This window comes from Rattus norvegicus, chromosome 14, assembly GCF_036323735.1.
Source record: "Rattus norvegicus strain BN/NHsdMcwi chromosome 14, GRCr8, whole genome shotgun sequence".
NCBI lineage: Eukaryota > Metazoa > Chordata > Mammalia > Rodentia > Muridae > Rattus > Rattus norvegicus.
Genome location: NC_086032.1, coordinates 2,881,564 through 2,937,690, shown reverse-complemented (window position 1 = coordinate 2,937,690; position 56,127 = coordinate 2,881,564). Strand labels below are relative to the sequence as shown.

The 56,127-nt window shown below is 47.8% G+C and overlaps 2 long non-coding RNA genes and 1 pseudogene across 2 annotated transcripts; all 3 read right to left on the bottom strand.

The window, feature by feature from the left end:
- Positions 1-11,814: 11,814 nt before the first annotated feature.
- On the bottom strand, positions 11,815-18,400 carry LOC120096508 (uncharacterized). Its single transcript, XR_005493032.2, has 3 exons — positions 18,280-18,400; positions 15,655-15,806; positions 11,815-11,964 (listed from the first exon to the last, which is right to left on the bottom strand). It is a non-coding gene; the product is annotated as an uncharacterized LOC120096508 (long non-coding RNA).
- Positions 18,401-19,366: 966 nt separating this feature from the next.
- Positions 19,367-30,070, bottom strand: LOC102550678 (uncharacterized). The gene is made up of 2 exons (XR_359311.4): positions 29,901-30,070; positions 19,367-19,698 (listed from the first exon to the last, which is right to left on the bottom strand). It is a non-coding gene; the product is annotated as an uncharacterized LOC102550678 (long non-coding RNA).
- Positions 30,071-44,959: 14,889 nt separating this feature from the next.
- On the bottom strand, positions 44,960-45,394 carry Rps11-ps15 (ribosomal protein S11, pseudogene 15; annotated as a pseudogene).
- Between the last annotated feature and the right edge of the window lie 10,733 nt (positions 45,395-56,127).

Sequence of the window (56,127 nt, the reverse complement as noted above, 5' to 3'; positions counted from 1 at the left end):
TCTTGCCTGGAGGCAGCATCATGGTTTATATGCTTGTCATCCTTGAGCAGTTGATAGCTAGTGTTAGTCTTTAGATCTCAGATTCCTCTCTCTGCCCACCTAGGATCCGGCGCAGTCTTTTGCCTACGGCTGGCGTTCGGTGATTATTGGTTGGCGCAAAGCTTGCTGTGCTTGGAGCTGTTTGCTGTGACCTTTCCACTATCCCTTCCTTTCCAGGACCTTAAATCTTTGGTATGTTGCAGAAGAGGCGGACACGTGAAGGGATGGGCAGGAAGAAGGAATGGGTAGGAGACAGGCAAGGCTGAGCTGCTGTGACGGGCAACCTCAAAGGCCTAGGAATGCATTAAAGCCCTAGGGTGATTAGAGGAAGTGACTGGGCAGTGAGAGCCCTGTCCCAGTGCTGGAAGACATGGGCTGTGCACTGGCTGTTTAGAAAGGTGTGCATCAGGACCTATGGATTAATTAGTAGGATACTTCGAGGTCCCTAATGGGTCACTAGGGCGTTAAAATACAATGGGAACAATGGTTAATATGTTCCTACGTGGGGGACCAAGACTTGAGCAAGGAAATGGGAGTTGAGTCTAACTCAAAAGATGTCAGGTGCTAGCCAAGGAGTTTGGGTTTCAGCTCCACGGATGGTGTTCTGCGACATCCCAGGAACCCTAACCAGGAAAATGATACAAGTTTTCCCATTTATCAGGAAGGCAACACTGTTGTTTCTGGATGAGGTGGAGGAGAGAGAATTTAAGGACCCCGAGAGGCACCAGATGTGGACATCAGGGGAAGAGGGAAACAGAAACGAACTGTCATGTTTCAAGCCCTTGTGACTAGAAGATTCTCTTGCTGTTGATTCATACAAGAGTCTGGGGGACAAGGCACCTCCAGCTTTGGAGATCTGTGGGGAGGAAAGAGGAACTTCTTTTCAGAGATGTCGATTGGACCCACTCCATAGACAAATTTGTTTACTGTGGTCTTTTGTGTGACAAATTATCTGTTATAAATTATATTGTGTGACAACATGTGTCAGTGTTCCCACTCTGTCAGAATCCTAGAGTACCTGCCACTTGCTGTCCTTTTGTCTGTCCCCAATAATCAATACAAAGCCTCGCTCTCCTCTGGTTCTTGTGGTTTTGCATGTTTACCAGGGGTGCATTCCCTAGGATTTGATAACATGATAGAGGAACAGTCTGGAATCTCTACTTTCGAGGAGAAGTCTAAACGTGTCCCAAGACTATGCATCAGGAACTGAACGTCGAACGGACTCCAGTGTGCCAGGATTATGGCAAGTCAACCAAGACTGCTTTTCCTGGAGAGCTGACTCTTGGTTCCTCACTTCTGAGACCTGATGCTAGAGAAATACCCAGGGCAGCAGTTCTTAACCTTCCCGACACTGCGACCCTTTAACGCAGCTCCTCATGTGGTGGCCCCAGCTGTAAATTAATTCTCATTGCTACTAATTTTGCCATTGTTATGAACCATAATGTAAATATATGATACGCAAGATATCTGCTATGTGAACCCTGTGAAAGGTCGTTCGACCCCCTCAAAGGCGTTGAGACCCACAGGTTGAGAACTGTTGACCTAGTAGATTGAGGTCGCACCTCTTCTTTTTGAAAGTTATTGGCTGGAGGGCTTATGGGGACATTGAGCAGATTGTCAGGGGTGCATTTGTTATTAGGACTATGAACATGATGGCAGATCTGAGGGGAGTTCGAGACTATGTGACTGAGTTGGCCAGTTGGCTGTACCTTCCTACAGCTCTCTGACAAAGGGGGGGGGGGGTGATTCGCAGCACACAGCTTCAACCAGACTCTCTGCTCTCAGTTGGAGGCAGGGGAGGAGTTGAGGAGAACGATGTGTATATAGCCTTCAATACTCCCTTGAATGTAGACTCACTTCCCCAGATGAGAGGTCCTGGCACAGACAGACTCACAGCCAATGCTCTCAGCAGAGTGCTAGTCAGTACCCTCTACTCTGGTTGGATTCTAACTACAGCTTTATCAATGTCGACCTTGTTAGCTTGAGAAGCAGTCAATTCTAAAGATGTTAGTGCCTCCCTGTGCCTTTCCCGGGCCTGTGAACCGTGGCCTTTCCTTATGCTCAGGTTAAGGACCACCGTCCCCACCAACTGGCCCAGCTGTGAGAAGGAATGGGTTTGAATCTAGGTCTCACATTCAACAGGCAGGCGCTGCATGAGATCAGAAAGTTTGTGGCGTGTCCTAATTCACAGGTTCAAACATGTGGGCGCAAGAGGTTGGCGATGAAGAGAGCATGCTTACAACATGCAGAGTGGTTGACGAGAAAGACACATCCTGAAGGTAGAGGGAAAGGTCACCAGATCCCCCTCCCAGATTCTTCGGGGACTATTATTAACTCTCTCAGTGACAGGAGCTTCTCTGGTAACACTACCAAACATGTTTCCAGTGTCTCTCTTCAGTGCTGAGAACGCATTACCCGTGAAGGATAGGTCCATCGTGTTCGTGTCTCTCCTTTGGTTCTTCACAGGTTTCCAGGCCAGTGAGGCAGAAATACGCATAATCATGACTGCGCTGAAAAGCAACCACATTCCTATTTTACATCGGAAATTGACACCTGGAAGGCTTCAGACTCACCTGGATTCATTCACATAGCCAGAAAGCTCAAAGGTGGATGGCTAGAGGCAGACGCTTTCCCCTTGCACATCCATGAAAATGGCACCGAGCAAACATACTGCCTTCCATTCCGTGTCTTCAGAATAGACCGAGCGCAGCCCTCTTTAGCTAAACAGCTTAATAGACTAGGGTCAGGGGGTCACAGATGAGAAAAACAGCTAGGAAGCTGGAGGAGGGTTGGGGTTCCAGCGTTAGAAATTAGGTTGGATGAAGGCCTTGGAGTCAGGGCTTCAGCGAGCTTTTCTCCCGTGTGGCCATGACTCATCCTTATTTGGTGTTCCAAGAGAGACCGTAACCGACCAGAGGAGGGCAGTATGCCTGTGTTGACGGAGACTGTACTGGGAGGAGGAAATTCCTCCCAAAACAATCCAAGTGAGTTTACAAGAAAAAAGTAAAAGTGTGTACCGGGAATCCAAAATAAATAGCAAGTGTCCACTAAAGCAGTTACACGGGAGGCTGGCTGCCAGTATCCGGAGCCAGGAGAGAGTTGCCCTCCTCAAAGCACCCCCACCCCCGCAGGATGTGTTACTGGAGTTGGGGATTGGTGGGGGAATCTATCACAATGCCATCTTTGAGAGCCTGCTGGGCTCCCCTGCCCCCAGTTACTTCTGTTGTTCACACCTTCCTGTGGGATTATTTCAAATCCCTATTTCCTGATGACCCAACATCCTCCTGTGACTGGCAGGGGGTGAAGCCTGCCAAGGCCTCAGGTAGCAGCAGCCTTGCCCATTTTCAGTAACATCCTGTGTTCCCAACTTTCCAGCTCAGCTCCTAAATGCCAGGTTGGGGCTGTGAAATTTTCCATGGCCTCCCGCTAGACTACTCCTCTTGTATTCCAGCCCATAGACATAGTGCTCAGCTAGACCAGCGTGACCCCCACCCCCCACCCCCGTTTGTGTCATTATCACATTACACAGGACATTTCTGACTTCTTTTGACTACCCACCGTGGAGGAGGGGTCAACCTTGGGGACTCGGAGAGGGAAACTGTGGTACACTCACATGAAGCCATCCTGGCAACATCAATACTGGAAAACATGGTCTGTGACTGCGTGTGTGTGTGTGTGTGTGTGTGTGTGTGTGTGTGTGTGTGTCCCTCATGAATAAGGCCCCTACGGACAGTGAGAGAGTGTCTCAGAATTCTGCTACAATACCCTCCAGAGAGCCCACGAGTCTACGTTTAGGGCAATGCCTCGAGTTTTTGTAGAACTTATCAGTTCAGAATCCCCCCCCCCCCCCCAGCGAGTGTCTTCTGTGGTGTTTGGTCTGGGGTTAGCCCTGCACTGCCATCAAAGCTCACTACTCGAGGGTTACACGAAGTGCAAAACAGGTTTGAGAAGTCACGGAACTCATCTGGTTAGCATATGGTAGAGCTATACACAGACCCAGAAAACCTATGTTTCCCAATGCACTCAGGTTCACACCTAGCTCCCATGAGTGTTTTCTCTCCTATGAGCAGGCACGCACGCACGCGCGCACACACACACACACACACACGCACGCACACACACACACGCACGCACACACACGCACACACGCATGCACGCACACACACGCACACACGCATGTCCCCCAAAAGCCTCTAGGATTTTTCTGCTCTATGCGTTAAGTATAATTTATGTATCACGTTCACCCATTATAAGGCTGTGTGGTTGATGTTTAAGTAAAGGTCTACAGTGGTACAGCCAGCACAATAGTAATATCCAAGTTTAGGACACGTACCACCCCAACGCTTCCCTTACCCTATGTCAGTCTCTGCTGCTGCCCTTGCTCTCCTGGGTGTTTCCTCTTACTTCTGCATGTTCAGAGATGGCAAGAATCAATACGATCAAATACGTGACGTGAAGTTCACTCATGTTGAATGTATCATTCCATCTTTATTTCTAAATAGTAGTGTTGTGCCAGGAGACGCTCATGAACCCCAAAAAGACCACCAAGGAGCCAATGCCGATGCGATCACATTAGGGTCCCTTTACTCAAGCTCGAAGTTCGATGCAGTAAAGTTTCTAATGCAGTAGAACGGGAGGGTACAGCAGTAAGCTTAGTTTAAGGCAAGCATGTATAGAGACGAGAAGGTGGTTCTAGACTGGCACACATCTGATTGGCGGCCATTATGGCCTTTAACATAATTGGATAGAGCTGGGAGTCAAGCCATAAACTTAACTCCTGTTTTCTTCTTGATTGGCGGTTCTCAGGAAGTGAAGTGTCAGGGGCAGGCTTGTAACCTGGGGGTGCAGATTTGTTGGGGAGCAACCTGGGGTGCCAGTTTGTCAGTTAACTCGAGGTCAACCCTAGGTTCTCTCAGATGGAGTTTGAACCCTAAGATCTATACCACTCAGTAGTTCATTGTACGTCTACTCTACCTATACCACTCAGTAGTTCATTGTGCGTCTACTCTACCTATACCACTCAGTAGTTCATTGTGCGTCTACTCTACCTATACCACTCAGTAGTTCATTGTGCGTCTACTCTACCTATACCACTCAGTAGTTCATTGTGCGTCTACTCTACCTATACCACTCAGTAGTTCATTGTGCGTCTACTCTACCTATACCACTCAGTAGTTCATTGTGCGTCTACTCTACCTATACCACTCAGTAGTTCATTGTGCGTCTACTCTACCTATACCACTCAGTAGTTCATTGTGCGTCTACTCTACCTATACCACTCAGTAGTTCATTGTGCGTCTACTCTACCTATACCACTCAGTAGTTCATTGTGCGTCTACTCTACCTATACCACTCAGTAGTTCATTGTGCGTCTACTCTACCTATACCACTCAGTAGTTCATTGTGCGTCTACTCTACCTATACCACTCAGTAGTTCATTGTGCGTCTACTCTACCTATACCACTCAGTAGTTCATTGTGCGTCTACTCTACCTATACCACTCAGTAGTTCATTGTGCGTCTACTCTACCTATACCACTCAGTAGTTCATTGTGCGTCTACTCTACCTATACCACTCAGTAGTTCATTGTGCGTCTACTCTACCTATACCACTCAGTAGTTCATTGTGCGTCTACTCTACCTATACCACTCAGTAGTTCATTGTGCGTCTACTCTACCTATACCACTCAGTAGTTCATTGTACGTCTACTCTACCTATACCACTCAGTAGTTCATTGTACGTCTACTCTACCTATACCACTCAGTAGTTCATTGTACGTCTACTCTACCTATACCACTCAGTAGTTCATTGTGCGTCTACTCTACCTATACCACTCAGTAGTTCATTGTGCGTCTACTCTACCTATACCACTCAGTAGTTCATTGTACGTCTACTCTACCTATACCACTCAGTAGTTCATTGTGCGTCTACTCTACCTTTTGTTTGTGTGTAGAGGTTGGTAGATATTTAAAACATTTACAGTGTGAACTACTATACTGTGTGGCTATGAAATTTTTATGTATTTATTTTATTTATTGTTTTTTTTTTTTCTTTTCTCACTTATTCTATCCCGACCACAGTTTCCCTTCCCTCCCCTTCCAACGGCTCTGAACTTTGCACACAGCCTCTCTGCAATCCTCTGTCTTCGTACCCTACATACTTAGGAGGGGAACTTCTGGGTCACACAGTGAATATATTTAACATCTTAAGAAGTTGCCAAACTATTACCTAGATTAAATATACCATTTTATGGTTCCGGTTTCTTTGAGTTCTTGCCCAAACTTGAAAGGGTCAGTCTTTGGCTGTGGTATTCCAGTAGTGAAGAGAGGCTTTAATTTGTATTTCCTTCGTAAATTATGATGCTGATGGTCTTCTCAGGTCATAGGTCTGCTTTGCTGAGGTAGCCATTTAAATCCTGGTCATTTCTTAATCAACTTATCTGATTGAATTGTTAGACTTTGTCTTATACACATGTATATACAATATACATATGGACCCAGGCATATACACACTCGTATATATATATGCACATATATCCACACACGTGTATATATACATATATGATATAAATATATAAATCTGTATATGTATAATTTAAAATCTAGTTTCTTCTATTGAGTAAAACATCCGGTATTTGTTTTTCTGAATCTTGTTTTTTTCATTTAATACAAAAAACTCCGGTTACACCCATTTTCCTGAAAAAAGTTATTTTTTTAAATTTTGTAATTACATTTATGTACAGAAAACTTAGTGTACATTTAACCCAGTTTAGTGGCGAGTTCTTTGGCCTTTGCCTTTTCCAGCTTGGCAATGCGAACCACAGACTCAGGACCCAGGATGTTGCCCCCCCAGTGGCAGTGGATCTCGTCATATCTTTGATTATAATTGGTCCTAATAGCTTCTGCCAGCCTAGCCAGAGCACCTTGTCTGCTGAGTTGACCTGTGTGAAGGCAACAGTGGTGCACGTCTTCCTTTACTGAAAGCACATTGGTTTGTCACAGTCAGGTCACCGTCTTGAATGTCAGTGTCTGAGGTGGGCTCTGTTGTATTGATCTACGTTTTTATTTTTAGGTCAGCACCGCATTTCCCTGATTGCTGCGACTTGATTGCCAATCTTCCAAACTTCTGATCATGACTGTTCTCTGCATTTCCACATGAAGAACCAACCTGTCAACACAAGCACGTAAGCAGAGTAATGCCGTCTGCTACACACTAACGTGACAGATCAATATTTGGACTCTGCTTTTCCTGATCACTGAGGATTGAACCTAGCACCAGGCACACGCCCGACCCCTGAGCTGTATCTTCAGCCTTCTGTTTTGCTCCTTTGTTTCTTAAGACAGGGTCCCTGCCTGGACTTGATCTTACAGTCTTCTCGACTCAGCCTGGAATTACATGTCTGCTCCGATAGGTTTGGCAACGATTGCTACCCTAACGCTTTTGCGGGCTGTAATCTATGTGCAACTCAGGGGCTCGTTGTGTTTGCTCAGACCCTTTTCAGTTTCTCAGCAATGTTTTGAAGTTTTCAGTGTGTGGCTTTTACATTTCTTTTTGATAAAAATCGGTCCTGGGTGGAGACATGGCTTAGCAGTTAAGAGCGCTTGTTGCTCTTGCAGAGGACCTGGGCTTAGTTCTGTTTATTGCTCATAACTATCTGTAACTCCAGTTTTGGGACATCTGATGATGCTAGATAAATATTGGTCCTATTTTTAGGACCATATTTTAGGACCCATATTGTTCCTTTTTGACCCGTCCAGCAGGTCCAGTTATTCAGGGTCCCGAAGAGGTGCTACCTGAGGGTCAAGTGGGGGGAGAAAAGAAGGAGACCAAGCAAGGTTCTGTTGCCAAGGTCTCGTTTATTGAGGGGAATGTACAGCATTTAAAGCTCTGAGGCAGGAATTGAAGCTTAGGGTGGGGGAGTATTGGGAAGTGTCCAAGGATATAAGGTGAATCACTAAACTGCAAGATATCCTCCTTAAACAAAGAGGCAGCAGTCTTCCGGGGACATACTCTTTGAAAAGGTTGAGCCCTTCTCAGGAATCTGCTCAGGGCAGGGCACTAGCTTTGCTCAGGCTGAAACATCCTGTGATTGTTCCCTGAATCTTCCTGGGAGAGGCTTTTGTCCAACAATCTCATAATCTTACAGTAGCCATCTTAGGGGTGAGCATCTGTGGCCATACAGCCCAGAGTCAGGTAGCCACCTTGAGCTATATACAGTCACAAAGCGGCCAGGTCCAAATCCAATACGGCTCCCTACACCTTTTATGCTACTATGAATAAAATTTTTCTTGGTTTCCTCTCCCTCCCTCTCCTCCTCCCCCTCTCTCTCCCCCTCCTCCCCTTCCTCCCCCTCCTCTTCCCCCCTCCTCTCCCCCTCCTCCCCTTCCTCCCCCTCCTCTTCCCCCCCTCCTCTTCCCCTTCCTCCCCCCTCCTCCTCCCCATCATCATCATCATCATGGTTTTGTTTTGTTGAGACAGGGTCTCTCTATTATGGAGCTCTAGATATCCTGGGACTTGCTATGAAGCCCAGGTTGGCCTCGTGCTCACAGAAATTCTCCTGCCTTTGCCTCCTCGGTGCTGAGACTGAAGGCGTGGGCCACCAGGCCTGGCAGCCATTGGCTGTTAATGGAGTATCCTGTGACCTTGCTAAGCTTGCTTGCTGGTTCTGGTAGGTTTTTGTAGACTCCTTAGGCTTTTCTGCAGACAAGACAATGGAGTTTTACTTCTTCTCTTCCGATCTGCCTGTCTTTATTAACTCTCTTCCACGCACATTGCATTGGTAGGAGTCTGGATAGAGAAGAACGGGGAGGTGGTATGAACAAACGTCCTTGCCTTTCAGCAGATCCTGGATGCTTTGATTTCAAGGGGAATCTTGATCTCTGCCAGCGGAGGAAGTTCCTTTCTGCTTAACTAAGGAACTCCTCAGCACCAGCTGTGTTCTTCCTAAAAGACCCGAAACTTTCTCATGTTGTCGTTGCTGTTATTTTGTTTTCAAAAAAAAAAAAAAAGAAGAAGAAGAAGAAAAAAAGATGAGTAACTCCCATATTTCTTGCAAGGGTATGGTTGGGCATACTGAGAACCATCCAAAGTCTGGTGACCACAATCTGGAAACAGGTTCCTCAGAGCTTCCCATTTAGCCTTAATTGACTCTGCGCCATCGGCCCCTCCATCACCTATGGTCAATGCGCGGTCACGTCTCAGTTGCCGTATTTTCTGCTATGCGCATGCTCCACACTCCCTATAAAGCCAGCCATCACGACCTGTCTCCGTCTCCATTCCCACTCAGAGGCAGCCATTTTGAGTGTCATACTCCCCCCTCCCCCAACAAATCTCTTGCATAAGGTCTGTAGTGTGGTGTGATTTTTGTGGCATTCCTTGGCCCCGGGATGCCTCAAAACTCTTTCAGATAGAGCCCAAATTTCTCCTGCATCTGGTTTTTTAGAACTACAGAGGAATAGCGGCTTTCGCTAGTGTCCTTCCACGAAGAGCCTCCTAAGCACTGTGGTGTCCTGCCACCAGCCTCTCCTCACACCCCAGCTGCCTCTGCGGAGCACCTGGTGACCTCCAAACAGGCTGGCCACCCTCAGCCCACCATGTTCATCTCTGTCCTTGGCTGTGTTACCGTTCCTTGCCTGCTACGATGCCTTCCCATTCCCTCTGCTCGTTCATGTCCTATTCATATACCAGCACCCTCCTCGTTCTTCCTGGGCCCCAGAGATGGTTCCATCTCTGCTACCTAATTTATTATATGACCATAGCGGGTGGGTGGTAGATAGTAAGGCCTTTCTCTGATTACTTGGGTAGAAGAAATGCACCTAGCAACACTGATAAGAAATCTATTATCAGCCAACAGGACGATGTCATCTTATCTTTGAGGTTCTTATAGCATCCGAGGAGACAGGTCTTCAATATTCTGTATTGATTAAAGGGATTAGGTGGCCAACAGGAGCCAAGATCGGCTGTGCTGAGCAGAGAGCTCACCTCCCTTTAATCCCCAGTTGTACCTTTCACTTGACCCTGCTCTGAAGCGGGCAAAAACTCCGTTCCTTGTCTACCAACTGACTTGGGCTTTGTGCCCCTCCCTGGTGGACATCGATGCCCTAGAGGCCCTTGATATCTTCTGGAAATCTTCTAGGGTACCATGTAATGCCTAACTGGTCAGATCCAGTCCAGGAAGCGGTTGAAGCCCACACTGCCTCCACTGCTTGGCAGGTATCTCCAGAACACTGGAATCACAGGGGTTGGAGGGGGTCTCTTCTTATTCCTACCACATCCCGGAAGACCCCGAGGCTCTGGGCAACCGGTCCACAACCACAGAGCCTCCAATCATCTCACGGCTCATAGTCCTGCTTCCTGGAGTGTGCGCGCCGGCCCAGCTGCTTTGCCAGCGTTTCCATCGGACGCCCCGAGGGCTGTGAATTACAAAATGGCTTTTCTACACTCAGTTTAAGCCAGCCTGGCTCCAGTCCCTCATTCTCCTTTGTCAATGAAGCAAAGATAGGGTTGTTCCCGGTTCTGTGTCTTGCAGCCGGGCAGCCTTCTCCCTGCCCTTCTTCTCTCTCAGACCCCCCATTTGTGCCTTCCACTTGACCCTGCTCTGGAGCAGGCAGAAACTCCGTTCTAGGCACAGACCCCCGGTACTAGGCTCCTTATTCTCGCCTTTCCCTTCAGTCTGTGCGGGGCAGCCCTGGGGATGCCAGGGAGGAGGGAGGGACTTGGAACACTGCAGCAGCTCATAAGTTGAGCAAGAAAGACCAAAAGTCACACTCGTGGGGATTTCCCCTATCTGCAGCTGGGAGTGTTGGGATAGTGCCTTAGGCTGGAGGGCAGGCTAGATCTGGTTTCTGTGAAGCTGCTAGGCATGATGCCTTGTGAGCTTTTGTCAAATAGAGGCATCTTTTTTTCTGCAATTTAAAAACCGCTTTCGGGAGGCCTCTGTTAGGGCTTACCCTTTGGTCTGCTCCCACCCCCACCCCCTGCTACTTTCAGCTCCCTGGATAGCTCTACCCTTGCTGTAGCCCCTGAAAAACACTGTGACTGAGCCTCTTAACCCCTCAGCCCCAGTTTCTTAGCACCCAGCTGTTGTCATGTTTCCCCGATGTTAAGAAGTGGATTATGTGCACCCCTCCAACCCAAAGAGAAGTTTGGTGGAAACGGTGAGGGAGGCCTGATGAAGGCGGTTAAGTTCAGCGCAGTTTTTCCAAGCCACAGAGGCGCACCAAATGAACAATGTGCCTTCCAGTCCGTGACGAATTATTTCTTTAATTAATTGAATCTGCTTATTTTAGCCAGGTGATACATTTGTATAAACCTCGGCACTCGGGGTGCTGAGTCAGGAGGGTTGTTCTGAGTTCTGGGCCAAGTGTGTGCATAAGGAAAGCCTGCTTTGAAAAACGGAAGTATCCAGGCATGGGGGTGGGGGGGTGGGGCTATGAATTCTCCTCCCTCCCAGCCACTAGCACTGGTCATACTCCATACCTGCTAGGGGAGGGAGTCAGTTTTCTTCAGGATGTGAGCCCTGAGATATTGGCCCCATCCATGCACACACAGGCAGCACCAAATGTACTCCTGTGTGTGTGTGTGTGTGTGTGTGTGTGTGTGTGTGTGTGTGTGTGTGTGTGTGGAGAGAGAGAGAGAGAGAGAGAGAGAGAGAGAGAGAGAGGAATGAAGTTGGGAGGAAAGTGGTGAGGGATATGGGAAAGGGAATTGGGTGTATAAATATTAAATAAAACATTTTTTAAAGATTTATTCATTTATTATATATAAGTACACTGTAGCTGTCTTCAGAGACACCAGAAGAGGGCATCGGACCCCATTACAGATGGTTGTGAGCCACCATGTGGTTGCTGGGAATTGAACTCAGGACCTCTGGAAGAGTAGTCGGGTGCTCTTAACCGCTGAGCCATCTCTCCAGCCCTGATAAAACTTTTTAAAGATGAAGAAAATGCAAGGTGAAAAAATATAGCTAATAAACAAAAGCACGTGGTCTGAGAATGTGTCTTCTCAGTGGAACATGCTATTTAGAGACTTAATCTCTAGCACCATAGCATCTTCGAACAATAAAAGAAAACACGTCAGTCACGTTGTTTTGATGTGCAGCTGACACCTTTCACACTCACTGGAACATCTCCTGAAAGCACAGTCCTCAGGCAAACGGCATCACTCTGGAGTTGGAAATGCAGAACCGAGGCCTCACACAGATAGACTGTGTCAGATCCAGCACAGCGTAAGAACCGTCGCCTGCTTCGTGACGAGTTTAAACCGGGGCAGCCTGAGCTATGGTCCCCTTTCTAGTAAGGACATAGGAGGAATGGAAACTAAGGAGGGGAAATGAAGTTCGAACAGTCTCACTCTGGTTCCTCTCACCCCTAAATGGAGGCATGGCACCGGGAGAGCCTGTGTCTCTGTCACTTCTCACAGTAGGCAGTCATCTGCCTGAGAACTGAACTGTGCATTCTCAAGTATATTTAGGAGGGCCATGGGGAGTGTCCGGAGCCTCTGGGCAGCTACCTGCACCTGCTAGTCACACCCTGTGGCTCTCGTCCACACATCCATGTTCATCCATACACCCTCCACCCTCGTGATGTGGGAACTGAGTCCAGTCTTCTACCTAACCTCTTGAGCCATCTCTCCAGTCCTGCTTCTTAATACTCTAGTTCTTAATGTTTTAGCATTCTATCCTGTTCCCAACTTTTAGCTGGCTCCCTAAGAGCATCTCCCAGTCTCCTGTCTGATTCTTCTATTCACCTGGGAACACAAGCCAGGCCTGAGGGAATCCGCAGCCTTGCTCAGTGTTCCTCACCCGCTCAGTCTTACTGTGCAGTCAGAGGACTGTGCTCAGCACTAACTGATGTGACCTACTGTGCAGTCAGGGACTGTGCTCAGCACTAACTGATGTGACCTACTGTGCAGTCAGGGACTGTGCTCAGCACTAACTAACTGATGTGACCTACTGTGCAGTCAGGGACTGTGCTCAGCACTAACTAACTGATGTGACCTACTGTGCAGTCAGGGACTGTGCTCAGCACTAACTGATGTGACCTACTGTGCAGTCAGGGAACTGTGCTCAGCACTAACTGATGTGACCTACTGTGCAGTCAGGGACTGTGCTCAGCACTAACTAACTGATGTGACCTACTGTGCAGTCAGGGACTGTGCTCAGCACTAACTGATGTGACCTACTGTGCAGTCAGGGAACTGTGCTCAGCACTAACTGATGTGACCTACTGTGCAGTCAGGGACTGTGCTCAGCACTAACTAACTGATGTGACCTACTGTGCAGTCAGGGGACTGTGCTCAGCACTTGGTCTGTTTTTATAATCATAACCAAGTTGTCCCCACTGTGAGCACACAGCTGAGGCTTTAGGGTCTACATGACACAGACAGGGTTTAAAGTCTAGTGAGATTGCCTCAGACATCTGATGCCTTACCAAAATCGATGTTTGTAACCCAGAAGCGCAGTTTTATCAGGCCTTCACAACTTTGTGCACATAGAAGTCTTTCCCCTTCTCAGAACAAGTCAGACACACACCACTCTATACATGATGTCTACTGCAGTGGCCAGGACTCCGTGTTTTGAATCGTCTCTGTGTTTCCGCCTGTCATCCACAGAGCTTCCTCAAGACCAAGGCTACTCAGCACCTTTGAGCTACACAGTCTCCCTGTCCCAAGGGCCCTAGCTGTGCCTGAAACTTACTCTGACTCACCTCTGCCTTTTATGGGAAGGTGGCCACACTAGACCCCTTTCTACATTGGTTAAACTATACATGGAGTTAAACCTCACGTGAAGTTAATACATGCTTTCCACTCAGAAAGTAGCAAAGAAGTATCTCAAAGCTTTGTTATTTACACCTAAGACAGTGAAGATGTTGGGGAGTGTGGGAGGACATACACAGCTCATCTTGGCTGCCTTCCACAGAGGCTGCCAGTGAGATCCCAAACCCGCTTCTTTTCCAGGCTACCCCATACTGCCTCCATAGTGTTGATATAGAAATATGATTCCCCATGTCCATCCTTACAGGGACAGAGCACAGTATACAGAATGACTTCTATTTCCTGTCATGCAGATGGGTTGTGGATTTTTACTGTGATTACATTGGTTATATGGTGGCATTCTACAAGTTAAAACACTAAGACCATTTAGGCAACCTGAATTAGAACCTATCACCTTTCAGTTGTTTGAGAAAGATGTTTCGGGACCGCAAGGGTGGGTTCTACTTATAGGCCAGCAAGTAGAGAGAAGCAGCTAATGTAGAGGAATTTTAATCCAGGGACATGGCTACTCTGGTAAGGGCTCATATTCAAAAACCTAGGTCTGCGTGATGATCTCCCCAGAGATACAGACACACCACCCTTAGTATATACCTTTAACCCCAAACGATGGCGCCTGAATGAGGGGCCCAACAACGTGATAAATCAGAGAAATGTTTGACAGAATGAGTCAGAGATAGTGTACGCCCAACTCTTATGAGGACAGGAAAGAGAGGCTACTTAAGAAGGGTGTCGGGAGAAGGGAGAGGGGAGAGGGGAGAGGGGAGAGGGGAGAGGGGGGAGGGGGGAGGGGGGAGGGGAGAGGGGAGAGGGGAGAGGGGGAGGGGAGAGGGGAGAGGGGAGAGGGGAGAGGGGAGAGGGGAGAGGGGAGAGGGGCGGGGCTGAGTGTAGTCGAGTGCAGTTGAGTTCATGCCATTCCTTTCAGTCCCTACTGTCAGTGCAGTTCAGTACGTGGAGGTTCAGAAGCAAGCTTTCCAAGCAGAGCAATTCAGTGGGAAACCAAGAGAAGCCAGTTTGCACCAGTCAGCTTTGAGAGGAGCTTGAGCCAGCACAGCGGAGTCGAACCAGCCAACCAGAGTTCAGAAAGAACTAAGAAGGGTGAGCTTGCTCAGCGGTGAGTCTCAGTCAGAAGCTGGAACATTCTAGGCCTAGGTTTGCAGCCAGAGGCTGGAAGCTGAAGCCTTCAAGGTCCAGCCTTGCCGAAGATGAGATGGTACGGAGGCTAGAGGCTTCCAGGCCTGGGCCTAGGGATAGTTAAATAGAAATGCTCTGGGCTCAGTCCAAGCCGTGAGTGAGTGAGTGTGTGTGTGTGTGTGTGTGTGTGTGTGTAAAGCTTGGGTACAGCTCTCCTCTCCTCCCCTCCCCTCCCCTCCTCTCCTCCCCTCCCCTCCTCTCCCCTCTCATCTCCTCTCCTCTCCTCTTCCCTTTCCCCTTCCTTCCCTCCTTCCCTCCTCCCCTCCTCCCCTCCCCTCCTCATCTCATGTCTTCTCCTCTCCTCTCTTCTCCTATCCTCTCCTCTCCTCTCCTCTCCTCTCTTCATCTCATCTGAGGAGATGAAAGCTATGTTTACAAGGTAACAGGAGCCAAGCTAATGCTTTATGCAGAAACAGAGCAGGATTCAGACCCTGGGGCGTGCTCTTTTTCCTACCACCCTAAATATGCCTATTTCTTTTTTTTTTTTAACCTCTGAATAATATGCCTATTTCTTATTCCATGCTGATATCCTCCCCTCCCCGACTACTCTAAAAGCATAATATGTGTGTCGGGGTTCGGAAAGGAGGGGGCGACATAGCATTCCAAATGAGAAATTAAAATACTAAAGTTGGAGAGATTGTATTTACTCACTTGAATTCCTATACATGGCCTCCTTTTTCGGACTAGAGATCAGCACAGTTTTCCTTACTGACACGTAAGAAATTACATGAAGTGTCCGTGGAGCTCTTAGTAGGATGGTTGGCACATAGCTGGCACTCCGTTGTTGCCTGTCCTATTTATTACTGAAGACAGGATTGTGTGAGTCCCTCAGTCCTCCCAAGAAGTTCTTGTTTTGTGATCAGCAAAGTTTATTCTTAGAGGACCAAAACTGAAGCAGGAAATGGCTGGCAGAAACCATGAGGAGAGAACACAACATTCCGGCCAACTCTCTCACACTTAGCTTGCTTTTTTGTACAGCCCAGACCACCAGCCTAGGTGTAGGGCAGCCCACAGTGGGCTGGGCCCTCCCCACATCGTCTAATAAGACACCTCCCCCAAACATGCCCACAGGCCTCTTTGAGCTGCAACTTCCTCAAGGAGGAATTTTCTCCTCTCAGATGACACCAGGCTGTGTCAAATTGGCAAAGCCATAGCGGGCGCCTTCAGGATCTCCCTCCTCCATTTTCGCTCTCATGTTCAAACTGACATTTTAACCATTCATCTGAATACAGGTCCCAGAGCACAGTCTCCTGCCACACGCTGTGAGTTCTTGATAACTCAGGTCGGAAAAACGAGAGAAACTGGAGATGTCGGGTCAAGTTCCGCAGGTTCAAGCCTAAGACTTCGTCTCTTTTGAAAACTGAACTAGCAGGGTTGGGGATTTAGCTCAGTGGTAGAGCGCTTGCCTAGCAAGCGCAAGACCCTCGGTTCGGTCCCCAGCTCCAGAAAAAAAAGGAAAAAAAAAAAGAAAAATAAATAAATAAAGGCAGTTTCTTGGGCTGGAGAGATGGCTCAGTGGTCCGACTGCTCTTCCAGAGGACCTGAGTTCAATTCCCAGCAACCACATGGTGACTCACAACCATCTGTAATGGGATCCGATGCCCTCTTCTGGTGTGTCTGAAGACAGTTACGGTGTGCTTATATATAATAAATGAATAAATCAAAAAAAAAAAGAAAACTGAACTAGCTTCTGGAAGCTTTTGTAGCAAACACTGTATATAAGATATCACACACCCTTAGAATTATTACAATGCAAAGGTTTAGTGCACACACAGGTTCCACTAGATGGAATCTATTTAATGGGTGTGGTTGCTAATAATTCCAGAACTTGGGGTGATGAGGCAGGAGGATCCTGAGTTGGAAGCCACCCAAGTTACACAGTAGAACCTCGTATCCAACAGTAGCAGTAACCAAATAATACCCACAGCCAAACAACGGCCCCAACACACACATAACAAAAGGCTCACTCATGACCCTGGGATTTTGTCAAGTCTAAAGAAACAAGTCTAAAGTCTGTTTCCGGAAACAGACTTGCTGTAGCATAACCTTTGAAAGCAGGTAAGTTTCAGGTGTCAAGCCATAGACGCTGACTGACCCTTCACGCAAACACGGCTGCCTTCATAGCTCTTCCTTCAGACCGGTCCCAACCTCGGCTGTGCCATTCTGTCTCAAATAAAAACACTTGCTTCTCACCCTCCTTCATTTATTCAGTAAGCATTTATGGAGCTCCCCCTGCTGCTGAGGGTGTGAGAGACACAGGGAACGAAGTACCCTTCCCCCATCCTAGTGCTGGAGGGGGTCAGTTACAAAACAAAGAAAATCCATTAACAAGAAAAACCGCTTTAAAAAAAAAATTGAAAGGGGTTGGGGATTTAGCTCAGTGGTAGAGTGCTTGCCTAGCAAGCACAAGGCCCTGGGTTCGGTCCCCAGCTCCGGGGGGGGGGGGGGGGGGGGGGGGGGGAAGAAAGAAAAACGCCGAGAAGCATGCATGGAGAGTTGGACTGATTCCAGTTGTTATTACTAAGAGCTCAACAGAGAAGCTTTGGCAGAGTTATCAGCAGGATTTCTCCAAGCAAGCAACAGGCGAGTAGGGGCATGTTTAAGGACAGCCTATCTCAGGTGGGAAAATCCAAGTCTAACACCCTGAGACTAAAAAGACCTCAACTTTCTCTTTCTTTTCTTCTATTTTACCTCATTTAAATTGTGAACTTGAGAGAATAGAGAACTAGATGCTCCTTTTCTTTAAAGTTGATTTGTGTTTATGTGTGAGGGTGTGGTATGTGTGTGGTGGCCTCATTCCTTCCTTCAGTCTTAAGACGTCCCAGGTTGTGAATTGGAATTTTCCTAGAAACTTCTGTGTGGTCTTTTAACAAGACCTCGATAGTTCGATTTCGTCGGATGCTGGGGTGAAAGCCTGCTGTCCCAGAGAGGCAGAGAAAGCACTTTCTATCTCAGCTGACCCATCCCACCAGGAATCCCTGCCTCTCAACGCTGCCTCAAACAACATCCTTCAAAAGGAACGTCCCTCCTGTCCACTGTCCTCCTGACTCTCTCTTCCTCTATGGTTTTCCTTAAACATCCTATGCTCACTCCCTGTCCACTGCTTGCTTGCTCTGCCTCTTGACCTGTGGTTGACCTTACTGAATTCTGCTTGCAATACTCAAAGCAGAAAGCTCTTGGATTCCAGGTGTGTGCTAAGGCTGAGCCACAACACAGCTAGAAACAGTTGTTTTTAGTAAATGACACAATCTCAGGGTTCACAGTGTGATCGAATACCTGAAACGCTTCTGTAACCTCCACCTCGCTGAATGCCGAGGCCATGCCCACACTCAGGTGGAAAGCTGGCTTCATGGAGAACTTGATTGCTGTTGGTATACCGTTTAAGCTCCACCCCCACAGCTGCCTGGCAACAGCCAGGTATGCTCCGCCCCACGGTCGCCTAGCAACAGCAGCTGTGCCTGACTACATAAGGGGCTGCTTGCCCCTCCTCCCTCTTACTCTCTCTTAACCCCTCTTGCTCTTTGTTTTTCACTGCTCTTGCCCCCTTCCTCATCCCCAGCCCCCTCCACGTGCCCATGGCTGGCTGCCTTTCCGCTTCTACTCTTCTTTCATTAAACCTCTCCGTGTGGAACCCTGGTGTCTGGGTGTGTTCTGTGTTGTTATTGCTGTTATTGTTTTGTTGTCGTTATTGTTGTTGCTGTATTGTTAATATTATTGTCGTTGTTATTACTGTTATTGTCGTTGTTGTTATTGCTATTGTTGTTGTTGTTATTGTTATTGTTGTTGTTGCTCTTGTTAATGTTTAATGTATCATTTTTTTCTTCCGGTGGGGAAGTGTTCATTTTGCCTGACCTGTCATTGTCTTCTTCAATATTAAACTTAGAGGTCCCACAGTTAAGAAGTATGCCACACTGTGGGAAGCCAAGTCTAGGCTATAATAAATAACCCCCAGGCCACAAGCATCCCCAGGGGCGTGGAGGTGACTCCTTCCAGTGGTGACTCAGGGGTCTACAGTCCTATCATCTTGCGTTGTTGACCTCTGGACTTAGAGGAGAGTGAGAACACAGAGAATTGTAATGGTTTTTAAGGGACGCGCCTAGCCATAATATACACAGTTTTTTGGCCTGAATCTACTAGGACCTTCCAGGGAAGTGTATGAAGTGGAGTTTCCTCACGTATCTCACAAGAAGCATTTTTCATAGTCACTTCCTTCTCCAAGAAACTCGGTTTATCCTACACCCACCTCTGCCTCAGGAGAAGCCCAGTCCGACCCGTGAAAGGGAATCTAGATAGAGTTGGCACAGCAGATGGGGCAGAAAGAACAGTACAGCACAAACGTAATGAAGGAGTGAACTGACAAGAATCCGTGTACAATTGATTTATTAATACGAAGGTTTGCTAAAATTCATGGTGTGCTCGACAATCATGGGAGGAACTCGACCACACTGCTAAAAATATTGGGGAGATCGGGATTCCCAGGAAATTCCTTTTATCATATCAACATACAGCTTCCTAGCTAGTGCCATTCCAACTCCCTTCCCTCTGAGACACCTCAGCAATCCATCTGTAGTTGTTTCAAAGCCTGGGAAATCGTTCTGAAGATGGCGTGGTCTAACGGTGGCACTGACTTTGGCGGCCCTCGTCGTCGCTCTCCGCAACATATAAGCCTGTTTTGAAGACCCAAGGTTGGCTGTCCTTGAAATAAAATGAGAAAATGAAATAAATGAGAAAATGAAATAAAATTAGATAAATGAGAAAACCTGGGGGCTGGAGAGATTTTAGAATACTCAGTCCTAAATGTAATTTTTTTCCCCTTTAAAACCCTCCCCTCAAGGTCCAGGAATATGTGCTGAAGATGAGGCAGAAATACTGTAAGAGGGCCGAAGAGATGGCTCAGTGGTTAAGAGCACTGACTGCTCTTCCAGAGGTCCTGAGTTCAATTCCCAGCAACCACATGGTGGCTCACAGCCATCCATAATGGAATCCGATGCCCTCTTCTGGTGTGTCTGAAGACAGCTACAGTGTACTCTGTGTGTGTGTGTGTGTGTGTGTGTGTGTGTGTGTGTGTGTGTGTGCGCGCGCGCACCCATGTGTGTGTATGTATGTATGTATGTATAAACTATTTTTAAATGAGAAACAGTAAGCTTGTAAGCCAGTTTGGGCCAGTTTAGACCAATTTGGTCCCCAGCCCAGCTACCTTGGCAGAGAAAGTAACGGATCCTGTATTTGTGGCACCCTGAATGCACAGACGTTGGGGTAGTACATATCCTCATATCAGTGAAAAAAAGAACAAACCCGTTGCTCAAGTGTTAATGGATGGGCTCCTCTTTCCCCTGGGGCAGCCTCAGCAGGGACACTACAGGGCTTCAGTTTGTCTTCAGATCTATACACAGATGCATCTAAGCTGCCTCGTAGTTGAAAATCATGTGGGTCATTGCTGGATCCATGGTTTCTTTCCCTTCCCATCAGGTAAGAGCTGTCTGGGTCCCTAGAAGCATGGAGGACACAGAGGGAAGGTGGTGAGTGAGTCCTTGGGATATGCAGAAGAACCACTCAGGGCAAACTGCTTCAGCTCAGTCTCTCTCTCTCTCTCTCTCTCTCTCTCTCTCTCTCTCTCTCTCTCTCTCTCTCGTATTGTTTTTATTTCTGTGGATGTTTGCCTACAGGCACGTTTGTGCACCATGTGCATGTAATGCCCAACGTGGACAGAAGAGGGCATCAGATCTCCCCTGGGACTGGAGTTGCTGATGGTGAGTTGCTATGTGGGTTCTGGCCAATCAATCTGAGTCCTCAGGACTCCAGTGTTCCTAATTCTGAAGCCATCTCTCCAGTCCCTCTGCTTCTCCTTTGCTCTAGCTGCCCCCTCCCCAAGGACAACCATTCTCACTTCTCACTACAAACACAAAATAGATTTCAAATACGTTCTGCTGCCTGCTTTTGACTCTGTGACTCTCAGAACCCCCAAGCCCAGACTTGATCATCAGGATCTGCTCCTTCACCAACTGACATCTGTAAACCAGGGATGAAACCACCTGTCTTCCAGTTGTTTATACATATGAGCATCCTAGATGTGTACAGTAGGACCAGTTCACAAAACCATGAGTTCACAGATACAGTCACACTTGGTTTCTTCACACAGCAAGTGACTTAACTTCCCTTGGCTGATCCATCACACTGTAGGGTCAGAGAAATCAAGTGTCCCTGTCTGGATCCTGCCTTGTCTAAGGACTTATCCCAAACCCAGAGGTTCACATAATTCAGAAAGAAAGGCTAGCTTGAGTTCTACTCCCCAGGAGCAAGACAGGCAGAGCGACACACCAATTACTGCCATGTGCTCCACTAAGTTTCCAGCTGATGTTCTCTGCCACTTTGAAGATCTGTCAGAGGCCATGTGCAGTAACAACATTGCCCCCAATACCCAAGAGTGGGTAATTTACAAGCAGCAGAAATGTATTTTCTAGCTCTGGAAGTTGGAAGTAGAGAAGCGATGGTTCTTCGGTGTTTGGAAGGAGCTCCTTTCTGTCTTGAGGAGAGCATCTTTCAGAAGGAAATTAGAATTCTGTGTTCTCATGTGACAGATAAGAAAGGTGCAAGTAGGTCACTCTGCGCCCTCCGGTCCTTGCCTGCGCACTGGTTCACTCATGAGGACAGGGACTGCCTGAGATCATTATCGCCTACCTCAACATCAAGGGGAGCACTTGATGAGCTCCCTCCCAGTCTGTATAGGAATTTGGTCCCCTGAGAACATCAATGCATAGATCTGTCATGACTCCTTAGGAACCTTTGAAACACGAAAGGTCCTTATTACACCTCCCGTCAGTGGCTTCCTGTGCCTGTAGACCATGCTTCTCTCAAGGACGAGATGTGAGAGCAGCTGACAGGAACGGAAGAGAAGAAGGAAGACACCATAACAGAAGCGACAGTCACAGGCTGGAGAGGTGGATGGGCAGTCATGAGCATTGGTTGTGAACACCCAAGTTTAGTTCCCAGCACCCACACGGGGGCTCACAGTCCTGGGAGATCTGATGCCCCTTTCTGGCCACCTTGAGCATTGCACACATTTAGTGCACAGACATACATGGGGCAAAACACCTATTTATATAAAATAAAAATAAAATGGGAAAGGAGCCAGCCACCAGGCACCCATTCCACAGTTTGTTTCCACATGTGATCACTACTGGGCAGATTCCACATCTGTTTCTAGAGCAGAGAGAAGGTTTTCCTCTCTCTGTTGTGCAAAACCCAAGTTCTAACCACAAGTGCACAATCAGGAGGAAAATAGAGATCATCCCGTTAACCTGCCTGCCTTCAAATTGTAAGAAAGTAAGTGAGTTTTTGTGTGAAATTATATCTCAGGCTCCTCGGAGGAAGTAACGGTGTGTCTGGGAGGTCAACCATTTCTTCCTATACTGAGGCAATGCTACCTGGGTGAGGCAGGGTCAGCGGAGGAAGAACAGACACGACAGCCTCTGAGGGATGAAGCAAGTGGCCTGGACATCACCACCGGCAAGCGAGGAACCCTGACCTCTGGCAGACAAGCCCTCCAGGTGCCCTCCAGGTTCTCCTGTCATGCCCAAGATGCCAGCCCACTCCTAGTCACCATGGTCATAATCAGCCTCAGGAAAGGCAGATAGGATGTGAGTCCCTAGATGCTGCCACAACAGAGCTGATAGTGGCCAGCCTGAAAGGCAGGCATCGAGCCACGTGGAAATGAGGGAAGTCTAATACACCGAGCTCTGGGGTATAATGCAAACTGGGCTGTGGGTATGGCTCAGAGGTAGAATGCTTGCCCAGTATTCATGAAGACTTGGGTTTAACACCCCTCCCCATACCCCACTGTGAAAAAAAAGAAAAAAAAAGAAAAAAAAAAAGAAAGAAAACAATCCCCTTCTTCTGCTAGGTATGGTGACCCTACTCAAGGCCTTCAATTCTAGCACTTGAAAGGCTGAGGCAGGGGATTGACACAAATGAACACAGTAGGGTATGGGTGTTCTGGCTTGTATTTAGCAGCCTGAGGCAAGAAAATTGTCAAGATGACCAAAGTTTCATGTTGATGTCTAGACCAACCTGGGTTGCAGTGTGACAGCCTGTCTCATAAAACAATGACAAGATAATAATAGTAATAGTAGTGTTGTAGTAGTAGTAGTAGTAGTAGTAGTAGTAGTAGTAGTAGTAGTAGTGGTGGTGGTGGTGGTGGTGGTGGTGGTGGTAGTAGTGTAGTAGTAGTAGCAGTAGTAGTAGTAGTGTAGTAGTAGTAGTAGTAGTAGTAGTAGTAGTAGTGGTGTAGTAGTAGTAGTAGTGGTGGTGGTGGTGGTGGTAGTGGTGGTGGTAGTAGTAGTGGTGGTGGTGGTAGTGGTAGTAGTAGTAGTAGTAGTAGTGTAGTAGTAGTAGTAGTAGTAGAGTAGTAGTAGTAGTAGTAGTAGTAGTAGTAGTAGTAGTAGAGTAGTAATAGTAGTAGTAAGCCACTGCATTTTATGAGACAGTTGAGGGAAGCAGGTAATAAAGGGAAAAACCCTAGGTTGTGGCAGAACCTCCCCCAAACCCCATGCACCAACCCCTGCATCAAATGTCAGAGCCTGAGACACCACTGCCAGGTGATTCAGTCGTGCAGGTTCTGAGCCTTTGTGCAAGGCTGGAGAGATGAGTCAGTGGTTACAAGTGCTGACTGCAATTCCAGAGGATCTGGGTTTGAGCCTCAGAAACCACACTATGGCTAACAGCCATCTGTCACCCCAGTCCCAGGGGATTCAACACCTGCATCTGGACTCTCCTGGCACCAGGCACGCACACAGTGCCAGACAAACTTCCAAGTACATTAAATAATTTATTTTAAAGAGCTATGAGCAAAGCCAGTGCTCTCTTCCCACAGTGAGCGGTGCCTCACTGCAGAGTCAGTTCAGGGAGTTATCGCGGTTTCTCTCCCGTGTGGTATTCTCATCTAACAGCTCTATCAGACGTTAGAGAAACAAATACAAACACACAAAATGAAATGGAAAAACTGTAACCAATTTCCTCTTCTAATCCTGCTTCTTAACAGACAGGCAGAACAAGCATCCCTGGAGGTTTGAACAGGGAGGAGTGTTCTACTGTGGCAAGGTGATCCCGTGTGTGTGTGTGTGTGTGTGTGTGTGTGTGTGTGTGTGTGTGTTTGTGTGTGTGTGTGTCTGTGTGTGTGTCTGTGTGTGTGTGTGTCTGTGTGTGTGTGTGTGTGTCTGTGTGTGTGTGTGTGTGTGTCACAGATGCTCAGATAGTATAGCGGTTCTCCACAGTCCCCACAGAGCCCATCACCAAGCAGGGATCTCAGCTCTGAAACAAGACAAAGAGGATGCATTTTACTTGAGGAAGTTAGAGAGGCTGAAAAGGTGATTAACTCAGCTGAGCTGGTCTGCAAGAGACAATGAAAGCAAACCAGCCACGGGGAGCCTGAAGGCACTGATGTTCAGAGGTGAGAAGAGCTGATGAAAGTCAGACCGTGTGCAGCTGGGGAGAAGGCATGGAGACTGCAAAGCAGGCAGGTCCGGGTTTGGAGGCTTCCTCCCAGCTCAGGACTTGGGCTGTGGTCAGACGCTGGCCAGTACAGATGCCCTCAGAGCCTAATGTGGAAGGAAACCAACCACAAGGGGCCTGGCTTAGGGCGGAAGTTACTTCCTCCAGGCCTTCCCAGTGCAAGAGATTCCTAAAATTCTACTCTTCAGCCCTTTGGAAAAAATGCACCTTTGAATTCCCCGATGCAGGTAATGATGCTCAGAAACAGACTGGTGGCATCACAACCAAAATCACACCCACAGTCATTCCCCGCTCTGAAGTGGAAAGGCAGGCTCTGACTCTAAGCTGCCTGGTCAGGAGAGCTACTCTCAGGAGCTGAGTAACAGCAAGGCATAGCACATGACAGAGCACAGCACAGAGTCCACAGGCAGAATGCAGCGAGGACGGCAGACATTTATGTCCTTGTCCCCAGGACTGGCCACCCTCACTGTTGCTTCAGAGCCTGGTGGCTTGAACAGTGTGGCCTCAAAGAAATACGCCATAGGTATACTTTGTAATTTTTCTTGTAACCCAGTTACAAAAAGGTAAAAGACTGAAACACTTGAAAATAGCTTTGATCATATGCATTTTACTCAATGTATTTAATGTATTACCATTCTAACACGAAATTAATATAAACATTGCTAGTGAGATATTTCACATGTTTGTGTATTCGTGCATGTTCACATGGGTGTGTGCCATTGAACATGTGAACGTCTGGGCGTGGAGGCCTCCTGTCGGTCTTCAGATGCTCTCCACCCTTTGTGAGTCTGGATCTTCCCAGTCGGCTAGGCTGACTGGCCAGTGAGTGAACCTAGGGATATGGTTCCTGGGGACAGAATTTACTTTACCTAGTGGGTTACCTTAGCAGCCTCCTCTACCTTTTCTTTTTCTGTTCCCAAAGTCTTTCAACTCAGCTGTGGACTTCTTCTCTTGTGGCCATTTGTGTGGGCCACATGTCCAGGAGCCTGTGGCTAGTAGCCACCATATTGGCCAGCACAGCTCTGACCATGGCCTATAGAACTGCACCAAGACTACACTACAGCTTCTTATGAGCAGCTGGATGGCCTCCAGCAAGGTCTAAATCTGGGTCCCTCATTTGTTAAACAGAAGTAACATTGTTACTTGTATTTAGTAAATAGTGAGACAGATAGCTGAAGCCCCACATAAGATTAGCAGTGTCCTCTTGTAAACACAGCCCCTCAGCCTGCCATGCCCCATCCTCTTAAGTGCAGATCCTACTCATTTTTATTATGTGCATGATGATGATGATGATAATGATGGTGGTGATGATGGTGGTGATGATGGTGATGATGATGATGGTGATGGTGGTGGTGATGATGATGATGATGGTGTGTGTGTGTGTGTGTGTGTGTGTGTGCGTGCGTGTGTGTGCCTGCATTCCAGGGCTCACATGTTGGGGTGAAGGGACAGCCTTGGGTGTCAGCACTCACTGTCCACTTTGTCTTGGGTAGAGTTCCTTGTCCTTGCTGCATATGCCAGCCTAGCTGGATAGCAAGCTAACAGGGCTTCTCCTGTGGGTTACCTTTTGCATTAGTGTGTTGGGATTAGTGGTATATTCTTCCACATCTGGCTTTATGTGAGTTCTAGGGATCCAAACTCTAGAGCTCATGTTTGCATGGAAAGTGCTTCGTCCCCTGAGCCTAAATCCTGTTCATATTTTAGTCTTGTTCAACAGTCACCCCCTGCATGAAGTCCACCTACTTGCTCCTGACTCTGGGCCAGTCATTTTGACATCTCTCAGTGATTTCTACCTGGCTTTGTGATTGGTCCCGTACATTCTAAGACGCTGTTTTAGCATCTCCTTCTTTGTTGTATTGGGTAGGAATTTATTTTTTCCAAATTGGGTGTTGGTACTTGTTGGAACACGGTCCAAGAGTCTTATGAGGAGAATTCTGGGTGCTTGTGAGAACACTCCAAGACAACAAGAGTCTTGTGACCTCAGTTTCTCCAAACATGGAATTGTTGTTGGAATGTATTTTTGTACTCCACCCAAGTGTAGCAGATAGGAGTGAGTTTACTTCAGATTACTCGTTTTTGCTTGCTGGAGTTATTTAATTAAATGTTTAAATCTTTTAATATGAATCTATAGAAAAGCACGTGTTTGCCATGAGCAGCTTGTCCTTGTGACTGCAGGCAGCTTGAACTCATGAGAACTTTACTCACGTGGCGTTTTTAACCCTCGCAGTGTGAATTGTCTGATGCTTCAAGTAACGATGGCTATCACATGGGCTGGAGAGACGGCTCAGCGGTTAAGAGCACTGACTGCTCTTCCAGAGGTCCTGAGTTCAATTCCCAGCAACCACATGGTGGCTCACAACCATCTGTAATGAGATCTGATGTCCTCTTCTGGTGTGTCTGAAGACAGCAACGGTGTACTCACATATATGAAATAAATAAATAAATCTTAAAAACAAAAAAAAGATGGCTACCACATGAGACTTTAGTCTGTCTCACTTGTTGGTTCCATTCTCCTAGGTGGCACTGCCTCTAGAGTGACAATAGTCCCTGAGGCACAATATCTCTCTCTCTCTCTCTCTCTCTCTCTCTCTCTCTCTCTCTCTCTCTCTCCCCCCTCCCTCCCTTCCCCCCACCTCTCTCTCTCTCTCTCTCCCTCCCTCCCTCTCCCTTCCCGCCCCCCCTCCTGGAATTCAAGGACTAAGGCTAGCCTGGCGGGCCAGTGTTTCCCTGGAATCTATCTATCTGTCTCTGTCTCCCTTCCTCAGGATTATAAACCTGACCCACTAATGTCTTTGCCTCTACATGCCTTCTGGGGTCTCACCACTTGACTTCTCTACACGCCCCCATCCCCGACTCCCCCTTTCTCTTTCTTAGCAAGATTTTCTTTAAGTAGATAAGATTATAATATCTGACAGATTTGATGGATTTTAGTACTTGCCTTCATGTTGCTAGGTCCTGGGCTCAGTAAGTATAATAGATGAGTGTGTACCCCTCCGCTAGTAAAAGCCGTCTGAACTTACAGTGTGTCAGCTATCGAACTGACTGCCTCTGATTCTCAACCTTACTCCTTAGAAGGTCAAAGACTGGGCTGTTCCCTAGTAACAGGCTGGTAGAGGCCGGAAGGTAATCCTGGTTCCCGAAGAACCCAGGCAGGCACAGAAAGAATCCACTTTCCTCAGTTCAGCCTGATACTACTTTAACATTTCCTTCACCAAATTATCTGATTGCTGGGTCAGGAAGCGGAAGGGTCCAGTGAAAGGGTGTGTATGTGTGTGTTTGTGACACATATCCACTTGTGGGACCAGGGGACAGAGCGAGCATTTCCCCTTAAAGCTGAGTACTTCCTCTGGAACCAAGGCGTCTCAAAAGGATCGTCTTTCAAAGGGCTCCTTACAAGGCAAGGAGGGCTTTCAAATTAAAGTCTTTTGACAAAACCCACGAGCCACTCTGATGACGTGTTTTCATCTGTCTTATTCATAAAATAATAAATGAAACCTCAGAGAGAGCCAGCTTTACCTGGATAGCCGTCACAAGAGGGTTAAAAAAATGCTCGGTCCAAACAAGGGGAGGGGAGGCGACTATTGCTCCCTAAGCTAGACAGAAAGGAGTTTTAGAGACCCACGGGTGAAGTGTGGGGGAGAGCAAGCAGAGTTCCTATAAGCAAATATTGACTTCTGAACCTTTCGGTGTCTCAGAAGCCGCTGTGTGAAGAACGCTGTGAGTTTTCCTTGATGAGTGGACTGAAGCGCCTGCGCAGTTGCAAAGGCCTCAGCCAGTTTGGGGCGGTTAGGCTTTAAATACATAGACGCCACGGCATCGCTCCTTTGGGAAAACCAAACTATGTTACCTTTGTCAGGCTGTACAAACTCCTAGGCTGAACAAAGGGCGTGGAGTTTGTTTCCCCTTAGCGATGCCGTTCAAGTAAATTGCTGTCTTCCTCAAGGAGCTGCTGGGCCGGGTGGGCTCAGGCATGGAGTCTCCAGGCCCTGTCTGGCTGCCTTAGGGCCTCAGGGACTCCTGAGAATGCCGCCTTGGGCTCCTCTGCTGCCTCCTGCAGCATCCTGGCCTGGGAAATCAATCGCAAATTCTTTAACTTCCTGTTTGCCTTTCTCTTTCTTCTCCCGCTAAACTCCATTGCGATGAAAGGGTTCAGAGACAAATTGAAAGTCTTCGAGTAGAAGCACAGGCACCCGCTCTCCTTCCAGATGCTGCAGCTGCTCCTGACGCCCCCCACATCAACCTGAGCCCTCACCTAGCCGTTTCCTGCCCTAGGAGCATGATCTAAATAGGGACACACCATTCCTCTTGATTGCTCTAATGAAAACTCAGCTCCTGTTCAGGGGGCATCGAATGCCAATGGGGGAAGGGCGGGGAGGAGGGTGGTCCTGTACCAGGGGGATGAGGGAGGTGAGGGAGCACCACCACACCTCCTCCCCAAAAGGCATATTCTTAACCCTGTCACAGCACTGCTGACATTCACGGGCTTGCAAAGGAGTCACCACACCTGAGCCTCGAGCAGCCCAGTTTCTTAAGCAGCTGTCCTGACCAGTCCCATTTCCAAGGTTCAGCCTAAGGGATTTAACCTCTCCCCTAACCCCGAATGATCTGACTGGGACTAAGGAGGAAGCTAAGGAGGGATGGTAAAAAGACACGGAAGCCAATGAGTTTACAGAGCCCCAGATTCCTTATCTTACAGGGCTTCCGGGGGAATTGGCTTCCTTTCCCAGACCAGAGCTCTCTGTTCAAGAGGTCCCCTTCCTTTGTGTGCAGTGAGATAAGCACATTTACGAAGAGAACGGGCCTCTCTCTTCTAGATATTTCTCTCTCTTCATCCTGCTCCGCCTTCTCCACCAACGTCCTGGGACTAATACTAACATAGTCAGAATTAATACTACTCATCTTAATAAAAACTGAATATAAACACAAGTCGAGGAACACACAGTACAACAAAATAATTGACTTGATTTTATATCAAGGTCATGAAGGCCAAAGCAGGAGAACTGTTTTAAAATGACAGACACCGAGGGATGTGACGCTGTGGCATTGTGTGGAGTCCCTGTCCTCCGGAGGGGTGGTGAGGAAAGCCGACCGGAGCCCAGGATTAGAAGTAGCATCGTGCGGTGCTAATTTCATGGTTTTAATAATTATATCGCAATTATGTGGGGAAGAGTGTTGTAAGCTTTCTTCAAGGCAGTAATTAAGGGGGGGGGGGATCTGTATCCAGCAAGGCCATTTTCAGGAATCGAACCCAAATCCATAATTTTGAGAATAGCTACAAGTCTCTTATTTTGGCTGAGAGAGAGAGAGAGAGAGAGAGAGAGAGAGAGAGAGAGGGAATTCAAGTACAAATTTTAACGTACAAGCAAGCCTTTTTGCAGAAAAAAAATTACCAGCATTTTCACAATCCGATGATCTAATCTCGTACAAAGCGTTTAAGTGGAACCCAGTGAGTAACGATTGTACATGCAGACGCTAAAAACGAGCAGGAACCGTCAGTGCATCCATGTGGAGCAACCTCTAGGGCCTAATCCAAAAGGACCAACCGCAAAACACTGAGTGCGTGCACAGGCATGGGAAGGGAGTGGCGTGTGTTGTGTAATACTTTAAAACCGAAACCCAGAAACGTCAACCACAAAATTAAAAATGACTAGCTGTAAGAGAAGGAAACGGGTTCGTGAGATAAGAACGGGGTTAGACTCCTTTATAGCTGCTTTCGGCAATTCGGCTTTAGAATCAGTAAAGTTTCACGTGATCACCAGACACTTAACTTTAAAAATATTGTACTGAAGGGGTTTCAGAGATGACTGTGTTGCTTTTCCAGAAGTCCTCAGTTCTGTTCTCAACACCTGGTCTTCATGCCTGTTCTCTGTCTCTCTTACACACACACACACACACACACACACACACACACACACACACACACACACACACACACACTGACTCTTTAAAAACAGTTTATTTCATATTTGTGTCTGTGCCCATTGCATGTAGTGCCAACAGAGGCCAGAAGAGGGCACTAGAGCCCCTGGAGCTGGAGCTGCGGCAGGTATGAGCCGCAGGATATTGAGTTCTGGGAACCAAATTCTGACACAGCAGCAGGTTCTCCTAACCACTGAGCCATCTCTCCAGCCCCTCCCGCCAACTTACATTTTTAAAAAGCACAATGAAAAATTAACAGAAGCAGTTGAGCCTACATCTGATTAACATATCACAGCACACTGAGAGGTTTCAGGGTGCTGCAACTTGCCTCCAGGCCCTGCTGGGTGCCTCTGTCAACAAAGACAGTAGGAACAAGGTCCAGGCCTGCAACTCCAGCTAAATGGGAGGCTGAGTCAGGAGGGGATGGCAAGTCCAAGTGCTGCCTGGAGACCTTTGTTAAGACCTTATTTCCAAATAGGAAGTAGCCATTGGTAGAAGCTCCCCATGGGTAAGGCCCTGGGTTCAATCCCAGGGACAAGAGGAGACACTTACAAAGACCACTTTGCATGAATTGTATTGTTAGATTGTACAAGTGTTGGTCCTTTGTTCTCCAAGAGGGGCGTATGGGTGTTTAGAACAATTGCGTAATTACGCGGAGATGTATCAGCACTGGTGTCTTTGAGCGCCATCTTCTCGATTACGAGAGAGAGAGGAAATGCAGGATTGAAACTGTTCATCATCAGTGTGAACTCAAGCTTTATGGTGAGGGCTAAGCTTGCCTCCGGCTCAGCCCACGGAAAAGACAAGGGCCCACGGCGACTTCTAGACACCGCTGCCTTTAACTGAAATAAGAAAGAACTCCAGAGAAATACAATCCCACATTTAGAGCAGGGAATGTACAAGACGACCCTGAAACTGGCGTTTTGTCACACTAGATTACGAGAACAGGGCCAAAGTCGGTGAGGACTGTGTTGAAGGGCTAAACAGATTCTCTCTGGCCAAGGAGAATCGATCTGCCAATACAACACCCACCGTGATAGAGAAAAACAAGTTCACATCTTGAGTCTGAGACACTTGTAAGAAGAAAACTATTTGTCATTTATAGGAATCTATTTTTTTTGAAATATGCTACTAATTAGTAAAAAGCAGAGCAAAACAAACAAACCAACAAAACTGCCGGCATTTATCCTACCTCTCCTCGAAGAACAATCGCCGAGGGCGGCCAAGGGTGGGTGAGAAATTTCTCTTCTCTCCTTCTAAGGTCTGCAGCTCAAAATCAAGGAGTAAAGATCCAGCTAGAAAACTATCATGATTTTCACCTTCCAACGAGTCAGCACATCTAGGACATGTGACCCTCCATGGTTGCAGGCGTTGCAAAAGAGAGAGGCCATGTGTTACGTGCTGATGGAGGGACACATCAGCACGTTGCAGCAGGATCCTCAGAGATAATAAGAGCAGAGGTATAGATCAAGATCCAACTGGCCCAGGGCTGGACAGATGTTAGGAGCACTGAGTGCTACTCCAGAGGACCCACCGCAAAAGCCTCCAGTCCCAGGCGATCTCATAACCTTCTCTGGCGAGCACACCGTACACGGCACATGTTACACAGACATACATGTGTGCACAGCACTCATATGCAACTTTAAATTTTCTCCTTTCAAAAAGATCCAGCTTTTCTATAGAAAAGTCAAAGATAAAGAATATTAAAAATGATACTGTAGGAATGGAGGGGGGACAGAGGGAGGGACAGAAGCACAGAAAATAAGAACGAATGAGGAGGGTTTGGGTTTTTTTTTTTGTCTTTAAATCACAACATTTAACTGATTTAAAGTTTGAACTGAGATTTTATGAGACTACGGGTTTATAATTAGTCTTCAGATGTAGAACTGTATAGTTGATGTCTTTATGCAGGTGAGGGCAGGCACAAGATAAGGCAAGGCCTGTGATTGGGCAGTGAAAAAGTAAGGTGGGGACAGAGTTTTATAAAGCAGGAGAGAAGAAAAAGAACCAAGATGGAGATAGAGAAGAACAACCCAGGGTTGGGGATTTAGCTCAGTGGTAGAGCGCTTGCCTAGCAAGCGCAAAGCCCTGGTTTGGTCCCCAGCTCCGAGGAAAAACAAACAAACAAACAAACAAACAAACAAAAAACCCCGACCCAGATCCTTGTGGCTTTAAGTGGCCACAGGTAGTTATGAATATTTTTTAAGGGATGGATTTTTATAGGACAATTTGTCTTATCTAGATGGTTTATATCATTACCAATGGTTGTGAATTTATTATGTGGATGTTTTGTGGATTGAGAATTTAAGATATAAATCCGATTGCTAAATTATAAGCTTATTGAGTTTTGACTTTAACAAAGAACTGGGAGTTGTGACTATAACCACAGGGGGCGGATGCTGGGGATGTGAGCAGGGTCCACAGCAAGAGAGTTGCGAGAGGGCAGCTGCTGCTGGGCTCAGAGAGGAGCCGAAGCCTGAGGTGGCAAGTCAGGTTGAGACTCTTTGCTCTTTAACATGAAATTACCCTGCAGAGGCCATGTGGCCCACCCGAGCTGGCACTGTCGAGGGATGGTAGAGAGCCATTTAATATTTACCACAACGGGGGTTGGGGATTTAGCTCAGCGGAAGAGCGCTTGCCTAGCGAGTGCAAGGCCCTGGGTTCGGTCCCCAGCTCCGGAAAAAAAGAAAAAAAAATATTTACCACAACGGGTAATCACATTGTACCTATGTTTCAAGAGGAGACCTCTTTTAGAGTCTCATATAAAACTTAGGAGGAATGGGTGACTTGCTTCAAAATCATGCAGACGGGAGAGGAAGCAAGTCGGGGGCTATGAAGGAGTGCCGGCCATGAGTCCTTAACTGTAGGCAGTGCCACCTTTTTTCTGGAGTTTGAAACTTTCCTCGTGCATTCCGTCCCTTTCCAAGTACTAGTAATTTTCCATAATAAAAAGTTGGAAAATAACACCTACTATGTTGTAGGCCCTAGACTGGTATTGACCTCAGTCATGAATTTGCATCATAGAAAAACGCAGCCAAAACCTTTCCCCCGTGGCCGAGACATGTGGGAAGGGAGAGAAATGCCATGGCAACGCCCTTAACTCTTCAGACTTGAGATGGATGTGCAGTTTCTATTGCCAGATTGGAAATTGAGAGCAGAAGGCAGCCCTGTTAGAGACGTGGTTGAAGGCCGGAGTCATTACTCAGGGGCCAGCTGCACAAGACGCTCTCCACCCAGGAACGCACGCAGATACCCACCAGGCTGAAACAGGGCCATGTATGGGTTCTGACAAAGAGGAGGCAGACAGAAGGCCCACAGACTCGCCTGACTTCTCTCCATGGCCCCTGGGTCTTCCATGGAAATGTGAACTTTCCTTTGACGCTCACAGGACACCCTCGGGACCTTAACAATGGTCTCACAGAGAGCGGGCAGAGCCCTTTGGCCGCACCGAGGGCAGGGGTCTCGGTGTTCTCTGCATTGCTACCCTCACACCACAATCTCCTCTTATGCTTGCCCGTGCGCCCTATTGGCACTTTGGCTTCCTGGGGCTTAGGGCAGAGACATAAATTCAGCCGGTTACTGTTCTGCCTGATGGGGTGACCTTTATCCTACATGTCTGGGATTTTTTCTCAAAGAATAAAAGGGGAAAAACGGTCTTTGTCAAAGACATGGAGTGCCGAGGAGACGTCGGGTGGAGGAATGTGCTTGGGCACGAGTCCCCAGCCTTGCGCTTGACCAGTGTTTGGCTCACAATGGGGCAGCATTTCTGTGGGAAGCCGTATGGCTGTTTACTCGTATTTTCATCTGTCCTTTGCTATGAGGACTAGAACAGGACGTCAGTGGTGCGTCTCCAGGAGGCGAGGGTGTGAAGCGGATTGTTTGGGAAATGACAGCTTTCAACTTGGGTAGCCAGGTGTTGGAAAGGGAGTGGCCTGTGGCGATCCCTGTCAAGCTGATGAGATTCAAAGCTGCCTAGGAGGCGACCTCCACGGTTTTGAAGAACCTCAGAACCATTGCCGTTCTGGGTTAGAGGACCCCTGAGTGCTGCATCTGTCCTGGGCGTTGTAGGCCTGCCCTCTACCCATGAGAAGCCAGAGGCAGCCACCCTCCACTGGTAACAACCAAAATGCCTGTAGACATTTCTAAGCGTCCCGCAAATGAGCGGGGGTGTTGCAAAATTGCCCCTAGTTAGAAGCAACTCTACTATATAAAGACATCAAAAAAAATTTAAGGCTTCTACTTATGAGACGTATTATAAAGAAGTGTCTGTGGTGATTCTATACATTAACCCACCTAATCCTCACAGATCCTAGGGGAGCACAGGTACATTATCATTGAAGACGTTGTCAACTCACCAAGACACAGTCCTGAAAGCAGATCCAGGCCCCGCTCCCACCCACCGTGAACTCACCCTCTAGACTAGTGCTGACTCACCAGCACTCACTCTCTCACACGGACCCACAAAACAAATGGTGCGCACAACAGCAAGGGAAGCCTCTGCAGGCACACCAGCCTCTACCTGATCTAGGCTGGAGGTGTCTGGGGTGGAGGCCACTTCGTGGGTGTGATCTTAGATCACATCTCATGCCATTCCTCTGAGGGCCAAGCATCTCATCTCTGCCTCATGCCACCATCCCTTCTGAGACAGTCTTTATCCCTGATACTGCCTCATGACCGTCATGGCCATACATGGTAATCACCATGTTGAGTTCTTCTACCTTCTGATGTAAACATGGAGGATGGGAAACATATCTGAAGGGATGCGATCGTCCCATATGTCAGGGGACGTGAATACCTATTGTAGACTCCACCGAGGACTTTCGGCTCCCCAATGTCAGTGGTTCTTAGCTTTAGTAACTATGCTAGTCCTCTACTCCATGAAACCTTGATTTTAGAATAATGCATAGGTTCTCTCTCTCTCTCTCTCTCTCCCCCTCCCTCTCTCTCTCCCCCTCCCTTTCTCTCCCTCTCTCTCTCCCTCCCCTTCCCTCTCCCTTCCTCTACCCTCCCTCTCCCTCCCTCTCCCTCCCCTTCCCTCTCCCTTCCTCTACCCTCCCTCTCCCTCCCTCTCCCTCCCCTTCCCTCTCCCTTCCTCTACCCTCCCTCTCCCTCCCCTCCTCCCTTACCCCTTACCCCGTTTTCCCTTACCCCTTCCCTCTCTGATGAATCTGAATAAGGATCCTAGTGCCACTGGGAATTAGATGTGCAACCCATGAATTAAATACCTATCTGTGCTTTGGTCTTCTCAGTTTCCTGTACAGTGGTACAGAGGGAAAAGCTTAAGTGGAGACATTGTATAGATTTCAAACAGCACACCCTGTAAAGTGTTATTAGTAACACTTGTTGTTAGTCGTTAATCTCTTCATAGGGATTTGCTTCCTGGTGTGGTCTCCTTCCATTGGAGAGTAGAGATGAACACCCTGGGAGCAACCGAGGCTCTGAACCAGTACAAGAGACTTCCCAGCGTAGCGCTATTACATGCCAGAACTCTTAGTGGACTTTTGTTGCTATGACGAAATACTCAAGGCAGTTGACTTTGAGTAGACGCGAGGCTTATTCAGTTCCGTTTTGGAGCATCAAGGGCATGGCACCTGTACTGACCGGTCTGTCTGATGAGGATCCTTTCAGCTACATCTTGTCATCGCCCATGGAGATGGCAGGGGACTTGGGGGACATGTGTTCACATTGTAGATAAAAAGCCAGAACGAAATGAAGCCAGCCTCCAGCTTTTACACTAACCCACCCTCTTGTGTTTCCCATGGAAGATACATCCATGATGGATCTCCCACTGGGCCTCACCTCTCTTTACGGTTCCATCAGCTCTCACACCATCAGTGGAGACCCTTGGGAGAAAACTAAATTACATCAAGGCACTAAAAAGATGCCTGTAGCGTTACTGTGTCATTTCTTTTCAAATTGTGTGTGTGTGTGTGTGTGTGTGTGTGTGTGTGTGTGTGTGTGTGAATATGTACATAAGTGCAGGTTCCTGCAGAGACCAGAAGAGGGTGTGGGATCCCCTGGAGCCAGAGCTACAGGCTGTTGGGTGCTGAGAACTGAAATCAGGTCTCTCTCTCTCTCTTCTTCTCCCTCTCCCTCCCTCCCTCTCCTCTCCTTTCCTTTCATTTCTCTGTCTCTGTCTGTCTCTCTGTCTCTCTGTCTCTGTCTGTCTTTGTCTCTTTCCTCTCCTTTCCTCTTCTCTCCTCTCTGCTTCTTTGTCTCTGTCTCTCTCTGTCTCTCTGTTCTTTCTCTTTCTCTCTCTCTTAGACCCCCCTTCTCCTGTTCTGGCCAGCGTGGGTATGAGAGTGCCCTCTGACCTGTTTTTTTACACTACTAGCAGAGCCAAGCCAGGACAGAATGAGAGCACAGAGCAGGAAATAGAGCACTGAGAGGAAACGCAGAATCAGGAAGGAGGGAAGAAGGGGAAGGAAGGAGAAAGGTTGCCTTTCCCAGTTCCGGCAGCAGTGAACCCAAGGGCATTTCCTGTGAGCGTGTCCGTGAACAGAAACCTTTCCTGTTAGATGGGGTGAGGGGCAGACACCATGGCCACAGGCGAGCTCCCCCCCCCCCCCCCCCGTTCTCATTTATAACCTGCATCCTGAGAAGGATGTTGACAGCAGTGTGCTTGTCACTCAGAGGGAGGCACTTGCCTGACCCTGGGAAGGGCACATAGGAAGGGTCATCTCCAAGTCACTGCAGAGTCAGGGAGGACCGATTGCCCATGAGGAGAGTCACTCCTGGGTGCTGCCGAGAGTGGAGCCAAGATGTTTTGCTGAGGCACTCACAGAAGGCTACCAGAGGCCCCCTCCCCCTGCCTCTCCCAGCTCTGAGCCACCCTCTGAGGACCTGAAGTCCCATATCACAAAGGCTACATTTAGAAAACAGAGGTTTTATAATTGGCACGTTTCTGTAAACACGTTGCTTTAATTTCGATTTTACGGCTCAGCTACTCCCTGGAACACATGGTCTGTAAAGCATTTACAGTGTTGTTCAGAACCTATATATATTATTTACATTCCCTGGTCCCCACTCAGGTAACATGGAGCTAGGAACTTGGCAAGCATCCTGGGGAAATGACTGGGATTATACAGAAACCGCAGAAACAGCCTCGGCAGGAACAAGTAAGGGTGTAGAAAGAACAGAGAACTTGAAACGTAAGTCTTCCAGGTGAAGAGGTCTCGTGGGGACATGGCAGAGGTTCCTGAGTGGTGGCTGGGTGTTCAGCACCACCCCATAGCCTGGTTTTTGGTCTTGTTTCCTGGGAGTGGGTCTCCTATGTATCCTAGGCCGCCCTCAAGCTAGCTACGCATCTGAGGATGACTTTGAACTCCTGATCATCCTGCCTCTACCTTCTGAGTTCTGGGACTATAGGCACCTTCTTGCCTAGTTAAGTGTGGTGCTGGAAGACTGAATTTTGTGCATGCTGGGCAGACACTCTACCAACTGAGTTGTATTACTAGCCCCACAGCCTTGCTTTCTGTGAGCGTGTTGCTCCAACAGTCCGCTGTAAAGCACTCCGCTTTAGCGACTCCCTTACTTTTAGAGTGTTCCAAACTTCTCTCTGGGGTTCTGAGCCCTGGGCCAAACGGTGCTCGGTCATTGCTCTGGGTGCTGTTGACAGGAGACCATGCCCTGTGTGGACTCCTAGCTCAGTTCCCAGCCACCCGGGATGGGTTAGCAAAATAACTTGCCCATCCTTTAACGGGTTGGGCTACCTTTAGCGAGGCCTCACGCCGTGTTCTCTCTACCCCCTTTAAAGAATGAGAACTCAAATTGTCAATATAAAATCCGATGCTGAGCCCGGGGAGAGGCCAGCGCAAGAGAAGAGGGGGTTGAAGTTTAAGCCTATCTCTGAAATGAACCCGCCTCTGCTTCTCCTCAAGCTCCGCCCAGGAGCAGATCTTTGTTAGCCTTGTCTGATGGTAGAGAGGCTAGGCTTGGCCCAAGTTCCTCCGCACACAGGGAGGCCGCACTCCTGACTTTTCAAGCACGGGGTGGGAAAGTAGCAAGACCAGAATCAGAAGTAAAAATAAACCTGGTAAGGAAGACAGTCATCTGCCCAATAGTAACCAATGCAATCCATTTAGAAGGCAGTTAGAGGCTCTGTTAGAGGGGATCTCTGCTGCCTTCAGCGGGCAGCAGCTCGCCTTTGCAGAGTTTTGCTGCGGCTCTCTTCCCCAAGCTGTAAATTCCTGGGGCCGTGCATCACCAACTCCTCGACTGGCTCTGTGGATCACCGCTGCCTCGCATCCCCAACACCGGCTGAGTCCATGCTTAGCAACCGAGCTCTGCTCTTGGCCTCTGGATCCAGACGCGCTGCCAGAGAGACAAGCGTAAGGCAGGAAGTACACGGTGTCCCTGCTCAGGTTCCATACTTTGGCTGTGATGACTAGAAAGAGATGTTTCAGGATCCAGCGGGAATTAGGCCGGTGGCCCAAGCAGTCAGATCCAGCAAGGACAGCAGCCCGTGTCTTTCGGGAGGGAGTCTACACCTATGAATTACATGTGATGCCCTAGACCGGAGCTGGCCACGAAGACAGGGATTTCAACCCTGATCCTCTCAGAGCCTTTGAGCTCAGGGTCTCTGGGCCAAGTGGCTGGTTGTGTATCCGGGTGACTGAGTAGCATCTGAGCTCAGTAGTCAGAGCTGGACCTAAAAGCATGCCTTTGGATTGCTATGGCCTTCGTGGCTGAACTGAAGCTGCTTATTCAGAGAAACAGCAGCCTGTGAAGAACCAAGTGCTACCCTGAACCAAGTCCAGTCAGACTCCTGTGGGGAGGGGAGACCCAGGCGGGTGAGAGGCAGGCAGTGGGGAAGGCTGATCCCTGCAAGGGCAAGAAGGGACTACGATGGCACCAACGTTCTGTCCTCAGGAGTCCATGTCCTTCACGAGCAAAAGGAAGCTCAGGCTGGGTCTGACTCCTGCTGCTTGGGAGGCTCCAGTGTCCGAAGGAGATTCTTGGCTTATCCCAGTCTTCTCACTATACCTTAGCTTGTCTGTGACATCTCACCCGATCTGAACATCTGGGAGAAGAACATGCATTATTCTCTTAACTAGGGTTTCCTCTTAGGAGATATGAGCGCTAAGAATCGACCCAGGTGTTTGACCTTAAAATACCCAGGGGTTTGTGTAATTGATTTGAGTTGTGTAAGATCACCCAGCTAGTTAACTGGTGTAACTAGCACGTAAATCCTAGGTGTCTGACTCTAAACTGGATATGAAAACACTGCTACAGTAAACTCTTAATTTGTAAAGTTTAAAAATAACCCAGGGCCAATTACTCAAGCTCGTATCATGGCCCTGGAATGCTCGTGTTTAACGTGGGTACATTTTCTATTCTGGGAATCCACAAGTGCAAACAAAGTGATAAAGATTTTGTAGGTGCTGGAGAGGAGGCTCGGCGGTTAACGGTGTGTCCTGTGCTTGCACAGCATCTGAGTTTGGTTCCCAGCATTCGTGTCGAAGTCGTTCATAACGGTTACTTCCCGCTTTTCCTTCCCACCACTTAGTTCCCAGAAATAACGACTCTGTCTGAGAGTTCTTATTTATTAGTGAATGCCTAGGCCATAGCTTCAGCTTGTTCTCCGACTGGCTCATAACTCAATTATCCCTTTTATTCTAACCTGAATTCAGCTGTGTGGCTGGTTTCCTCCCCTCTCCTCTCTTCTCTCCTCTCTCCTCTCCTCTCCTCAGCATTCCAGGGCCAATCTCTCTGGTCTCTGACTTTTTCTCAGAATTCTCTTTATCCCTGCCAAATGTCCCACCTCCTATTTCCCCTGCCTCAGCTCATTGGCCATAAGCTGTTTTACTGACAGGTAATGATTAGATTCTCCCTACACACAACCACCTGCGCTCTAGATCCAGGGGTTCCGACAATCCGACAACCTTTTCAGAACCCAGGGCACCTGCTTTCGTATACTCACATTGACACCCATATGCAAACATGAACAATAAAAATAAGATTAAAACTATATTGTAAGTGAGCCCCTAATCAAGAGTGTCTCTTCTCTTGATTTTCCTCCACGGGGCTCGCATCAGGCCTGCCCCTCCTCTGTCAGGAAATCTTTTTGTTCTCTTTCAGCCCTGAGCTTCCTTGAGCTTCCAGAATGCACATTCGAATGCTTATTGTACGCCCCACTGGGATGCATAACTTCAGTCCCCGACGCCCACTGGAAGCTTTCGTAATCACCTTCTCAACTGTTTCTCCCAGAGATCTCCCTTTCAGGAAGAGACTCTACCATCCGAGATTCCCCAAACCCAAAACTTGGAATCAACCTGTAGTTCCTTTATCCATCCCACCCGGTGTGGAGACCCACGGCTCCTCCCTTTAATAAGGGGTTCTCCTGCTGCTGTGAAACACTAAAGGCAGCTTGGGAGGAAAGGACTTAGCCTGCTGGCTCACGTTTCCATCACAATCCATCAGTGAAGGAAGTCGGGACAGGAACTCACACAGGGCAGGCACCCGGAGACAAGTGGATGCTATGAAGGGCGCTGCTTCCTGTCCTGCTTTCTTGGAGAGAACCCAGGACCTCCAGTTCACAGGTCACCACCCACAGTGTGCTGGACCCTCTCCCTTTCATCTCGGATCAAGGTAAATGCACCAAAGCCTTGCCTGTATCTTACGGAGACATGCTCTTAAGTGGGATTCCTCCCTCTCAGGTGAGGGGCTTGCACAGAGCTGATGGCTACACAACACAGATGCACACCCTGAGTCTTCCACACTGACCTCTGTGTAAGGGACTCACAGAAACGGACCCAGCCACCGGCTGTGTGTGCCACTGTCCTTCCTTCCAAGGTGCGTTCTGTGTATCAGCCTCGGGTGGTCAAGTTGTGTACCAAGCTCCTTTACTTGCTCATCCATCCCCAGGCTGGCTCGTGTGTCATCATTTAAGTAGCTCAGGATGATACTAATGTGCCCAGGGCTACCCTGTCCAGAACAGGGGAACAGGGGCAGAGCTCTTTTGGTTCTGATATAAAATTTAAGGTGCTATACATTTCATTACTAAAGTTATTTTTTGATCTAGCCATTCCATTTAGCATGACAAAATGTCTGTCATACAAACCATATATGTATTTCCAGTGACTCTTTCCCGCTTTGCCTCTCTGGTGTTGACGATTTTAAAAAATAATAAGGGGTTGGGGATTTAGCTCAGTGGTAGAGCGCTTGCCTAGCAAGCACAAGGCCCTGGGTTTGGTCCCAGCTCCGAAAAAAAGAAAAAGAAAAAAAATTATAAAACTTTAAGGAGATAGTATACACCCATCGTGTCTGTAAAGAAAGCTGTGTGGTAGTACCTTTGACAACAGTTTTCTACTTTTGATGTGGCAAAGACAGCCCCGAAATAAACCAGACAACCACTGACTCCTTTAACGGCATTAAAAAGTCCCTTTTCTGTCAACTGTAAGGAACTGTTTATTTCTCTGTGTTTTCCAAGGCAATCCGGATTTCAGCTTCTATCACAGGGAGACAGAAATGGGAGCAGGAGGCACTGGGAGGTTAATTACAATTGTTTCATATATATATATATATATATATATATATATATATATATATATATGCACATATATATTTTATGTAAGTACACTGTTGCTGTCTTCAGACACACCAGAAGAGGGCATCAGCTCTCACTACAGATGGCTGTGAGCCACCATGTGGTTGCTGGGAATTGAACTCAGAACCTTGGCAAGAGCAGTCAGTGCTCTTAACCCCTGAGCCATCTCTTCAGCGCCCCTATATTGATTTTTCAAGTCAGGGTTTCTCTGTGAGGTCCAGGCTGTCTGGGAACTCTCTCTGTAAACCAGGGTGGCCTTGAACTCAAATTTGCCTGCTCCTGCCTCTCAGTGCTGTGACTGAAGGCACAGTGCCTGCCACCACTGGCCGGCTGTTTTCAGATATTTGTAACACACAATCCCAGTTAGTCTAGTAGATCTGAAACCCCTGGTGTCTGTTTATGTACCTTCCCCTCCCCACCTGGCCCTCTCCCCCTCCCCCTCCCCTTCCCCTTCCCCTGTCTCTCTGTGTTTAATGGTACGCAGGATTTTTTTTTAAGAACAATCTTCTGTTGCTCTCGTGTGTTCTGAGCAGCCCCAAGCAATCTGGCAGAAATACAGATAAGTCTGTTCCAAGGCTGTGGTCTTTCACATATATTCCTGGGAAATGTAATCTTTGTGGTTTCCAATCTCGTGTCCCTTTGCATATAGATAGGAGCGGCTTTTACTGTAAGGAGATTACGTGTACTTTGGTTTACATTAAGATTAATTTGAGACGTGTAAAAAAAAATGGAGAACCACTTGGGATCAATATTTACTAAATCTAAATCTCTGTTACAGGACATCAGACTTAATTAGTGCTTGAATTCTAACTTAATTGTGACAGGCTTCCTTCTGTTTACATTTCTGAGATTAAACAAGCTATGGCCTCCTCAGCGGCCCTTCCTGAAGAGGAAACACAGCTGGCTCCAAGTCAACTGGGTTCCCACCCGCTCCTCCCTCACCTTTTTCTTCTTTAATAGATTAAATAATAATAATAATAATAATAATAATAATAATAATAATAATAATAATAAAGAATGAGCGCTCTCAGACCAGCTGTCAAGCAATTTTAAATCCTGCTGACATCTGGGTGAGTTTAGCACAAATGTCTGCAGTTTATTTAATTCAGAATTTGAGGGATTAGATTTAGGGGGGCGATTGGATGACCAATAATCTACTTTCCCGTGTTAGTAAAAGGGAAGACTTCCTGGTGATCTTTCTGCTCGTTATGTTAATTTACCAATTAAAAGCTCCTGTTTATTTTAAAATTTTAAACCATCAGCTCATATTCTATGCCTTGGATTAGACAGCCTCTGGCTGACTATGGCTACCCACAGAACGCTATACACAAGTTACCTTGGACTTTCAGTTGGTAACAGGCTGCAAACATGAGCGCCCACGTTCCAAAAACATTAAAAACAAACAAACAACAACAACCACAAAAAAGCCGGTGTGTACTCTTGAGGCAGAAACCCATAGCCCAGGGTCTCGATGACCTACCAGTCTAACCTGAGTGGTGGACTCCAAAACTTCCTGTCTCAATAAACAAGGTGGTTAGTGTACTGACAACTGACACCAAGGTTGTCCTTTGTCGTACACAGGCACACACACACACACACACACACACACACACACACACACTCACACATGCATGCACACACATGTGCATACACACACATTCACACATGTGCACACACACATTCACACATGCATGCACACACATGTGCATACACACATTCACACATGTGCACACACATGCGAATACACACATTCACACATGTGCACACACACTTGCATATACACATTCACACATGCATGCACACACATGTGCATACACACATTCACACATGTGCACACACACTTGCACACACACATTCACACATGCATGCACACACATGTGCATACACACATTCACACATGCATGCACACACATGTGCACACACATGCACACACACATTCACACATGCATGCACACACATGTGCATACACACATACACACACTCATTCACACATTCATGCACACACATGTGCATACACACATTCACACATTCATGCACACACATGTGCATACACACATTCACACATGCATGCACACACATGTGCATACACACACATTCACACATGCATGCACACACACACATGCACACACATACATTCACACAGCCATGTCCTGAGCCATGTGAGGAGGTAGGTGACCTCTGGTAGGGGCTCCCTGCAACCTCCTGAATAACAGAATAACCAGTGGCGCTGCTTCCCAATTTTAGGGATATAATTCCCTAAAAGCAGAAAGTACAGCTTGAAGAAAGGAAAAACAAGCAGGTTTGGAAGCGACTTTGAGCTGTGGTTAATAGGGCGGGATGTAGCTGTGGTCGGATCCCGCTGAGGCAGAGCAAGCAAACAGGCTGAAATTGTATGGGTTCGAGTCCGTGCGGTTAGGTAGCTCTTCTGGGCTTGTGCGACTCACAGTGGAGTACACAGGAGCTTAGTAAAACCGCGTCTCGGGTTCATCTGAAAAGAAGCAGGGCTCTGTGAGATGCCTGTTTGCTTTAACCGTTCCTGGCTGTCATAAATCCAGCTCTCCCTTCTGAACTCTTCTTTCTTCTCATGCTTCATTTTCCTGCAAGGCTGCCGGGAAGCTTGGTGGTCGGGCCGGGGAAGATGGTGGGAGACGTTGATTAAAACCCAGAGATCCGATTAAAATTAGCCCACCTCGCCAGTTTCGAAGCTGTGGAATTCCTAAGGTACAGGTCTCTCAGGAGTACACCAGGAATACCCAGCCTGCCTCAGAACTGAACGAGATGGTACTTAGAGACCAGATCTCGTGGGTTCAGACTCCATTTTAGAGAACCTAAGGTTGAACTCGAGTTGACTAATAGGCTGGTTACCTAGCACCAGATTCCAGGGTACCCCCAACAAAACCTGCGTCTAGCACAAGTTTCCAGGTTGTTCCCCAGCAAATCTGCACCCCGTGGGTTACAAGGCTGCCCCTGACACTTCACTTCCTAACAACCGCCAATCAGGAAGAAAACAGACATGTTCTTGTGAGGCTTCTCAAAGCGGTTGCACTTTCGGATGTAATGTCCCGGCGGATGACAATGGTCCTCTGCATCTTCATCTTTGTCAGGACACCAGACAGGATCCGACCTCGGATGGAGACATTACCACTGAAGGGGCATTTCTTGCCTATGTAGGTGCCCTCAATGGCCTCCTTGGGCGTCTTGATGCCTAGACCAAAGTTTTCGTAGTACCGAGGGAGTTTTTCCTTGCCGGTTTCTCCCAGCAAAACACTCTTCTTGTTTTGAAAGATTGTAGGTTGCTTTTGGGAAGCACGCTTCCGTCGCCTGTCGGATGAAGGCATAGGCGGGTATCCTCGCTTCAGCTCATCCGGACGATAACGAGGACGCCAAGGAATAAGCTCCACACTGAAGCGTCAGGGGTAAAACAGCTAAACGCTTGAACCTGAATGTCCGCCATCTTCCCGGCAGCCCGAGAAGAGGCCAGAAGTCCAGTTTATGGTTTGGTTCCCAGCACCAGTCAATTATGCTAAAGGCCACAATAGCGCCCCCCAACCCCCACCCCAACCTCCAAAAGACGCTCCCCAGGCTAGGAACCTCCACCCCTTGCTTGCCATTTCCTATAAAACTTGTCCCAGTGAGAGTTCGGGGCTGCTTCACCAAACTGGATGTGCGTTGGTGTTGAGTAAGCCCAGACTCCAGCTTGTAAATAAAGAGACCCTAGTGCGGCGGTAACGGAGTTGGCTCCCGGCTGTTCTTGTGGGGCTCGCAAACTCTTCCTGGTACAGCAGTACTTCGTGCCTCATCTGTGGAAAAAGGCTACAGATGGCAGGTTATGTGTCCTGAAGGGACTCTTCATAACTTGAACCAAGGTCACTTAGCAGCCACAGACCTGGGTGAGAACAGGAGAAGGTGGGGTGGGGGTGGGGGTGGACAGAGCAGGCGGAGCACACAGCAGGCAGAGCCTGTTCTACCCAGATATGTCTCCTCTGTGTAGAGCACACCTTGGCGGTTTATGACCCTAGAGGAAGAGGAGAGTCCTCTGAAGGCTTTCTGTGGACCACAAGCTCTCCTTTCTCATAGCTGTACGCCTCTGCCCCCTCTCCGCTCCCCCACATCCTCCGGCTCTCCACATTTCAAGCCCGCCAGTCATCTTCCCAGTCTTGGGGGCTTTGCACGGGCTGTTCTGTTTGTGCGGGTGCTTGCCCGTTACTACCTGATAGTCACCGCTCAGTTATCCTTCCAGGAAGCAAGGTGGACTTGTGGTCTCCACTCTCGAATCTTTTTATTTTGCTCATAGTACTCTCCGCTGCCTCATACTGGAACGGCTTCTCTTGTTACTTCCTGATACTACGGAGAATTACCTGAGAGAACCAACTTAAGGGCTGCTGGAGTTATTTGAGTCCATGGTTGCTTCCCACATCACTGGGCAGAGTACGATTGTGGGAATAGCATGTAAAATCCATCCCGTGACTGCCAGGAAGCACACAGAGGAAGAGGGAAGAGCCAAGGACAAGATCCGCCCTTCAAAGTTTATCTCCAGTGGTCTGCTTTCTCTGACCAGACTTTATCTTTCTCACCTCTCTGGGTGGCCCATGTGACTATGAATCTAGGACCTGAATGGGGCTCAGCTGGTAAAGTGCCCTTCTAGTGAGCACGAAGCCGGAGTTTGATTCCCAGCCCTGCATAAGCCAGGACAGGATAGCAAAGGCCTATAATCCCAGCATTGGCAGGTAGAGCCGGGAAAATCAGAAGTTTAGGCTTCACCACATAGCAAGCTGGCTATAAGAGAATCTGTCTCAAAAACAAACAATTATGGATCTACAAATGGATTAATCCACTGATTAAACCAGAGTCCTGACCCACTCACTCCTCAGAAGTCCTGCCTCTGCACACTGCGTCAGGGACCAAGCTTTCTTCAGTCCGTGACCCCCTGAGAGCACATTTTGTATTCAGACCACAGCAGTTGTCTCTTTACTGTGTCATTTGCCAACCTCAAGTGGGAAGTGTGCCTCTCTGTGTGTCTACTTACCCCACCCTGTGTTTCCAGAGCAGAGAGCATTCCTGGTGCATAACTAGTCCTCAGTAAGTCCTCGGGAACTGAGTGGGTAATACTTATTGGCGAGTCTCATTGTTCACGGGCAGCTTTGGTGGGGATCAGGATCAATCTGTGAAACGCCCATTTCTGGACCCACCACCAGGGCTTCTGAGCCATTAGGCCAGGGGGAGGATCTTTTACCTCAGGCAATTATGCAGCTCTTCGTGGACTGACTTTCAGAAGCACTACTGAAGACATTAGTGTATTAAACCAAAGGGAGGAAGCCATACTACAGGTACCTGTTGTGAGTATATGTGTATGAGTGTGTGTGTGTGTGTGCTATGAGTGTGTGAGTGTGTGTGCTATGAGTGTGTATGTGTGGTGTGTGTGTGTAGTGTGAGTGTGTGGTATGTGAGTATGGTGTGTGTGAGTGTGTGGTATGTGTGTGTGAGTGTGTGGTATGTCTGTGTGAGTGTGTGGTGTGTGGTGTGTGTGCATGTGTGTGAGTGTGTGCGTGTGTGAGTGTGTGTGTGTGTGGAGTATGTGTGGTGTGTGCGTGTGTGTGTGCTATGAGTATGTATGTGTGGTGTGTGTGTGGTGTGTGTGTGTGAGTGTGTGTGTTTGAGTGTGTTTGAGTGTGTGAGTGTGGTGTGTGTGTGGTGTATGTGTGTGTGTGAGTGTGATGTGAGTGTGGTGTGTGTGTGGTGTGTGAGTGTGTGAGTGTGTGAGTGTGTGAGTGTGGTGTGTGTGTGTGGTGTGTGAGTGTGTGAGTGTGGTGTGTGTGTGGTGTGTGTGTGTGTGTGTGTGTGTGTGTAGGCCAGGGGTGAAGTGCAGTGAGGTACAGTGATGTGCTTGTCTCTTCCCTGGTGATAGCATTCCAAGTGCATGCTATCACATCTGGGTTTTTATTGAGGGCACAGGGAGTGGAAGACAAATCCTTATGCTTGTGCATCAAGCACCATCTCCCCAGCACAGTACGCAGAACTTTTAATTCAATGGGGCATTCATTTGGGTGGAAGTTAGGATTTCTTTCAACGGGAGTATTGTTTAAAGTGACCCTGTAGTCTTCTGTAGGATAAAGTTGAAAGAATGAATGAGTCTAAATGGGGCTCAGTCAGTCCGTCCCACCTACTTATGTCTTAAGAGGTCTCGAGAACCTTTTAAAATGTGGCTGTCCTCGAACACAGGAGCTACGTGGGACTCCATGTTATCAGAAGAGGTTAAAAAGGAACAAGGATAGTGTCCAAAGCAAACTCCGCCACAGGGAGAAAGGAGGGAGTCACACTAGGGTCCTAGAACCCATTCTGGGCCTGAGCTTTTAGAGGTGGGGAAGGTATCTGTTGTCAGGAAAGATGGAACTGAAGGTGCTTTGGCAGAGCCCCGCCCCCAGCAGAGCCCCGCCCCAGCAGAGCCCCGCCCCCAGCAGAGCCCCGCCCCCAGCAGAGCCCCGCCCCAGCAGAGCCCCGCCCCCAGCAGAGCCCCGCCCCTTACACGCAACATCACACCAGCCCAGTAAGAGGTGAGCTCTGAAACAGTGCACAGCGTTGACCTCTGGGGACTCAGCCATGCTTCCCTTGGGCAAGAAGGACCTGGGTCTTGAGCCAGGCCTTGGTGATCACTGTGGCCTTGTGAAGGAATCTTTACTAAAGCCTGTTTATTTCTTTCTGTGTGGCAACTTTAGTAAATAGTCCGTTTCCTTTTAAAGGCACTGGGACTGAGGACCAGGGGCCCTTGAAGTGGCTCTGACCCCAGCCTTGAGGTCACTCTAAATGTCCTGCACTAGCTGGCTTTCTGTCTTACTAACATTCCCTCAGGTGCTGGAGTATTATAGCTAACTTGTTTGTCCCTCCAAAGTATTTATGATGATTACTGTTTTCCCTGCAGCATGTTAAACAAATCCCATGAACTCAAGAAATCTGTCTACCAAGACATATTGTTGCCATGCAAGAACTAAGTCCATGAAATCAACAGCAGCTTTGTCTGTGGGCTTTTCTACTTTCCAAGAGAGTTGTGGCAATGTCCAATTGTCCTTTGCGTTTTAATCTGCACTGCTAACTGTTTGGCTTGGATGTGGGGTAAATGTTAACTTGAAGGAAATTATGATAAATTTGATACTGAAACCCTTCACCCCCATCATCCATCTCCCTAGACGCTGAAGGAACACACACACACACACACACACACACACACATGTAAACACACACACACAGACACAGATACACACACACACAGACACAGATACACACACACACAGACACACACAGACACAGATACACACACAGATACATACACAGACAGATAGACACATACAGACAGATACACAGAGACACACACAGATATGCACACACACAGATATGCACACACAGACACAGATACACACAGATACACAAGCGAATGCACATGCCATGCACACACACATAGACAAAGATGTATATATATATATACACACACACACACACAGACACACACAGACACACAGACACAGATACACACACAAATGCACATGCACACACACACATAGACTAAGATGTATACACACACAGAGACAGATAGACCCACACATAGACAAAGATGTACACACACACACACACACACACACACACACACACCTGCCTGTACTCCAGGCAATGGAGAACATATAGAATGGTTTTTAGGACTTTTCTTATTGTGCCCCAATTGCTTTGATTTGGGGAGACAGAAAACAGGCTCATGAGCCATTTTAAATCAACACAATCAACAACAAAAGTGTGAGGTTCCCATTCCAAGTTCTTAGCTGAGGCCGTTTTCTTTTGACAGCTGCTCTACACTAAGGAGCACTGAGTTCCACACCTCGTGTTAAGCACCGTGATTAATGCACTTCCTGCACCAACACACTTAACTCCAAACCCAATGACGTCGATGTTACCATTTCTGTTCTCTAGGCAGGAAAGCCAAGTCAGGCCCCGAGGCTTAGCAACGTTCCTAAGGTCACCATGCTAATAAGTGGCAGAACTGGATGTAACCCATGCTCTTAGCACCAGATATTGGTCTTGTGCTTCTGCAAGACAAGAGAGGGGTCAGGGAGCAAAACCAAAACAGAACATTTGGAGTAAAGAGGCCAGCCTTACATCAGACTATGAACTTGAGAAAGTAATTTGAGCTTTTACATCTCTCCTGCTCTTCGTATCTATAGAGCCCTACCAGGATTAAGAATTTCTTGTGAGATAACATTCGGGAAAGCACTTTTACCAACTGGAGGCTGCCCTGGAGAACGTGATCACCACAGCAGAAGTGGCTCTAACCCATTTTCCCTCTGCTGTAGCAATAGGCAGAAGCCCAGGAGAGCATAGCTCATGAGTCCTGGGGTTGGATTTCACATTAAAGGGCAGAGTCCCAGAAGTCGTGAAACTGGGGTCAGGGTGTGTGTGCTAAGGGGCGAAGTGTGTATGTCATCCTGGGCAGAGCAGCACACAAGGAAGACACTGTAACTTTCCGGGACGGAGGAGAAGGGAAAGGACTCTCAGTGCCGCCTTCCATTTATGGGGCAGTAATTCTTTCTGAATAGTGTTCGCCAGAGATTGTGGTCACATGTGCCAAAATGTCACTGCAACCTGGGACTCTTTCTGCTTTGGTTACAGGAGCACGGGTGCTTGGTGTATGATTTGTGAGGCTTGGGGTTGTTGGTTTTGATTTAGAAATCCTTTATACGTTTGTTGTATGACAGTTTCATGCATGTATAGAGTGCATTGACTGTGGTCACCTTTATCTCCCTCCCACCCGTGTTCCTCTCCCCTTCCTCCCTACAAATCCTATCCCACATTCGTGTTGCTTTGTGGCCACTGCATGTAATGGGCTGTCTGTGTGGCTATGGGTTTGAAACTACTCTTCGAAGCCTGACGGGTTCATTGGTGGATACACCGTTGAGTCTGTCAAGAGCCAATAGCTCAGCAGGGATGAGTAGGGCTGTAGGGATTCCTCCTTGGTCTGTGATTGACTGCTGACTGGTTCAGTCTTGTGCAGGCCCTTCACAGGGGGCCAAGGTGCTGTGAGGCCAGGGTTGAACAGGCCGAGTCATGCCTGCAAGATGCCACCTCTCAGCCCTTCTCCACTTCTCTAGCTTACGGTCTTTCCACCGTATTCCGAGTCCTTCCTTAGCTTTGGAGAGGGTGGTACGGAAATCCTATTCAGGACTGAGCTGTCACTTGTCCTCAGCACCCAACCAGCCATGTGCTTCTGTGTCCATCACCAAACCTTCTCGAGAAGAAGCTTCACTGCATAAGAATGAGAGCGGCATTTGTCTACGGGCATACATACGAGTATCCAGAAGGAAGCTGGGCACTGCACTTGCCTGCACAGATACAGATGTTAAAATTTAAAAAGCCATAGGACCAACAAGGAGTTAATTTCCAAAATATATGAGCAATTCAAACAACTCGATGAGAAAAGAAAAAAAATCTACTGACTAGTTTAAAAATAGGCTAAGTGCTTGAAATGCCATTTCTCCAAAAAAAGATGTACTGAGTGACCATCAGGTGTATGAAAACCCATCCATTGTCAGTAACAGTTGGGGAAATGCAAATCAAAATCACCATGAGAAATTTCCTACAGCTGTAGGATGGCTAAAACTAAAGAGAGGTGCGTGTGTCGTCGTCGGTAATCCCATTACTAGGGATATCGAGGCAAGAGTAATCTAAGCCCAAGGCCTGCCTTGGCAGCACAGAGAGATCCCTGTCTGGAAAAAGAAAAGGAAGACTGGTGTTGGCCAGGGTTTGGAAGGGTCTGGAGAGACACCTGAAACATGTGCTCACTTTTAATGGCAACACAAGTGGTGCAAACATTGCAGAAACAATATAGAGGCTCTGGGAAAGTTAAAACTGGAACTGACTGTCCAATCCAGAGCATTAGTCATGGCATACATCCAGGATCATCTAAAGAAGAGCTGAGACCCTAACGCTTCACTCATCAGAGACGCAGAGAACAGGAGCATGGCCCGCCATTACTGATGCTTTAATTTTTATCATTCTCTAAGAATTTCACTCAGTGCATGTGTCATATTCTTTTCTGTCTCCCAACCTCTCCCTGCTGCCTACACATCTAGCTTCACGTTCTTTCCCTCTTACAAAAGAGGAGGAGGAGGAGGAGGAAGAGGAAGAAGAAGAAGAAGAGGAAGAGGAGGAGGAGGAGGAGGAGGAGGAAGAGGAAACATTAAAGTCATGGAATCCGTTATATTGTCCAACTGCTCCTGAGCACGGGGTCCGCCCTGCAGTGTGGTTGATCAGTTCAGTGTCACTCAGTTAGGGAAACTAACTTTTCTCTCTCTTTTCAGGTATCATTTTTTAAAATAGTTTTCTAGGTGGGGTGAGACACTGTGCCCACCTCTCCTCCTGTGTGCTGGGATTTTGTCTGGCTCCAGCTTGGGCAGGTCTTGGGCATGCTGCCAGAGTTTCTGTGAGCTCCTATGTCAATCTGCTCTCTTCTGTCTGGAAAACGCTGCTTCCTTAAAATCGCTCTCACCTCTGTCTCTTACACCCTCCCCCTCACTCCCCTTGCTTCGTAGATCCCTGAGCCTTGAATGGAGGGAGGATGATAAAGATGCCCCGTTCAGGGATGAGCTCTCCGGAGTCTCTCACCCTCTGCACATCGTCTAGTTGTGGGCCTCTGTGTTAATTACTGCCCACTGAGAGGAAGCATCTCTGCTGTAGACCTAGTGAGGCACTGGCCTATGGTTACATAGCTGTATGGTTCTGCATATAGCCATATGTCACGAGGAATCATTTCATTGATATGTCCTTCAGGCAGCATAATAGAAGAATTCCTGCTGGGCTGTCTAGCCTCAACGATCCCACTGTGAGCTGTAACTTCCTGCTTGCAAGATATGCCCACGGGTGCAATGGTGGTATGATAGTTAGGGGAATTTCCAACCTCTTTTTATAACTTGGGTTTAAGGTCTGCCCAAAGAGATGGAACCCATACCTGATACTGTTAACGTGGCCAAGAACCGGAGATGAAAAAGACCACAGTCTGGTTCCCAACACCCGTGTTGGATGGCAGACAAACGCTTGTCCTACCAGCTCTAGGGGCATATGACACTCTTTTCTGAAGGCAATCACACTCAAATGCACATGCCCACATCCCACATAACCATGCACACATAATGAAAAATAAGATAAATATTTAAAAAGGAAACAAATAGATTTCTTCCTGGTTCCTTTTATTGGTTCTGGAATATTTTACATAAAGACATTCAGTGAAGGGGAAACAATGAATTCTAATGTAAAAGGTCTATCTGCTACTTATCACCTTGGCTAACTCTCACTGCAGATGGGCAACCTAAGGTCAAGTTAACACTGGAAAAGCACAGCTAGATTATTGATATGTTATTGATACTTTAATAAGATCTCAGTTTGGGGGTTGGGAGTGGCAAGCAGATGGGGTATCTGTAACTTGTTTCCGAGGCTTTACTCAGAGGTCTGCCTCATGGTAAAACTAGTAAGGTCCATTATCCTAGCTTTACGCCACCAACCCTGGCCCTCACCAGCTGCCCTGATATTCCTGGTTTAAAGTGGCATACATGAGCGTGTGTGGGTGGACCCGCCCAACAGCCCAGGAAACATGTGTGCTACTGACACAGCATGATCTTTACCACAGAAAGCTTCAGGCGCTACTCTGGTGCTTCTGCTTTGAGCAATGACAGTAAAACAGGCTGTGGAGAATCACCATTTACACCTATCGACCACAGATTAGTTTTTGGTTGTGGTATTTAAGGAAACATTATCCTTTCAGAAGCCTTTCTGACAAAATGAAGGGTGAAGTTTCCAATGTGGTGTAACAGAAGAGCGGACGGCAAGTCTTCCTGTGGATGTGGAAGCTGTATTAGGTCAGCTCAGAGGCTGCCGGCAGCTGGAATAACTTACTGAAACTGAGTTAAGGAAAGTTATCTCTTCACAGAGCAAGAAAGGAAAAGCCAGGTGGACTTCCGATGTGAAGCCAGGGCTTTGTTTTCAACGCTTCCCACAATCACCTTGCCCAGCCTTCTTTCTCTCCAGAAAGGAAGAGTGTGGAGACCCCACCATGGCTACGCCCCCATGGAAAGAGTCCTCTGCTACTTCTTCATTCTTCATTCTCCTTGGGAGCAAGAAAGTCTCTTCCAGACCCCTCAGAACCCTCATTTAAAACTGCACCATTCCATCACTTAAGAGGAGCTGAGCATGGAGCCCTGAGTCACACCTAGGGACAACAGAATAATCAAGATTCTGTCACAAAGGAGCCAACTGCAAGACCACCTAACTGAGCCCACGTGAGTGGACACCGTTCCGTCCTCCACAGTCGACGCTACTCCTAAGCCTAGTCTGCAATTTTCTTTCTTTCCTCCTCCCTTTTCCTTCTTTCTTTTTTAACCACAAAGCATCACTTTTCTCAGACCTTATGCTATGATTTTGTTTCTTTCTTTTTTTCTCTCAGCAGAGGCCACAATGAAACCCTGCTATAGAAACACTTGAACGCTATCAAAGGAGCGGACCATATAAGGTGCTGGGGACCTTTTTATTTTAAATAAGAAACAAAACTATTTATACTTTTACAAGGACTCTGCCCTATTTTAGTAAATATTTGGCAAAGCTTCTTGATTAAAAGAGCGAACTGACCCTTGCGCTACAGGGCTGCTTTGCCATAACTGAAGTCGTTCATTAATTTTCTGAAAATAGAAGCAGAGAGGGTGTGTTCCTCCGAGACGTGCCTGAACCAGTGTTTGCTGGGACCTCGCTTACACGGAGGCGTAGCTAGTGAGGTGTCTTCTAGACCTCAGCCCGTCAGACCCCGTGTGGGTCCCAGTTACTAAACAATACACTTGGAGAACAATCATTAACGGAGGAGCAAGCTTCCCTTTGACCCTGGAGACCATCGTTGGTCTGACAATCCATTTCAAAATGGATCTAGATGGCCTGGATTTGCTAGTAAGTAAACCCCAAATGTTTTGAAGCACAGCAATTCCCCAGATTGTTAAGCTGGCACGTGCTGGCGGAAGCTCTCTGAGCGTTGTATTTTTTTTTAATTTTTTTTTCCTTTTTCTTTTTTTCGGAGCTGGGGACCGAACCCAGGGCCTTGCGCTTGCTAGACAAGTGCTCTACCACTGAGCTAAATCCTCAACCCCGAGTTGTATGTTTTTGATCTGTTTGCAGTTACATCATTCTGTGGTACGGGGCCTCCAGGAAGTTCTTCCAGGCTGAATCCCCTTCTCTGCTTTAAAGGCATCATCTTGGTAGCTGAACTGAGGTGGAGATGTGCTATAAGCTGGAAGAACTGAGCTTGAAATTCTGTAGGCAAGCGTGCTCAGTTACCTTACAACACCACTGAAAGGCATGGCCGAGGCCGCCCGGTAAGCTGGGTGGAAGATTTGAACACAACTTGGCATGTTTCGTTCACAGCGAAACTGATTTCTTCCTTCAATCCCGCCCCTTTCCTCTGGCCTGAGCAGTTCCTAATCCTAAACCAGAGGCACCCAGATAAGAGAATCATCAGTAGAAGCAAAGGAAGGAACTTTGAGTCCTAAAATCTCACGTCTGGAAATTGCTTTAAGGACCAGGCATTTCCAGCCTGTGGCCTCCAGGCCACCCACGGTCAAAGACAGCGGTGAACGTGGTGATCCGACAAAATCATGAGCTTCCTCGAAGCGTCGTAAGGATTTCTTTTGGGGAGAGGTTTTCCGTCACTCAGATTCAGGCTCGTGAGCATGAGCTTTGTGGCTGCAGTGTGGAAAGTTCGACGCCTTCGAACCTCAGTCCTCAGAGTGATAACCTGAGGTGAACCTTCGAACCTCAGTCCTCAGAGTGATGACCTGAGATGAGTTGTCTCGTCCAGTGCCACGCAGCTTGTCCTCTGCAGACCCCCTCATCTCCTCACTTCTCAGTTGCCACTGGGAAATCCAGTTCCAGCTCTCCATGCCGGGAACTTGGCTCCCGAATTTACTAGCTGCTTTCAGTGTTCTATCCCTTAACTGATTAAAAGTAAGAAAAATAAAGACCCCTGCATCACAGATCCAGAAGCAATCAGTGAGAACCACACTAAGCTCACGCCGTGAGTGAAATACAACACCTGTTGGAGCTAGAGGTGGCTTAGTTATTCCAAGTCCTTGCAGAGGCCC